The following is a 72,089-nucleotide window of genomic DNA, read 5'->3' on the forward strand; positions in this document are numbered from 1 at the left end:
AATCGACCTGTTTCTATACAGAAAACACACTTGTGGGGATTCAACCGAATTCGATAATGCCTACACCTCATAAAGATTGCTCGTAAGTGGACAAGGTGATCAGCTCGATGTAAAGAATGAGCAGGCAAATCATCGAGATACGGTTGCACAATGTGCTTGATGTCATGAAATGCGTAAGACATCGCCCGTTGAAAAGTGGCCCCGGCATTCTTAAGCCCAAAAGGTAATTTGCAATAAGCAAATGTCCCCCATGGACAAATGAATGCCGTTTTTGGTTGGTCGGCAGGTAGAATATTGATTTGATTATAGCCCGAAAAACCATCCATAAAGGAAAACATTTCACTTCCGGCACAATCATCAATAATTTGATCGATATAAGGCGTAGGATAGTTGTCTTTTGGACAAGCTCGATTTATATCCCTATAGTCGATACAGATTCTTATTGTTCCTTGTTTCTTGTTGACCGGAACAATATTCGATACCCAATCCGTTAACGGGATCGGATAAATGAAACCTGCTTTCAACAGCTTTTCGACTTCTGCTTTAATCGCAGCCGCTTTTCGAGGGTGAATCTGACGCAACCATTGCCGGACGGGTTTAGCATCCGGGTAGGTTTTTATTTCATGAACAACAATGGCAGGATCGATTCCCGACATTTCCTCGTAAGACCAGGCAAACACATCGCGGAATTCTTGGAATAGGGCCTTGTAAGTTTGGATTTCATTTTCTGTACATGAGGCACCTATATGAATGTTCTCCTCAATTCCGGGCTTCACTGAAATATCAATGGGAATAGTACGAGAAATATTCCCCAAATTCAACTCTGAATCAGGATGTTTCATTGGATCCTGAGCTTCTTTGACATATTCAGCGGTAAAAATAGATGAAAAATCATTTTCAAATGCATCATCCTTAGGTAAAAACGAAGATCTGTGATGGAGATCTTCCCATGGTAGATCGTCTACACTTAGGATTTCGCGAAGTTGTTCGTCAGATGACACGACTTCGGGAAACGCTATCCGTTCTAAGGTTGAGGTGAAAAGTGATTCTTCACTGACCACATTCATTTGGTCGATCTCGGTTGAACGCGAGTCGGTAAAAGACATGACAGCTTCATAAGCAATTTCATATGGACTCAAAGGCATAGCATCACCGAATGAGTCTATCTCAGATTCAGATGGGACGATCCAAGGATCATCATAAATAATGTTGTCTGATGTAATCATATGAATTGATGCAAATGAAGGGTCTGCATTGATTGGAGGGAAAGGAAACCAGAATCTTTAACTAAACCGACGCCAACGTCCCTATAAGGGATTGTCGTCTTACCGACATGCTGGATACTCTCTGAAGAGGCTGGGTCGGATGAAAAGTATGTCAGCTGATCAATAGTCACGATCTTACCGTTATGTGGAAACTTAATTACTCTGAAGACCGATGAAACGACCGCTGTCATAGCATATGACCAACTTCGACCCAAAAGAAGGTTGTAGTCTAGAGGGGCATCAACCACTTCCACATCCAGACTAACGGTTTTACCTTCTACCCCTATAGGTAATTCCTGTAGAATACCAAACGGACGGAACCCACGGCCATCAAAGGCCTTAAGGATGGTCGGGGATTGGTTCAGCGAAGGAGAACCAAGCGATCTCCAACATTGAATCGACATAATACACGTAGAAGCTCCCTCATCAATCACAGTCCGATGAATAGGCCTGTTTTTGACTATCACTGGAATTTGGAAAGCCATTTGATGGGGTAGACGCGGTGTACTATTTTCTAGATCGAAGATTATCAGATTCGGGTCTTGAACATCAACAGCTCCGATAGCCGACAAAAGTAATTTTCGTTGTGCTGGGCATGATTGCAGCACTTCTAAAGCCGACATTGCTGAGGGTGAAACAGCTAAGTCCTCAACAATGTTGTAATTCTGGGCTGCTCTCGCATGTGGATTGAAAGCAGACCTTCGAAGTACACCCTTGGCGGGCGGTTTAATTACTAAGTCCGGGTTAGGTTTTTCGATCTGTAGTGGATCGGAACCAGGAGCTGAGGTTGATGGATTAGAATGAGAAGATTCTGCTTCCTTACCATCAACAGGATTCTTACTACCATAATCTTGCGACCGAGTCGCAATCCTCACATGAGACATCATCAAAATGGGTTCTTCACTGGCAGTCGAGGAAGAACCTATCATCTTACTCTCCTGCTTTGGAAATGGATCTTTCAACACAGCAGGAGTGGGAGAACCTTTGACTATTTTCACAACCTCGGCCCGATGAGGGCAATCTCTTGTAAAATGATCCTCTTCACAAATAAGACAAGGATATCGAGGTTTGCGTTTTTCGTCATTGGTTTCTGACTTTTCTGTTTTCCCCTTCGGAGCCTTGTCTGCTTTAGCCTTCTTCTTTCCTTTCTTCTTTCCACCGTTTTTTGATTTGGCCGTAGATGACTCTACAGCGTGAATATCGGCGGAAAGTTCAGGAGAAGACTCTCCTGTCGGGGAATCAGGCAAGGTGATTATAGGAGTAGTAGAACTCTTGGAAGACTTCTTCTTGCTCTTTGTGTTCACCGTACCAATCATACCATCAGCGGCATGAGATCCCGAAGGAGCAGCAGCGATTTGATTCGATTTTGGAAGATCTGGAATCTTCTCGTGTAACGTACCCGACTGAGTATAAACTAAGTCAAGGTACTGCGCCTGAGCAATGACTTGCTCCTCAGTAACTACTCCGGCCTTAGCTACATCTTCAGTAATCTTCGGTAACAATGATTTAACAAACCATTCAGCTAAGATTTGGTCCGGAATAAAAACTTTCACCAACCTTCTTCGACGTCTCCACTCATGAATGTGATCGGAAATATACGTGGACGTCGATTGTTTTAGTGAAGTTAATAACTCCGTGCCGTTATCGTATCTGACCGGCAACTGAAAGTGAGTTAAGAACGAGGTAGCTAACTGGCTAAAATTGTAAAAAGAGGCCCGTGGTAACTCAATGTACCACTTGGCCGCGAGACCAATGAGTGTACGCTGAAAAAGACGTAAGCGGATCGAATCATCCGAGATAGAATTTGAAGCACACCAGAGGTGGTAAGTCATCACATGATTGGACGGATCCTCTCCAGACTTACCTTCGAACTTGGGTATATCACTGGGCAACTTATTTGGCATTGGCGGCCAGAACTGAAGATATTGAATTGGATCATTCGTTAGGCGCGTCAAATCTGGTAAATCCAAAGTTGCGATAAACGGTAATTGCCGATTAGGATCTCTAAAACTCTGAGTCATGACACCAGCCCCAGGAGGAGGATATCCAGGATAACTAGGAACAGGAATCGCATTAGGGATATTATATCCTCCTGGAAAACCAGGATTAACCGGACCGTACTGGGGTTGTTGAGGTTGTTGATAAGTGTACCCAGGATACGGTTGATACTGGTAAACTGGCTGCTGGACAGCTTGCCTTTGTTGGTACTGTCCCTGGTACGGTTGTTGAACAAATTGAGGTTGAGAAGTGACAACCGTACTTATACCAGGCTGACCCATAGGCATCTGGACCGTGGTTTGAATCGTAGGTCCAGACAACGGTAAAGATGCCTGAGGAGTGGTTGCAGAGACAGTAGAAACCGGAGCTGTCGATACTCCAGAAGTAAGTGCGGTAGATGCGGCGGTAGTTGCAACAGCCATTTGAGATGGAGTACTAGGTGCAATTGGTGGCTGAGTAACTACCAAAGTTACAGAAGTTTGAACATTTGACTGGGCAGGTTGCGGTTGCTGGGGTGAACCAGAAACTACGGGTTGTCCAGCTTGAGGTACCAACTGTATACTTGGCTGCAACACTTGTTGACCCTGTGATGGATCCCACACTAACATTCCAGGGTATTGACCCGTAACAGGTTGAGAATACTGAGGTCCATAACCGGATTGAGGATAGGATTGATAATTGAAAGGTGCAGTTCCCATACCTTGACCATATGACTGACCTTGAGGTGGTTGATAACCTTGACTCGAGTATTGACCTTGAGGTTGATAACCTTGGGGTAAATACTGATACTGGGGTTGACCTTGACCTTGAGGTTGATACGCTTGAGGTTGGTACCCTTGGGGTTGATACCCTTGGGGTTGCCATCCTTGAGGTTGCCATCCTTGAGGTTGATATTGATACTGAGGTTGACCTTGGGGTACATATTGAGGCTGGGGTTGACCTTGAGGCATGTATTGTACCATAGGTGCATACTGACCTTGAGGTTGCCCCCCAGACACGATTTGTGTACCTTGAGGTTTCCCCCCAGGCGGTAATTGGCCACCTTGAGGTTGCCCCCCAGGCGGTAATTAGCCACCTTGAGGTTGGGAAACGGGAACTGAACTTGACATCATGTAAATGTCTCCTACACCTAATGGTATATTACCATTGTTTCCAGCTAATAACCCATGATCAACGGGTTGAGGAGATGCCCCCGCAAAGGTACCAGAAAGCGATTGATACCCAGTGGGAACAGAAGGACCGCCGTGTAAGAAAGATTCAGGAGCTTGAGTAAACACGGACGACTGACCAGACATATTTACAGGAGTATGAATACCTCCAGGTGGAAAAGGAGTACGAGGTGGAGAAAAACCTATCCCTGAGTTGTCTAAATAATTAGTTAACAAAAGGTACCAAGTAGTACTTCTAGGAGGACTGTAAAAGATAGATTCACGCTCCCTGAGCTCAATAGTAAGTTGATCTTCAAGGTTAGAGACGCCTATTTCTTCCTCTGGAGCAAGTTCTTCAATAGCAATCAAACCAGTAGGAAGATTTTCGGTGATAACTCGTTCTATCCTTGGTGAATCTGGAACACTAGAAGTCGGAGTAACAGGTTCGGATATTTCAGGTTCTTCGCCTATATCACTAGTAGACGAAAAACTACCAGCAAGCTCAGAAACTGTAACAGCTTCAGGATTATAACCTGTCTCTAGACTTTGGTAATCTGGATGGACTACCAAGGAAGATTCTCCTTCTTCAGGTGAACCTACTTTACTGCCACTAGGAGGAGTTACAAGGACCTTCAACCCTTCGTACTGACCCGGGACGTCTTCAGGAGATCCACCCCGTGATCTACGGAGTTTCCTCAACAAATCAGTTCCGGTAACAATCTCAGGTGACTTGCCCCGAAGTCTACGGGACTGTCTCGGTAATTCCGCCACAGCTAAAAACTTTTAACTACTACACACGAAAACAAAATAAAATTTCAAATCAAACCACCTAAAGTCTCTAAAGAACCAAACAAATTTGAATCACACGCCTAAAGAATCTAGGGCGTCAAACCAAGCACAAACAGTAGCCTTCCAGACTGAAAGCGCTAGTTGGTGATGAAGCCCAACATCGCTGGATTCAGTACAGAAGTGGCGGGTGGAACAGTTACCCCGGCAACCTGCTTAATGAATAGACTGGACCAAGTTCCTCCACTTTAACCGTCTCGAGTGAAGTGAACCCCCCAGAAAATCCAAGTGAGTCTAGCCGACGTCTGCTCCAGGTACAGTGGGATCTTCCCTCCACCGTCACCTCGGTAGAATCCTAAAGATAATGGTCACTAAGGTTACCAACCGCAACAAATGCACCTGGGGGAACAGTCTAAACTCCGACAGCACGCAAGGGCAGAGTATCAAGCTCAATCCCCTTGCCGGCTCCTTGACAATAATCCAAGGTTTACCGACAAGTGACCCCTGGCTCCTCGACAATGGTTAATCTGAGGTTTACCGTTTGTAATACGTGCGTGTCTGGCGTCGTTCCCAACGAGGGGGGATTGATCCCCTCACTGGTTCGGACACGAGCTCGTGCTTCTCCTTTAAGAGGAGCTTTCCCAGAGTACAAATGAGACAATTGGATTTATTCTATCACAAGATAAGCTACTTGTTTGGTTTTGTTGTCTTGGAGAGTTAATTACTCACCTACTCCAAGACACTAGCCTGATCTAAATTGGTGTTTCAGAGCCCTAATAAATAAAAGTTACTACGTCGATTTTACTTTAAGCGTTAATTTTATGGTTTTTCTTAAAGACAAAAGGTAGCGGAAGTGAAACCAATGGTGTGTAGACTCAACTCAAACCACTACAAAGATGCACCTAAGATGATTTACGCTACTTTCCTCTTTCAATGAAATTCCTAACTAAGAGAGTTGAGAGATGCAAATTTTATAGAAAACAACTTTCTTAGTAAAGACAATCAAAGAAACAATTCTCTTTATCTTTTCAAGCATACAAACATGACCACTCCTTATGTGCACGAAAAAACTCTTTTTCTTTCAAAACTTTTCAAAGCTACTTGAAACAAAACTTTTCAAAGGAGATGTTTTTTTTTTGTATTTTCTCTTTTTAATAAAGCATATAAATCTATCTTAACGAAAATCAATCTCAAAAGTTATAAAATCTATGAAAACTTGACTCACAAGCAAATCAAAAAGGGAAATTACTCTAAGCAAAGCTAACAAGGCAAAAGCTCACAAAGATGATTCTAGGTTGTTTTACTTGACCAAAATCAAATCAAGAACCAGCTAATGCAGAATCAAAAGACTAGTCAAAACAAAACTCAAATCTTTTTGTTCTTTTTGTAAAATGGAATTCAAGACTCAATCAACAAGCACTTCGAAATTTACCCAAAGAGACAACTCAATGGTAAGTTGCTCTCACAGGTAGACTTTATGACAGGCGGAGTCGCCAATTTGTCAGGCGGAAAGAGTCGATTGTGCGGACACAACCAACCTCCCTAGGAGCCTAAGACTCTCTAGTGACAAACAAGACAAACAAGAGCAATCCTTCTCTAAGCATGCATTTACTATATGGGAAATCAAGTGTTTAGATCCTACCTGTAGTCCAACGCTGTTGTAGCAGTCCAGCTCCGCTGATCCGGATGAGCTCCTCCTTCACTTTGAAACCTGCATACACTAACAATCAAACGATTAAATAGCACTTGATAATCTCATAGAATAAAACATATTTAACACATAGACCAAGGAGTACATGAAACAACTCATAAATAACAAGTTATTGAGAAGAATGGACTCATTTGCATTAATAGGTAACAAAAGGAACAAATACAACCTGAGCCTTGGTGTTGTGCAAGTCCCTCCCAGGGTCCATCAAGAGTTCTCCTTTACTTTGACAAAGCTCACCCACTTCCAAAAAGAACAAGCAAAGATGGCAATCTCTCCTCACAAGCTTCTAAATGGGAGTCCTAATTCCTGCAGCATTTACCCTTAGAAATGTATAGCTTCCAACCTCTCCTCCTTCTGGCCCAATGCCTGTATTTATAGTGCTCAAGAGGAGGTTAATCAGGTCCACCATCAATGGGATAATCCCCTCTTTGGATGGGATAGCTCCCTTATTGATGGGATAAGTTCCTCTTTGGTAGGAGTGCATGAACCATCTGGAGGCACTCAATACACGTCGAACAACCTTCTAGAATGCTCTAAAAATGACCACAAGTAACTTTTTAAAGATGAAACTTGCACATTTTAACCTTTACAGGGGGACGCACCTGCCCCTTTACATACAGCGCGTCCAAAGATGCAACTTTTGTGAACATTGGGTGCTTCCCCGTAGGTAAGGTTGAGAGAACCTGCGTACCCAGAGATAAATACATTTATAAAGACTTTCTCTCTTTTTTGGAGTTTGACATGGAGAGCAGAGGTATAAGACTTGCCTAAGAGGATAGCATGACTGTTGATAGAGCCATACTAACTGTAAATAGTCATGGTGACATTTTTTAGTGTAACATCTGCAATATGATATCTTCTAAAAAGATCTCAGAAAACGATATCGACATGGATCATGCAATGGTTTTGCCCCCAAGCCCAACGGAAATATTGTAGCAATCAATGTTCCTAGCCTGGATGGCAAACCCAGATCAACGCTCATCAAGTTTTTGGATAGACAGGTCTAAAGAATATGGTACCCCTTTAGATCCTTGGTCGCGAGTGCATGTCACCGACGAAGGAATTGTCCAATCAATGGTAATTGAAGGAGCACCATGGAATGAATCCCACCATCGTTCCCTTCTTCGGGATTGTGGAGAAGATACTTCTGATGACCTTTATCATCCTTCAGTTCTTGATTTTCTATAAAATACTGTAAACACGGTGGATTCAGAGTGAAACTTGTCCAACATTGAAGAGACTATCGCCATAAATATCTCGACCGAAACAGATGTTGTAGAGAATATTTATGTTGGCAAATGTTGTTCTCCTTCAGAACTGGAAATATATAGCGCTCTTTTTCGCGAATTCAGAGATGTCTTTGCTTGGTCATATAGTGAAATGCCAGGCATTGACTCGAGTATCGTTGAACACGAAATTAAGATGTATCCAGATGTCAAACCAGTAAGACAATGGCTATGGCAGGTGCACCCCAAGAAAGCCACTGCCATTAAGGCATAAGTTGAAAAACTTCTCCATGCTGGTTTCATTTACCCGGTTCCTCTAACCGATTGGGTATCGAATATTGTCCTTGTTATGAAAAAACAAGGAACAATTAGAGTGTGCGTCGATTATAGGGATGTAAATCAAGCTTGTCCAAAAGACAACTACCCTACACCCTTCATCAACCAGATAATTGATGAATGCGCCGGATGCGAAATCTTTTCATTCATGGATGGATTCTCCGGGTATAATCAAATAAATATCCGCCCACATGACCAGTCAAAGACTGCATTTATTTGTCTGTGGGGCACATTCGCATATCGAAAATTACCCTTTGGTTTAAAGAACACAGGGGCGACGTTTCAGAGGGCAGTGAATTATGCCTTCCATGACATCAAAAAAATCGTTCAACCATACCTCGACGACCTTCCGGCTCATTCGTGAAAGCGGACTGAACACCCGCAGCATTTAAGAGCGATATTTCTACGTTGCCGACACTACAAGATACGACTCAATCCACACAAATGTGTATTTTGCGTCAGTTCTGGTCGTTTGCTTGGCTTTGTAGTCTCAAAGGATGGGATTCGTCTCGACCCATGTAAGGTCCAGGCAATCATAAATTTGCCTCCACCTTCAAATTTGCTTCAGATTCAGAAACTCCAAGGGAAAGCGAACTTTCTGAGGAGGTTCATTCCAAATTATGCCGAACTTGCTAAAGGTTATACACGTCTTTTGAAAAAGGAAGTACCCTTTGTCTGGGATCAAGTTGCGCAAGCTTCCTTTGATGCTTTAAAAGAATCCCTAATGAAAGCATCATTAATGTACGCTCCTGATTATCGAAAAGATTTTAACCTGTATCTGGCTGCAGCGGATATGACCATCGCAATGGTTTTAGTTCAAGAAGTCGATGGAATTGAACATCCTATATATTATTTAAGTAAAAACTTAAATGATACAGAAAGCAAATATTCTTACGTTGAAAAGCTAGCACTCGTAGCTGTTCAAGCGATACAGAGATTTCAACACTATGTCCTCTTTCGAAAAACTACCATTCTGTCAGATTGCAACCCCATGACTTATATATTGTTGCGACAGTTGCTGGGGGGCAAATATTCAAAATGGATAGCAATCCTACAAGAGTTTGATCTGGAATTTGTAAAATCCAAGTCAAAGAAAGCTCTAGTTTTCGCAGAATTATTGTGCGATCTCCCATCGTCGTCCAACAATGAAACATTTGAAGAAACAATCGTGGACGAAAGTTTGTTTCTGATATCTTCAAGCAATGAATGGTATGGGGATATAATCATTTATCTCCAAACCCAAAAATACAGGAAAAACACCTCCCGCTCTGAACAAAAACGTATTCGATACCAAGTAAAAGACTACATGATCGTCGGTGATACACTTTACCGTCGTGGTATCGATAAAGTTCTGAGAAGGTGCCTCACCCATGAGGAGGCCGAAAAAGTCCTGAATGATTGTCATTCAGGAGCGTGTGGGGGGAATCAATCCGGATATGCTACAGCACAAAAAATCTTACGAGCAGGATACTTCTGGCCAACAATATTCAAAGATTGCATAACCGTAGTCAGAAGTTGCCATGCTTGTCAAATTTTCGATAGCAAAACTAGAAGACCAACCGCACCTCTGCAGCCAATAGTTGCTGTTGGGCCATTCGCTAAATGGGGCATCGATTTCATGACATGTAACCCCACCTCGACTGGGGGGCATGGGTATATCATAGTCGCAGTTGACTATTTTACCAAATGGGCCGAGGCGATGCCTACATTAGATAATACTGGTGAAACAACTGCCCTCTTCTTTTTCAATCATGTAGTCGCCAGATTCGGCGTACCACAGGCTATAGTCACAGATCATGGATCCCATTTTTGCAATCACATGATGGTCGAATTAGCTACCAAACTAGGGTTGTCTCACGATAGCTCTACTCCATATTATCCGCAAGCCAACGGACAAGTTGAAGCAATCAACAAGGTCCTGAAACGCATGCTGCAAAGGATGATTGGAGTTCACAAGAGAAGATGGCACCTAATCCTGTACTTAGCTTTGTGGGCTTATCGAACATCGGTAAGGAATGCAACCAGGTTTACACCTTTCCAACTGGTATATGGCCTGGAAGCAGTCTTACCAATCTAGTGCGAAATCTCGTCTCTCAAACTCGCAATTGATCTCCTCCCTGGAACTTCAAAAGAAGAAGCTCGTTTCTTGGAATTAATCCAATTGATGAAACCCGTCGTGATGCCGCTTTGGCTAACGAAGCCCATAAGAAACGAGTCAAGGCGCAGTTCGACAAAAATGTCAAACCCCATGTCTTCTCAGAAGGTGACTTGGTCTTGCTTTACGACCAAGAATCCGATAAATTGGGAGCAGGTAAATTTAAGTCTTTATGGATGGGCCCCTATATTGTTAAACAGGTGTTGGCAAAAGGAGCCTGTGAGTTAATGGATTATGACGGAATTCCACTGGTGCAACCTCATAACGGGTTGTACCTCAAGCATTACTATGCGTAATGGTAACCTGTATGCTTTTGTTATGTTTTTGTTTTCGCTAAAGTGTTTATTTTGGTCAAGTAATCCACGTTTTACATTTGTTGTAGATGTCAAACCTATTGGAGTCATGTGTTGGATATGCCGACGGAGCGAGTTGTAGTTCGTGGAACCTATCTTCCGCAGCCTGGGCCATTTTTGATCCAAGCGGCGAGTTAGTAAGTTTCAGAGGGGTATGTATTGGTCGATCAACAAATAACATCGTTGAATATAGCGCGTTGATAGAACTTCTCTCTGATGCCATCACACATGGTATACGCCGACTAATTGTCAGGCTAGACTCACAACTCGTAATACTACAACTGACTGGTATCTATTCCGTCCAACCCAGCTATTTATCGCATGTTCCTAAGGGTTAAGATTTTGGAAAGAAAATTTGATTTTATTCAATATCAACACATTTCCAGAAACTTAAACACATTAACTGACTCATTAGCAAATTATGTGTTAGATAGACATTTGCAACATTTATAGAAAGAAACATACCATCAATGTTTGCATTTGGATCATGTAACTTAACCAAAATAAAACTCCGAAAATCAAAAATATATATAACTGTTTATGGTTTACACATAATGTTCTGTAACCAAGACAAAATCGGTCAAGTGACCAAAAACTCAAAATGCTAGGGGGCACCCTAGTCTAATGATGCTTGTGATAGCAAGTCATAGCCTGTGCGATCATGCGTAAGAGACGAGTCCATCGTCTTGGCACACCAGTAGTATGCCGCTGTAATCTCAAAGGTAGCTCATCAGTCCTCACATATGGAATACGAAGAGTGAGGCCCTCAACCTGCTCCTGTAATGCTATGAGAGTCTCGGCCACATCGAGGTCACGAAGGATAGCCCTTCCGATAGCCTCTCCTGCTGGGGCGGCAGCTGGTACTCTCAGGCGAGCTACTGGACGAACAGGACCAACATCTGCATGTACACATGAGTTTGATTAAAGTCTTGATAGAATAAAGCACAAGGACATTATAAATGAAAAATGATAAACATGAATATGGTCAAAGATTTTACCAATGGCGCCCCACTGTTCGCCATCCGGCAGTAATAGATTTGGATCACCCCGGAAGTCCATGCCAGCATATGGATACTTGGAATAAACCATCTCCTGATGATCAAACCACCTAAAGAAGGTATCAGAAAATGAAATCTGAGACTGACCAGCATGCCTAGACATATGGTCAACCCATCTCTGCATACGTGGTTCAATAGGTGAAGGTAAATCGAGTGCAATATACTACGGCTGCATCAGTGGTATCTTCTCCAAGGCAAAGTCAGTCAAAATAGAACCATACCCAAAGTTCTTCAACCTCCCACTCTTTATCTTGGTCAACTGTTCTTTCATCACAAGAAGTACTGCGTCGCACCAGTTGAACACATTCGGTTGGAGGCATTCCAAGGCATACTGCATATAAGATCGGTTGGCTACATGAAGAGCTGCACCACTGACTATCCTACCAAAAGTAAACAGAATAGTCCTGAGGGACCTGTCAGTGACATCACGGATGATGATCTTGCCGTCTTTACTCGGCTGAGATCCTTCTCTGCAGTACCGGCGAACATAATCTCTCACAGAGTCGCCTCCTCAGGCCGAACCTGATAAAGAGATGGGGGCACCCCGCCTCGAAAAGCCAGTCAAGAAATAGATGTCTACTACAGTCAAGGGGACAGATTTGCCCCTGATCTGGAAAACCTGGTTGGTAGGATCCCAAGCATCGAGCAAATACTACAGTAAGTTGATCTGTTGTCTCATGCTAGAAATGTGGAAAAACTTCAGCAAGCCACAGTTCCGCAGTGCGTTTATTATAACCGGATCATGTAGGGCAAGCATGTCCTCTTCTTCATGCTCATGTTCTCGCCATGTAATGGTCATCTTACTCAAAAGATATCTGAAAAACAAACAAGAGAAGAGTTAGATCCTGATTTTGGTAAGAAACAGGCAAAATTTCCATCAAAAATTGTGCACAGAATTCCTTCTCTGCGCCCATTGCACCTACAGTAGTGCTCTGGGTGCGTTGCATGTCAGATGCCCTTTAGACAGGCCAACATTCAATGCACCTTTCGATACACAGAGGGTGCGCTGAAGGCAGAACGAGTTTTTCAAACCCTAGAGGCTCAGAAAAACTAGGAATCAAGCTTAGAATGTAAAATGGAAACCATGAAATGAAAGAGCTCAGGTTTAGCTCCTACCTGGTCCAGACGGCGCCGAGAATCGTCCACAGAATCTCCCGAAATCAGCTGATGAAAATCAAAGGGAGAAAGCACCTCCAAAGCTCCAACAAACCAAAGTTCAAATGAAATGGTAAAATGAGAGGTAAAAACACTTTTTCATTACTTTTTACGTAGTTCAAAGTAAAATATTAGTGTTCTAACTCGTTTTCAAACATATATTGTTCATTTCTGACTAGTTTGATGAAGCATTTGAAAATACAGTACAATCTTTGAAAGAACAAAGCTATTTATGGTAAAATCAAAAAGGGACCATTCAATCGAGCAGTTTTAGCACATAGTTCAAGCTTGTTAAAAAATAAACATAAGCCATGAGCAAATGTTTCCCCCTGCGTTTAAGCTCGTTAAAAAATGAACTATTCCCTGGTAAATAACCATCGTGAATGTAGTACTTCAGCCATTAAAGCCTTGGTCGTGTTTGCACCGTCACCTCCACTTTTTCATTGGCCGATCATTCACCCCCATTTGATTGTTTACCCATTTTGAGGAACAACTGTGAAGAGTGATCTCACTAACCATCCTTGTGACACTGCCGTGATTGGAAAATTCCAAACCTTACCTGGAATCAACTGCTACCCATTTTATCACTCCTTCCTCAAAAGACAAGTCTCCTTTAAGCTCTTTTCAACTGACTCGTAAAATATGAAAAGAATGCCGAGCCATTGGCCTCTCCAGCTCGTTAAAGGGACCGGAAGTGCTATCTCTCCTCTAAATTTTAATCTTTTTGGACCTGAGAGATTATTACACAAAAAGATCGAGCGCTTGTTTTGTTCGGCTCGTTAAAAGTATCGAAAATTCATCCCTTCTGTATTGTTTTATACTTTTTCGGACTTAAGGGATTAGATGACGAAAAAGGAATTTTGGAGTTACCTTTACGTTCCTTTTCAGACTCTCTAAAAATGAAAAGGACTGAGTTATCTTTGTCGTTAAACTCGTTAAAAGTGTAATAGCGACAAACTTGTCTATAGACGAGAACGAGTTTCACTATCGCTAGGCTCGTTAAAACATAGCGATGGGTTTGCCCGAAGGGCAAATTATAGAACAAGCATATGTTATCCTCCTCAAGCTTGACAAAAATAAAGAGGTACTGGTCAGCAATGACTGGGGAAAATTGGGAAGAAAACTTGAAGAAACTTTGTTGGTAGCAAGTCGCTCTTGAACATGACACTTCCACTCCGTGTCCGAGTCGGGTTGGGTTGTTTCATTCACCGGTAACATCACCATGGTCCCATCATACCATCCACATTTGGGGTTAATGCTACCAATCCATCACAACAGTGTCGCCGATATGTTCAAGAGAAGTCATTCAGAGAATTCACCTGTGTCTCACCCACTACCATACATTATACTCCATTCTTTCATGACTGCCACCCTGAACCTTATATCACCAGATCATTTTCACCTCCATTAAAATCATTTGCTCCGTTCCGTGTCATTGATGTGGGATTCATTAAGGCCCTCCTGTGATGGATCACTTCTTGTCGACATCAACTCATTATCCAAGAAGTTGATCTAGGAACACCCCATTTAGTACTTTGAAGCTTGCATGCCTCAATGGCAAGTTTCTCACTTCCGGCGACAGGTTTACATCAATGGCCTTCGACTGAAAGATTTTGCGTGGTGTTCGACGCCAAGTCCTTTATTCGCACCACGTAAATTGTACTGCAGTACCTTGAGGGTCATTATCATTATCGGTGATTCCTCTCGCGCTTTTTAACAGTTTACATCATTGACTGGTAATCAAGCGATGTCTTTCCATGTTCGACTTCAGAACATTTCTCACATGGATCGACTTGTACTCCGAGTGAAGATCGAACGAGATTGAAGACCCCGGATCTAGTTTCATCCATTCGGGCTGCGATATATATTCAGGGAAAATAAAGACATCAAATGTACATCATTGCTGCACAGATAATCATCCAATCAAAAGGATGATGGCTCTATCAGAATCATCAGTCTACACTCAGATGATTGTCTGTCCTATGTACATGAAAATGAATTTATAAAGCTGAGCATGGGAATGCCCGCCTCAGCTAGATCATGAAAATATCATGAAGATAATGTATTGTATTGTATCTTATTACAGGTCTCCTCCCAGCATTGAAAGAACTTCGGATCCTCATAATAAAGCATTTCACCCGACATCAAAAGATTAACGACCTCATACTTTAGGGGGCAACTGTTATAGACATTTTTGGGCCCTACAACCCCAAGCATGAAATGTCCATAAACCAAGGGCTCCTAAGTCCGTAAAAGTGTTGTTATAACCCCTAAAGGAACAAGGTTAACAGATTACAGCTTCTCCCAGAAGTTCTCCATGAAAAACTTCTCAGAATTGGTCAAAACAGGATCATTTCAGCTTCTCCACTAGCTAAGTGCGTTGCATCTCACCTAAATAAACTGTGTGGGTGTGTTGCATTTCAAAAATCCCTTCTGTGGGGTGCGATGGGTGAGAAATGACAAATGGCAGTGTCATTCCGCGAGGTGGAGAGGCAATGGAAGCTTCCAGAATCTTCTCCTGTGACACTTGCCTCACTGAATTCGACCAAGGATGAGTAAGAGACCATCAATCTCCAAGTGGAAGCAAGAACTATCAGAGGGAAGACACTAATCAAATCTTGAGCTGACTCATCTCGATTACAAACATCTATATATGGATCCCTCATCCCAGAGATCCAGAGGCTGGAATTTTGCATATTGTAAGGAATTGCTGTTGGTTTCTTGAGACAAACATTAGATTGTTGGGTGATCTAAGCTTTCTTTGAGGTGAAGAGGGGATTCTTTGCTGGGAGGTTGATGCTGGGTCAGAACAACTGGTTGTAACTCCTCTTGGCTCTTTTCTTGTTTATCAATAAAAGCTATTCAAGTTTTCCTCCATGCTTTTGTGTCATTGATGCTTGCTACATTTGTATGGTCAATTTACATATGATCCTAGATTGTTTATGATTATAGATCCATGTCTTTGTATAGTGCTATGCTTCTGTGATCTTACAGGTACTTTGTGAAGTTGGGCGTGCAAGGGAGTAGGTAGTTGAAGACTATCAAAGAAGAGAGGGATCAAATCAGGAGATTAGCGCAAGATGGAGGTTGGTATTTTTGTTCCTCTCTATCTATAATTCATAAAGGAAAAACAAAAGTAGCTTTTCTCTGTTTGTTTCTAAGGTAGCTGTCACACCTTAGTGGGATAGAGTAGTTCTATATAGACACTTTTCCCTGTAACACTCTCCTCATCATCATGCTTGGATGGGGTTCCATCATTGGTTCTTTGCCGTATCTCTTCTTGCACCAAGTTGGACCACAAATGCTCGCATGCTAGTAGCCTTTACCTCCAAATTGCCGAATCCTGGAAGCTATGCCAACTCTTGGGAAGGCCTAGAAATGTTAGGCTGACTAGATCATCTTCAACAAGTTTAATACCAACATTCCCAAGCTCATGATGGTAATGGGTGAACTTTCTCAAGTACTGTGGTATTATGTCGTTCTTCTCCATCTTGATTTTCTGAAGCTTGTCCTTCACTCTCAGCTTCCTATGGTCACTACTATTATGAAACAGGTCTATAAAGGAATTCCACATTTCATATGGAGTCTCCTTCCTATGGAGGTTCGAGACAATATGATCTCGAACTCCTTCTAGTATGATCCTTCTCTCCTTTGTAACACATTTTCTCCATTCTTCCAAATTTTGAGCTTCAGTTGCTGGGGGCTTAGGAATATCCTTGTCTATGAATTCCTTAAAACTATTTTTTTCCAAAACTTGCTTGATCCTTTCCTTCCAAGAAATATAGTTTGAACTACTCTCAAGGGAATATTCGAGTCACAATCCGTAGAACAACATCCCACTGGCTTTGAAGAATGATATTGCAAATTCGATTTCACCTGAAAAAGACAAAATCATATTCTCCTCTTCTAGAGTGATTTATGCATTGATACCATGTAGAAATTCCTTGTAGATTCAAACTTCTAATTGTAATTTACTAAAACAATAGACTTGAATATACTCTACTCATCGGTGGAAATAATTAAATGATCATGAAATCATGAAGCATACAAGAGAGAGAATTCAATCAACTAATTACACAATGATTTCCTTGGGAAAGCCACAACTAAAAACCCTTGATATCTATATATTACATTAGTCATAAAATATGAGAAGTTTACAATGCTTTTCTCAAGGCCAAGCAACCTCTGCATTATCTATATATGTCTCACTGCTTCCTAGACAAGCCTATGCCAATACTTAACCAAATTTTGTCTTGCCCAAGTCCCTATTTATTTTTGTTGTTTCCTTGAGAATTATCCCCCTATTAATTAAGTAAATTCCTCAATATGAATTGCGCAATCTTGAGTCATATGCCTTCCTCTGAATGCATGCACCACTTGTACAATTCAGATGATTATACAATTGATAGTACATTGTCCCTTAACTCTAATCTCAACTGGGTAACTATCAAATCTGACATGCATGAGTTATTTATGAGTGAATCATTAGTTAACCAATTGAACACATGAAGCAACACCTCGTTGTCTAACCTCCTACTAGTTCGTCCATCAGTTGGAACTAGTTTAACTGACTATAAATTAGTTAAACTAAATTATTTAATTACAACTCAAAATAAACTCAATCAGAGCTCCTATAATGTAGGAGACACTCTAAATGACTCAAGTTAGACCCTCAACACGAATTAACTGACCTAACTAAGTCAAATTAACTTAGTTAACTTTTACAACTTGTCTTGTGATGTGGAATTACAATTTTATTCCTAATTTAATTCAAGGACAAAACTAAATTAGGATTTTCTTGTTTCATTTTCAACAAAGTAAAGCAACCCAAAATTCAAGGTTTTAGAATGCAATTTGAGTCTTTGAAGCTGCATGATGATGAAGATATTTCTAAATAATTTATAAGAGTTGATGAGGTTGAAATACTATAAGAGGACTTGATGAAAAAATAGAAGAGCATGTAGTAGTTCAAAAGGTGTTGAGATCTCTCCCATAGAGATTTAATACCAAGGTCTCGGCCATTGAGGAGATGATAGAACTAAAGACTCTCACTTTGGACGAACTACTAGGCACTCTTAATGGTTATGAGATGAAAATTTCTAATGGAAAGCCTACACCAAAGGAGTCATCCTTCAAAGCAGATAGGTAACCCAAGGAAGAACATGATGACTCATGTTGTGAATCAAGTGAAGGGGAAGCTAATTTTGTGAGGGATATTAAGAGAGGCTAAAGAAAGTTCAAAGGTAAGCTACCCTTTAAGTGATTTAACTATGGTAAAGTTGGTCACTGTTCTTCCAAGTTTCCTAAAAGGAAGAAGAAAAAATATGATCCTAGAGAGAAGTTCAGGTAAGTGAAAAATGATAGAAAGAAGGCTAAGAATAAGAGCTTTTGCACCCAAGATGATAGCTCCTTTGAAAGTGATGAAAGTTAAGCATTAGATGAGAACATATTCTATGACAATGTAAAGGAATTTATTCTTATGGCCATAGATAATACAGAAGTAGAAGTTGTTTATTTTGATGGAGAAGAGGTTGAATTTGACTTAGAATTAGAGTTCGTTAGTGCTCTTAAAGAGATTCAGAGGTCGAGGAAGAAAAATAAAACTCAAAAGGAATTGATGATTAAGGACAAAGTTGAATCCATCGAACGTTTGCTCCTGTAAATTGAAGAAGGTAAGAAAATTATAGAAACATTAAATAAACAACTTAGTGAGAAAAATCAATCATGTGAAAGCCTTGAAGGAGAAATCGTTTCTTTGAGAAAAAATCTTGAGAAAGTTAAAAATCAGTCGAGCTTCAACGAGAAATTTGCAAAAGGAACTGAAAGTTTAAATGAGCTCCTTGATTCAGAATGGGTCTCAAATAACAAAGTAGGTCTTGGATTTGAAGTCGGGTCAAGCTCAACAGCTGATTTGAAGGAAAATAAAGAAATTACTTTTGTGTATGCAGCTAAAATTGGAGACAATGTTGCAACAAAAGGAGATCCATTACAACAACTAAGAGGAAAAGGGGCCACATAGTCTAATATATAGCCAAAGGAAAATCAACTCTTGCAAAACAATAGGAGGAATTTGATTAAGAAAAAACCAAACATTGCAGCTCAACAAATCTATAGAAATTGATTTTCTCTCATGTATAAAGGAATATTTCTAGGATATTGTTTTACATGCACAAATTATGGAAAAAGGCAACAAATTGCAAGGTGAATTTTTCATCTAGAAAACTCAAGGCACAAAGGATAAATTATCAATCAAATAATCAAGCTATCAGGAAAAGGATGAGAAAACCCAGGTACAACAATCTATTCACTCCTTTGAATAATTTTGTTCAATGTTATAACTATTAAAATTTTGGTCGTAGAGTAGCTGATTACAGACTTAAAAATAAAAAACATTGATCCAACTATCAAGCAAACAAGATAGGAACCCAAAGTCTAGAAGGAAAAGGAGAATATCGAGAATTGTAATATTGTCCTATATGCTCAGAATGAAGGAAGTCATTGGTATGTAGAAAATGGATCCTCTAGACACATGTTAATAGAGAAAAAAAAAATTTGTCACAGAAACCAATTGAGAAAGGAAATGTGACTTTTGGAAATAATGAACCTAGTAAGATTGTTGGTAAAGGAGTTGTTAGTCTATATAATGGTAGAGGTAAAGCCAATAATGTGTTACTATTTGATGGCCCAAAGCATAATTTTCTCAATGTGTCTTAGATGTGTGATCAAGGTTCTGATGTGATTTTCAATGTTAAAAATTGTCAAATCAAGTCTACAAGCACTGGTGAAATGCTAGCTAAAGATGTAGGAAGAGAAAATAATTTATATATCCTAATAGAGAAGATAAAGATATGTTGTTTGTTAAATATTGATGAGAGTTGGTTATGGAATAGAAGACTTAGACATTTGAATTTTGATCAAATTGTTAAGATAATTCTATTAGATATATTACAAATCTTTCAAAGCCTAAGAATACTATTTGGAACTCTTCTCACTTGGGTAAGAAAGTTTGAGTACCAGTAATGTTGGGTCCCTATAATACTAGTGATTACCCCATTACTATTGTAGTTCTACCCCTTATTAATATTGTTGTGCCCCTATTATCCCCATATTGTTATTACTGTGCCCCATAGAATCCCTCTATTGTTATTTTTGTGGCTTTATATTATTATTGTTAGGTCGGCTGGGTTATATTGTGACTCCTTACACTCCTATATATAGAAAGGCGGTTTTGTCATTTGAATCATCCAAGAATTGTTCATTTATGTAATGTAAAGGAGGTTTCCCCCTCGAAGAGGCTGAATTCTAAGGCATTGATCTATCTTTTCTATCTTTTTCTTGAGTTGGTTTCATAACATTTGGTATCAGAGCTTTGGATTCTAGGCTTTTGCTGCTCCAAATAAGTCATCGTGGAATTTTCGCTATAACTTTTTTCTGCGACGTTTTAGAAGTTGCAAAAAAAACCCATTTGAGAAGAAATCGAACTGAACCTTGGGTCCGAATTTCAGAGCTTTTCGCACTATATTTGCGGAGATATGATCTGAGGAAGTTGGTCTTTTTGTAGACTCCTGAATTACATTCCAAACAGGTGACCTAGGGAAAAGCGTCATAACTTTCTCTCTGGGGATCAGATTGAAATTTCATAAGAAGGTACAAAAAGAGGATGAACTGTAGTTTCTTGTATGCATTTTCAGATCCAAAGGTCGAAACAATGACTCGTGGCACGTCGTACAAGTTCGCTCTACTGAACTAGTCTATAATCAAGTCACTGTGGGAGATTTCTCATAACTCTTCCTTGGAGAATCCAACTTGGGTCAGACTTGTGGCATTAGAAAGAGGACATAGAGGGCTACTGCAGGTCACAAATTCAGATCTAGATGATTGGAAAGTACAAAGATACATCAGAGGCAATATTGAGCTCCTACAAAGTGAAAAAAGGTGTATAGATTTTCTTAAAATTTTGCTTAAGCTTGGTTTGCAAATTTATTTTGAAGGAATTCAAAGGGAATAGTAGAGCATTATTATCGGTAACTGATGCCCCGAGGAAAGAAAATGCAAACACCTAGTAAGGAACTTGAAGGCTCTAGCATGACTCATGAAGAAGAGGAAGAAATGCAACATGATATATCAAAATTACAAGACCAAGTGCAACAACTGTCCCTTGCACAAAAAGGAACAAAATCTAAGATGGATTGTTTAAAGAAAGGCGTAGAAGCTAAGATGGATTATTTAAAGAAAGGTGTAGAAGCTAAGATGAATGACATGGAGGCTAAGATGGATGATTTGAAGATAGATTTGAAGACAGACATGGAAGAATTGAAGATAAATATGAATAAGTTGCTACAAGAAAGGGTCACTAATGGTGAAAGGGTAGTAAAGGAAACTCATGGTGAGAAAAAAAGAAATGTTAATCATGATTCCATAGACTCTAATGTTTGATCAAAGACCCACCATATTCCAAAAATCAATATGAGGAAGTTTAATGGCAAGGATCCCGCAACATGGATATTACAGATGGAGCAATTTTTCGATCTCAATAATGTGCAAAACACACAAAAGGTACGCATTGCAACTTTATATTTGGAACCAAATCAGTTTGTATGGTATCAATGGCTTTGCTCTCATAAACAATTTATCACTTGGGCAATTTTTATGGAAGAATTGATAGCACATTATGAGGATACAAAAAGCAACACTTTTTTAGCCAATTGATAAGTCTCAAACAAAAGGGTTCAATAATGGAGCACATTGAGGAGTTCCAAAAATTGAACATAAGGGTAAAAGATATTCCAGAGGAGCATAGGATTGATGTGTTCATAGGGTCTTTAAAGGATAATATCCAACATGATGTTTGCCTTTGGGAACCTGATTCATTAGAGAAGGCATTCAGGTTAGCAAGAAAAATGGAAAGCAAAATTATGGCAACCAGGAAGCATACCATTCACAACTATAAAGACGGAAGTGTTGTTGCCGCTAGTCTTCCACAACCTATAAGGTTGACAACACAACAATTGGAAGAAAAAAGAGCAAAAGGGCTTTGTTACAATTGTGATAGCAAATACACTAAAGGTCATAAGTGTGCTGAGAAGAAATTATTCTACATAGATTGTGAAGAGGAAGAAGAAAAGGAGCAAGAAAGGTCAAAAGAAGAGGATATACTCCAGGAAAAAAGCCTAGATAAAGAAGAAATGAATCCGAACATATCTTGTAATGCATTGGTGAGAATTACCACTCCTCAAACCATCAAGATAGAAGGACAAATCAAGAAGAAAAAGGTAATAGTGTTGATTGATTCAGGAAGTACCCACAATTTTATTCATTGTAAGGTAGCAAAAGAATTGAATTGCTTCTTATATCCAGCACCAGAGTGTCAAGTGATGGTTGCAAATGGAGGAACAATAAATTTCTCGGGAAAGTGCCATAATATCAAGCTATCCATGGGAGAATATGTATTGACTAGCCCAATTCTTTCCATTCCAATGGGAGGTGCTGATGTTGTACTAGGAGTCCAATGGCTACAATCCTTGGGTACAATAGCTTTTAATTTTCAAGAACTTTTCATGAAATTTTCTGTGGAAGGAAAGGAAGTTGAATTAAGGGGTATTGCAGGGAAACCAGGAAAGATAATCAGCTCTAACGGTATGACAAAGCTTCTAAAAAAGGAACAAAGAGGTGTAATTTCACAATTATGTTCATTAGATGTGTCCACAGTGGAATCATCTATTTCTCCAGATCTCTGAAAAGTCTTGGACAATCATTCCAAGGTATTTGAGACTCCCAAAGGTCTCCCACCTATTCGTGATCATGATCATGCTATTCATCTGATTCCAGGAAGTGTTCCTCCAAACATCAGGCCGTACAGATATCCCTATGCCCAAAAGAGTGAAATTGAACGTATGGTTGCAGAAATGCTAGAGGATGGTATAATTCAACCAAGTCAAAGTTCTTTCTCTGCTCGAGTCATATTGGTGCACAAGAAGGATGAATCATGGCGCATGTGTCTGGATTATAGGGAGCTCAACAAGCTCACTATTAAAGATAAGTTTCCCATTCCTGTCATTAATGAATTACTGGATGAGTTGCATGGATCAATTTACTTCACCAAGTTGGATCTTCGTTCAAGATATCATCAAATCAGAATGAAGATTGAAGACATTCTGAAAACAACATTTAGAACTCATGAGGGTCATTATGAATTTTTGGTCATGCCTTTTGGCCTTACCAATGCACCTTCAACCTTTCAAGGTTTGATGAATTCAATTTCAAACCATTCCTTAGAAAATTTGTGTTAGTATTTTTTGATGATATACTAATCTACAGCAAGTCTTGGAAGGATCATGTTGAACATGTTTGTTATAGACATTTTTGGGCGCTACAACCCCAAGCATAAATGTCCATAAACCAAGGGCTCCTAAGTCCCTAAAGGTGTTGTTCCAACCCCTAAAAGAACAAGGTCAACTGATTACAGCTTCTCCTAGAAGTTCTCCATGAAAAACTACTCAGAACTGGTCAAAACTGGATCATTTCACTTGCTCCATGGCCAGGGTGCGATGCATCTCACCTTGTACACATGGGAAGTGCGTTGCATTTCAAAAAGCCCTTCTATGGGGTGCGATGGATGAGAAAAGACAAGTGGCGGAGACAGTTTGCGAGGTGGATGATCATGGAATCTTCCAGAAACTACTTCTGTGAGACTTGCCTCTCAGAATCGCCCAAGGATGAGTAAGAGATCAATGAGATCTCCAATTGGAACCAAGAACTATCAGAGAGAAGACACTAATCAAAAACCCAGAGCTGACTCACACCTCTGCAAATATCTATATATAGATCTCTCATCCCAGAGATCAGGAGGGAAGAGGCTGGAATTTTGCATATTGTAAGGAATTGCTGTCGGTTTCTTGAGACAACATCAGATTGTTGGGTGATCTAAGCTTTGTATGAGGTGAAGAGGGGCTTCCTTGCTGAGATGATGATGCTGGGTCAAAAAAACTGGTTGTAACTCCCCTTGGCTCTTTCTTGTTTATCAATAAAAGCTATTCAAGTTTTCCTCCATACTCTTGTGTCATACATGTTTGCTGCATTTGTATGGTCAATTTACATCTGATCCTAGATTTTTTATGATTATAGATCCATGTTCTTGTATAGTGCTATGCTACTGTGATCTTACAGGTACTTGGTGAAGCTGGGCGTGCAAGGGAACAAGTAGCGAAAGACTATCAAGAGAGAGAGGAATCGAACTAGGAGATTAGCACAAGACAGAGGTTGGTTTTCTTTGTTCTTCTCTCATCTATACTTCATAAAGGAAAATAGAAAGTAGCTTTACTTTGTTTGTTTCTAAGGTAGCTATCACACCTTAGTGGGATAAGTAGTTCTGTGTAGACACTTTTCCCTATAACAAAATGGCGACTCCGCTGGGGATGAATTAGTTTGTTTGTTTATCTTCCTTGTTGTCTATTTTATAAAATTATAGACGGAGCCTGAAGTCGAGCCAGGTAGCTTTCGAACTGCATTTGCTATGCAAATGCAAAGTAGATAAATGCCGCTTCAGTCAATCTCCGAGATTTGTTTATAAATTAAACAACTGATTTACAAACTCTCTGATTGCCCTTTGTGATAGCTCTTATATCCTCCTTAGATCTACCCCTGATTGTTGCATTACTAATTACCATTTGCTCGGCCAAAACCCATGAACTGAACTGCAAACTATGACCCGGAACCCAAGCAATGTCTCGTCTCTGGCCCAGCGCAGGTACTGTTCTGTGAATCTGAAATTCAACACACTTCCCGAGTGTAGTAGGTGCACTGCATTTCAAATTCCCTGTGTTACAGGTGCGCTGATCAGACTAGGAATTGTTTAGTTTTGGTTTCTGAAGTTCATTATTTCCAGTTCTATTCATGAATTTTGCTGCCTGTGATCAGTATATCTCTGTCTGAGACCCCTTTTCTTTTCTCTTATTCCGCCTCCTTTGTACAAAAGAACTGTAAATGTTTTTGTGTGTTTGTTGGGTCATTTTCAGTTCTCCTTTGAAAAAGTAACGTAATCATACTGTCGTCCTTTGATTTGAAAGCGTCACAAGTGTCTTTTTTAGGCATAGGAAAGAGTTTGATTACTGTAGATAGTCGATTATCCTGTTACTATTGTATTTGGTCTGAATTTGTAATTTTTCTAGTGTCGAAAACAAGTATTCATTTCCAAACGTAAGGTGTTGTGATTGCCTCCATTTTTGATTTCGAAAAGAAACTTGTTGATAACTGTCGCTTGAAAAGTAATTCAGATTTGCGCATCAACTTTCTTTTTACCATTTACATACTAAGAAAGTCGAAAACAAATACATGCATGTGCATTTGCATTTAGACTGTTTGATTGGTTTGATTTAGGACAGTGCATTTAGTGTGTGCTCTTTGCTCTTTGTGAAAGAATATTGTCTCTCTTTCCTTAGTAGCTAGGATTTTCATTGCACAAAGAAGATAAAAGACTGTTTATCATCTTAGATTGCATTTTAGGAATTGTACATCTACATCTCGCGGTGAACATGAAAGGAAAATTTCTTAAGCAAGATCAACTATAAAATAAATTTAATGAATCTAACAACGCTTTGGAACCTAGCACACAACATTTAGAAGTCTAGGCTAGAGATGTATTCCGGCGTCGTAAAGCTTGGTAATTGTTGTTCTCACTGATGGTTGGGTGATTCCTCCACTTTGAGACGATAAGTGCCAGTAAGGACTTGTACTCCCACGTACCGTCGAGTATATTTTGGGAGACTACAATAGGCTTGATCCTTTATCCATAGGAAGCCATGTCTACCGCCCTATCGATCGCAATGCACTGAACAGAGCATTCGGGAAGATTGATTGCCGTACCGTAAAAAGTATTCTGCAATTTTGCGATTGGTTTGGTAATCCCTCTGCCTAGATTTCCAGAGCAGTCCCTTTCGTTCCTTTTCAGACTCCTTAACGGAAAAGGTCCATCTGAGCACTTGTCACTTCAGGCTCATTAAAAATCGAAAGCGACTAGAGTCATCTTTTGTTTTTTCTCGACTCTTTAAAATTGAAAAAACAAGTTGTGTCAAAGCGTCTAAAATTTATTTTAATCAGAATAACATCACTGTTCCCTCATTGGTCTTAGAAGTTAGTTTCCCTCAATTGCAAGTTCTTGTAGTATCGCTAGGAAAATCTTTGGATAGACTAGATATGTCTGAACAACCGTCGACATCCATGACTGTGTCATCTGACGCAGCAGCAGCAGAACCTCCTACTGCTATTCCAACAATGTTCGCTGGTGTACCATCTGTCCCAGCAAGTTATCAACAACAAGCCGGAGTCTAATCAGGGACTATTTCAACGACATGGTCAGTTCCTATGTCTTCATCCAGATTATCATCTGGTATTTCTTACGTTGAAACTCAACAAATTGATCCAATGTGTCTTCAAAGGCCAATCTACCCTTTAAGTACTGGATTGCCACCATATGGAGGGCAGTATGCCTTTTCATTGTTCCCTCCCGGAGAACAACCATATGGGAGTTTACAACAAAGTTCAGGTCAAACTGGAATTACATCCAGCGGTTGGGTACCAATACTGCCTCAACAACCAAGGGTTGTATATTCAATGCAACTAGTCCACCCTGTGTCGAATATTCCCACTATACCTGCTATGGTGACTGCATCGCAAGTACAAATGCTACCTGTTGTATGTCAACCCCAAGTTTCTCAAGTTTCAATACAACAGCCTCTTGTCTCAACGACTCAATCACAACCTCAGGTTAGTGCCTCCTTATCTGGAGCGACTCAGGCTCAAACAAGTACTATGACTCCTCATCTTGGTCAATCATCTAGTATTGGGCAACAGCAAATGGTCCAACAACCATGGCTGGTTCAATCTCAACAACCGCCATTCCAGCAATCATATCAAGGACCTGAGCAACAAGTCTTTATAAGTAATGGGCAACCGCATTTCCAAAGCGGTTATCAACAACCATATTATAATGGTTATGCCCATCAACCTTGTCAAAGTTACTAGCATCAAATACATTATGCTGGTATGCAAAGACCCACTGCTCAGGCGATTCTATCTTATCCTGGGTATGCTTCACCTAACCTGAATCAACAGTTGCCCTTTGTAGCAACTCTAGAATTACTAGATCTAAACCGGCTGTCGAATGATCCAATTGCTTATGCCCCTTGGTGGCCGGCGATTCCGCATAAACTTCCATAAGATATTCCTAAATTTAATGGAAATCCAGGTGAAGATTTGTCGAATCATGTGATGACATTTCATCTATGGTGTTCATCAAACACCCTAAACGATGATTCGATTAGGCTTCGCCTTTTCCAGAGGATGTTAACTGGTCCGGCAGCAAAATGGTATATCGAGTTACCCAGAGCTTCATTTGACAACTTCAGTACCCTAGCCACAACCTTTTTAACCCATTTTCAGTTACTGATAAGGTAAAAAACGGTAACAGAACTTCTTACCAACTTCAAGCAAACGACGGCCACTCACATATCCGATCATATTCATGAGTGGCGATGTCGTCGTAGAATGGTAAAAACGTATGTTCCTGATCAGCTGCTAGCTGAATGGTTTATCAAGTCATTATTACCTTCTATCACAGAAGATGTGGCAAAGGGAGGAGTCATCACTGAAGAGCAAGTTATTGCTCGTGCACAATATCTAGACTTGATCTATACTCAGTCTGGCACGCTCTACGATAAAATAGTTGATGCTCCTAGACCGGAATTTTCCGTCCCTCCCCCTCCTAAATCAAACAATGACTCTCATGTCGGCGATGGTGTGATTGGCGCAACAGACACGAGATCGACAAAGGCTACATCTAAAAAGGCCCGTAAGATTTCTAGTCAAAATGCAAATGAGGAACTTCTTGCCTCAGAAGTAAATGCCGTGTCCATCGACAAGGGCAAACAACTGAAGCAACCAGGGGGCAAGAAGAAAAAGAAAGGGAGAAAAAAGAAGCAGGATGAGTCATCTCCTAAAAAACCTTCTGCAAACCCTTCTGGGCAAAGGAAACCCCCTGCATGGTGTCACATATGCGATGAGGATCATCGGACGAAGGATTGTCCACATAAATCTGAAGTTAAGAAACTCTTTAAGAGTTCAAAAACCTCAGTAGTATTGACTGATCCGTTTCCAAACCCGGGAACCAAACTGGTTGCTAATCAAAATGATTCCCGATCCCAAGTGCTTATGTTGTCTATCTCGAAGCAGCAAAATGATGCTTTGACAAGGAATAAAGATTACGGGAATCCACAGCTATCGAATAACAAGGCTAATGAACAACCTAGTAGTTCGACAACAACTTTGACCGAAGTTGTGCCACCCATCATCCCTGAACCAATGATAAAGCTGCCAAAGGGAGTAGTACACAAATCGACATTTAATCATCGTGCCAAAGTAGCACAAAATTATAAAATAGAGGACCTGGCCCAATCGCCGTCTGCTATGTCGACACTTGAGGAACCACAAAATTGCCCCTCCCAAAAGCAGGATCTATTATCAGTAATAGGTGGGATTGACCCAACGGATTCCAATCTTGTATCCTTTAATCACAAAGGATATGACCCTCAGTTACCAGCTCAACTAGCTTTCCTTATTCAAGTGAAAGCCCTCAACAAAACTGTTCATCGAACAATTATTTATGAGGGGGCATCCACATGTATTATGTCGATGAGTTGCTGGAAAAATTTAGGCTCACCACCCTTGTCGCGATCGTCAACAATGTTAAAAGCATTTGATGGATGATCATACACTCCATACGGGATTTTAAGTAAGTTGCAAGTTGAACTAGGGGGCAAAACAGTACAAATTGATGTTGAAGTAATTGACAGAAACCTCGATTACAACATCCTACTGGGAAGGCCCTGGATATATGCCATGGCTGCAATTGTGTTGAGCTACTTCAGGAAGATTGCATTTCCCTTCCAAGGAGGAATTACAATCGTCGACCAACAAACATTTCTCCCCAACAATTCACAAGTCACGGGAAGCATTCCAATGATCCATGGAAGCAATCATTCGCTTCAAAATATTGGAGTAGGCCTCCTAAAAGACCCTGCCTTAAAGGGTACTTTTGCCCTACCGCGTCCGAGTAATCTGGCGGAAGTGGCCACAGTGGAAACCTGCAATATGAAATCTTCTATATCTAATGGATTCGGAAGATTCCTGAACATTTTGTCAGCATGGATCATTGCCCTAATAGAAATATTGTAGGAATCAATTTTCTTGGCCTAGGGGGCAAACCTAAATCAATGTTCATCGAGTGTTTGGATAGATGGGTCTAAGGAATATGGCAACTCTTCAGATCCTTTGTCACATGTACATTCTACAGACAAAGGAATCATTCAATCAATGATGATAGGAGAAGCACCATGGGAAGATTACCACCATCGCTCCCATCTTCCGGATTACCACGAAGATTATTCCAGCAACCTTAATCATCCTTCAGTTTTTTATTTTCTATCAAATACTGTAAATATGGCAGATTTCGAGGATGGTTCTTATCTCGTGTCGACCTCGTTAAAAAATGAAACAAGGAGTCATGATGATAGTTCTTTTACTGTGTCAACCTCATTAAAAAATGAAACAAATCCCCTTTCCAAATCTCAAAGGTAAACTTTCATTCCAACCACCGAGTTGAATGCAATGAAGCTTGGGGGGCATGCACCTTGATTTGTGTTATTATGCTGGGGGCATGCAAACTTATCACGAGTAGTGTTACTGCAGGGTTCAAGCTCGTTAAAAAATAAACCCGCCACGAGCAGTGTTACTGTAGGGTTCAAGCTCGTTAAAAAATAAACCTGCATCGAGCAGTTTTAGCGCGGACTTCATGCTCGTTAAAAAATAAACATAAGCAATGAGCAAATGTTTCCCCCAGCGTTTAAGCTCAATAAAAAATGAACCAATTCCCAGTAAATAACCACCGTGAATGTAGTACTTCAGCCTTTAAAGCCTTGGTCGTGTTCCCATCATCACCTCCACTCTATATTGGCCGATCATTCACCTCCATTTGATTGTTTACCCCTTTTGAGGAACAACTGTGAAGAGTGATCCTGCTAGCCATCCTTGTAACACTGCCATGATTGGAAAATTCCAAACCTTACCTGGAATCAGCTGCTACCCAATTTTATAAATTGTTCCTCAAAGACGAGTCTCCTTTAAGCTCTTTTCAGCTAACTCGTAAAATATGAAAAGATTTCCAAGCCATTGGCCTCTCCAGCTCGTTAAAGGGACCGGAAGTGTTATCCCTCCTTTAGATTTTAATCTTTTTGGACCTGAGGGATTATTACACAAAACGATCGAGTGCTTGTTTTGTTCGGCTCGTTAAAAGTATAAAAAATTCATCCCTTCTGTATTGTTTTATACTTTTTTGGACTTAAGGGATTAGGTGACGAAAAAGGATTTTGGAGTTTCCTTTACGTCCCTTTTCAGACTCTCTAAAATTGAAAAGGACCGAGTTATCTTTGTCGTTAAACTCGTTAAAACCTAATAGCGACAAACTTGTCCATAGCAGACAAGAATGAGTTTCACTATCGCTAGGCTCGTTAAAACATAGCGATGGGTTTGCCCGAAGGGAAAATTATAGAAAAAGCATATGTTATCCTCCTCAAGCTTGACAAAAATAAAGAGGTACTGGTCAGCAATGACTAGGGAAAAATTGGGAAGAAAACTTGAAGAAACTTTGTTGGTAGCAAGTCGCTCTTGAACATGACACTTTCACTCCGCATCCAAGTCGGGTTGGGTTGTTTCATTCACCGGTCACATCACCATGGTCCCATCACACCATCCACATTTGGGGTTAATGCTACCAATCCTTCACGTCAGTGTCGCCGATATGTTCAAGAGAAGTCACTGAGAGAATTCACCTGTGTCTCACCCGCTGCAATACACTTATGCTCCATTCTTTCATGACTGCCACCCTGAACCTTATATCACCAGATCGTTTTCACCTCCATTAAAATCATTTGCTCCGTTCCGTGTCATTGATGTGGGATTCATTAAGGCCCTCCTATGACGGATCACTTCTTGTCGACATCAGCTCATTATCCAAGAAGTCGATCCAGGGACACCCCTTTCAGTACTTTTAAGCTTGCATGCCTCAATGGCAAGTTTCTCACTTCAGGCGACAGCTTTACATCAATGGCCTTCGACCGAAAGATTTTTCGTGGTATTCGACGCCAAGTCCTTTATTCACACCACGTGAATTGTACTGTAGTACCTTGAGGGTCATTATCATTATCGGTGATTCCTCTCGCGCCTGTTAACAGCTTACATCATTGGCTGGTAATCAGGCGATGTCTTTCCATGTTCGACTCCAGAACATCTCTCACATGGATCGACTTGTACTTTGAGTGAAGATCGAACGAGATTGAAGACCCCGGATCTAGTTTCATCCATCTGGGCTGCGATATATATTCAGGGAAATAAAGACATCAAATGTACATCATTGCTGCACAGATAGTCATCCAATCAAAGGGATGATGGCTCTACCAGAATCATCAGTCTACACTCAGACGATTGTCTGTCCTATGTACATGAAAATGAATTTATAAAGCTGAGCATGGGAATGCCCGCCTCAGCTAGATCATGAAAATATCATGAAGATAATGTATTGTATTGTATCTTATTACAGGTCTCCTCCCAACTTGAAAGAACTTCGGACCCTCATGATAAAGCATTTCACCCGACATCAAAAAAGATTAACGACCTCATGCTTTAGGGGGCAACTGTTATAGACATTTTTGGGCACTACAACTCCAAGCATAAATGTCCATAAACCAAGGGCTCCTAAGTCCCTAAAGGTGTTGTTCCAACCCCTAAAAGAACAAGGTCAACTGATTACAGCTTCTCCTAGAAGTTCTCCATGAAAAACTACTCAGAACTGGTCAAAACTGGATCATTTCACTTGCTCCATGGCCAGGGTGTGATGCATCTCACCTTGTACACATGGGAAGTGCATTGCATTTCAAAAAGCCCTTCTATGGGGTGCGATGGACGAGAAAAGACAAGTGGTGGAGACAGTTTGCGAGGTGGATGATCATGGAATCTTCCAGAAACTTCTTCTGTGACACTTGCCTCTCAGAATCACCCAAGGATGAGTAAGAGATCAATGAGATCTCCAAGTGGAACCAAGAACTATCAGAGAGAAGACACTAATCAAAAACCCATAGCTGACTCACACCTCTACAAATATCTATATATAGATCTCTCATCCCAGAGATCAGGAGGGAAGAGGCTGGAATTTTGCATATTGTAAGGAATTGTTGTTGGTTTCTTGAGACAACATCAGATTGTTGGGTGATCTAAGCTTTGTATGAGGTGAAGAGGGGCTTCCTTGCTGAGAGGATGATGCTGGGTCAGAACAACTGGTTGTAACTCCCCTTGGCTCTTTCTTGTTTATCAATAAAAGCTATTCAAGTTTTCCTCCATACTCTTGTGTCATACATGTTTGCTGCATTTGTATGGTCAATTTACATCTGATCCTAGATTGTTTATGATTATAGATCCATGTTCTTGTATAGTGCTATGCTACTGTGATCTTACAGGTACTTGGTGAAGCTGGGCGTGCAAGGGGACAAGTAGCGAAAGACTATCAAGAGAGAGAGGAATCGAACTAGGAGATTAGCACAAGACAGAGGTTGGTTTTCTTTGTTCTTCTCTCATCTATACTTCATAAAGGAAAATCGAAAGTAGCTTTACTTTGTTTGTTTCTAAGGCAGCTATCACACCTTAGTGGGATAAGCAGTTATGTGTAGACACTTTTCCCTGTAACAATGTTGACAAGGTGCTACAACTATTGGAGGAGAAACAATTATATGCAATGAGATCCAAATGTTTCTTTGGAGTACAAGAGGTGGAATATCTGGGTCATATTGTATCTCATGAAGGAGTTAAGGTAGGCCCTAGCAAAATTAAAGGCATTAAGGAATGGAAAATTCCCACATCCATAAAGCATCTGCGAGGATTTCTCGGGTTGACAGGGTATTATCGCAAGTTTGTTAAGAATTATGGGAGAATAGCAGCACCTCTAACAACATTATTGAAGAAAGATGCATTTTCATGGACTCGAGAAGCAACAAAGGCATTCAAACATCTTAAAGAGGCAATATGCCAAGCATCGGTCTTAGCTACACCGGACTTCACAAAAACATTTATTGTGGAATGTGATGCTTCGGGAAATGGAATTGGTGCTGTTTTAATGCAAGATGAAAGAACCATTGCTTTTGAAAGTCGTCCAATCAAGGGAAAGTTTTTACACAAAGCTATTTATGAGAAGTAAATGTTGGCAATACTCCATGCACTTAAGAAATGGCGACCCGACCTAATGGGAAGACACTTCAAGGTAAAAACGGATCATGATAGCCTTAAATACTTTTTAGAACAAAGATTATCCTCTGAAGAGCAACAAAAGTGGGTCACAAAGATGTTGGGTTATGACTTTGAAATCATCTACAAAAAAGGGAAGCAAAATGTGGTGGAAAATGCACTCTCAAGAAAGGATGAGGATGTGGAAGCATTGTTGTGCGCCATTTCTATTATCCAACCAGATTGGATAAATGAAGCAAGGGAGGAATGGAAGAATGACGAAGAAGTGTGGGCACTTATTCGAAAGTTACAACAATATTCCGGTATGTCTGATCCATTTAGCTGGCAAAATGATTCGTTATGGTATAGATCACTTATACCTCTGTAAGAATTCCCAGCTAAAACAAAAGATTCTTATGGAATTGCACACTTCTCCCTTAGGAGGGCACTCAGGATTTTTAAAAACTTACCACAGGGTTAAGAAGGAATTCTTTTGGGATGGCCTTAAATCAGATATTCAAAAGTTTGTGGCGGAATGTTTGGTTTGCCAACAAAATAAAGTTGAAACAATTAAGACACCGGGTCTATTACAACCTTTATCCATTACAAGCCAACGTTGGGAGGAGGTTTCAATGGATTTTATCACAAGTTTACCCAAGTCTGAGGGAAAGAGTGTCATCATGGTGGTAGTTGACAGACTTACCAAGTATGCACACTTTTGTGCATTATCACATCCATTTAAAGCCAGTACAGTTTCTACTGCATTTATGGAAACAATTCAAAAGCTACATGGAAACCCAAAGATTATTGTAAGTGATAGAGATCTCATTTTCACTGGGAATTTTTGGACAGAATTATTTTCTTGTCTTGGTACTCAGTTAGCTCATAGCTCATTTTATCATCCTCAATCTGATGGGCAAATTGAGATAGTAAACAAATGTTTGGAAGGATGTCTTCGTTGCTTTGTATCTGATAAACAGACATAATGGGTCAAATGGTTGCCTCTGGCTGAATGGTGGTATAACACTTCCTTCCATACAGCAACAAAAATGACCCCATTTATGGCACTTTATGGGTATCAGTCACCATCCATCACATCATATTTAAGAGAAAATTCTAAGGTTCAAGAAGTGGAACATCACATTGAACATCGACAACAAGTCCTCCAACTCTTAAAGGATAACCTCGTGTTGGCACAGAATAGAATGAAACAACAGGCAGATCAACATCGTAGCGAAAGTAGTATTGATGTAGGTGATTGGGTATTCCTACGGCTACAACCATATAAGCAATGTCCCTCAAGCAAGCTAAGAATGATAATAAATTATCACCAAAGTATTATGGTCCATACAAGGTGTTGCAAAAGATTGGTACTATGGCATACAAATTGGAGCTTCTTGCAGCTTGTCGATTGCACCCAGTTTTCCATGTTTCATGTTTAAAGAAGGTTATAGGCGACAAGCTCCCAGTTCAAACAATATTGCTAGAACTTGATGAGGAAGGAAAAATTATATTGGAACCAGAAGCAGTCATAGAAACAAGAACTCGACAGCTATGAAATCAATCAATTTCGGAGTATCTTATCAAGTGGAAGAACTTATCTGCTGAAGATTCCACATGGGAGGATGAGAATTTTATACAGAAGCATCCAAAACTTCTCAAGCGTTGAGGACAACACTTTTTTGAAGGAGAGGGGCATGTTGGGTCCCTATAATACTAGTGATTACCCCATTACTATTGTAGTTCTACCCCTTATTAATATTGTTGTGCCCCTATTATCCCCATATTGTTATTACTGTGCCCCATAGAATCCCTCTATTGTTATTTTTGTGGCTTTATATTATTATTGTTAGGTCGGCTGGGTTATATTGTGACTCCTTACACTCCTATATATAGAAAGGAGGTTTTGTCATTTGAATCATCCAAGAATTGTTCATTTATGTAATGTAAAGGAGGTTGCCCCCTCGAAGAGGCTGAATTCTAAGGTGTTGATCTATCTTTTCTATCTTTTTCTTGAGCTGGTCTCATAACAATTAATGTCCAAGGTGAACTCGTTAACTAGGCCATTGCAATTAGTACATATGGATTTATGTGATCCTTCAAGAATTCAAAAACCTTTAGGTAAATATATTTCATGCTTATCGTTGATGATTTTAGCATAATGATATGGGTTTCATTTTTAAGAGAAAAATCAAAAGCCTTTGAGAAGTTTAAAGATTTTAAGGCCATGGTTGAAAATGAGACAGACTATAAAATCAAGTGCATAAGGCTTGATAATGGAGGTGAGTTTACTTCAAATAATTTGATGATTTTTGCAAGCAATATGGTATCAAAACGTGCTATACCCTAGCAAAGACTCCATACTAGGATGGTGTAACAGAGAGAGCCAATAGACTAGTTCAATGATTAAGTAGTGCCATGATGGGTGAAATAAATATTCAGCAAATATTTTGGGTTGAAGACATTCACACAACGATGGTGATTCTCAGAAAAGCTCCTTTTAGACCAAACAATGACGAAACTCTATATGAGCTTTGGCATGGTAGACCTTTTACAGTTAAGCATTTCAAAGTGTTTGGAAGCACATGATATATCAAAAGGAGCGATGAAAAGATTGGTAAGTTTGATGCAAGAGATGTTGAAGGTATTTAATTAGGTATTCTCAAAATAACGAGGGGTAAATATGCTACAACAAGAATAAAAGGAGGATAGTTGATTGCATTGATGCTAAAGTTGATGAGAATCTTGATTTTGAAGACAATTATCCAGTAAATACAAACTCCAATGATCTAGTCAACAATAATGAGAAGGTTGATGAACAATTTTTAGATGAAGATAATAAAGAATCCCTCAGTCCTGAAACCAAGGATCTTGTAAGATATGTACAAAAACACAACCCATTTGACCAAATTGTTGGTCACTTGAACACAGGTGTACAAACAAGAAGAATATTGTTAAATCCATCTACAGAAGTTCATGTAGCCTTGTTAATGATGATGGAACTAAAGGATTTTGCGTAGGCCAACCAAAATGATAATTGGTTAAAATATATGCATCAAGAACCTATCCAGATTAAGAAAAAGAAGACTTGGGAACTTGTTCTATGGCTAGAAAATAAGAATGTGATTTGGATGAAATGGATTTACAAGAAAAAATTGAATGAACACAATGAAGTGGTAAGAAACAAAGCAAGGTTAGTTTAGAAAGGATATGCATAAATTTAATGTTTATAATATGATGAAACCTTCTCTCCTGTTACTCGATTAGAGGTTGTCTGAATGTTTTTAGACTTTGCTAGTTTTAATAAATTTAAGATATATCATATGGATGTCAAATATTCTTTCTTGAATGGATAATTACAAGAGGACTTCTACAATGAGTAGTCTCACGGTAGTTGTTCAACAAGCTTGATTATGTTTTCAAGATGAAAAAGGACTTATACAGTCTCGAGCAAGCCCCAAAGGCTTGGTATTTGAAGTTTGATAGTTATTTTCTCAAGTGTGGTTTTAATAGAGAAACAATTGATAGTAATTTATATGTGAGATTTACTCATGAAAAATTTCTAGTGGTGGTTGTCTATGTTGATGATATTGTTTTCACTAGTGATTCAGGTCAACTAACTTGTCAATTTTCAACTGATATGAAGGCTCAATTTGAGATGTTTGTGCTTGGATAATTTTCTTGTTTCCTTGGTTTATAGATTGCACAGTCTTCCAAGGGAATATTTATCTCACAAAGCAAGTATCTCAAGGAAGTTTTGAATTTTTTTGGCATGGAGGAATGTTCTTTGGTAAGCACTCAAATGGTTACAAGTTGCAAGATCAACAAGACTAATGAATCATCAAAGGTGGATCAGACTTTATAAAAATATATTATTTGAAGCCTTCTATATTTGACAACCTCAATAATAGACATCATGCAAGACGTTGGTATCGTTGGAAGATTTCAAGCAGCCCTAGATAGAGATGTCTTCTAGCAGCCAAGAGGATTCTTAGATATGTTAGAGCCATAATGGAATATGGACTTTCGTAACCTAGAGTTGAAGATTTTTCACTTTAGTACCTTAGAGTTGAAGATTTTTCACTAACTATTTTTAATGATGTTGATTGGGTAGGTGATGTAGATGATCAAAATAGAACTAGTGGTGGTGCTTTCTTTCTTGGTGAATGCATTTTTGCATGGTTGAGCAAGAAGCAAGCTTCAATTTCTCTCTATACTGCTGAAGTAATATACATAGAAACAACTTCTTATTGCACTCAAATCTTATGGATGAAACAAAATTTACAGGATGTACAAATATTATATGATCAACCTATTCCTATCATCTATGATAATACAAGTTCCATCAAAATTTCCAAGAACCCTATTTTTCAATCAAAGAAAAAGTATATTCCAATCAAGTATCATTTCTTAAGAGAGAAAGTTGCAAATCAAATTTCCAATTTGGAATATGTACCTACAAAAGAGAAGGTAGCTGATATATTCACCAAATATCTTCCAAGAGATGAGTTTGAGTATTTAAGGAAAATATTGGGAGTATTTCCTCTTGACTCCCTCCACTAGATCTACCTCAAGATGAGGAAAGGCAGCAAACAAGAACTTAGCATATCAAAAGCAAGTTTTCAAGTCCACAGGATCAACAAGACATGGGAAGCTCAATTGCAAGGGAGCATGTTAATTTATTTTCCATTGATGTCAAAGGGGGAGAATTACCTCAAAAAAACAAAATGGAAGAGAATAAGTACACAAAAGGATAAGTGAATCATAAAGGGGGAAACATCTATAAGGGGAGAAGAAAGAGAAGAAAGAAGAAAGAAGATTAAGAAGTACACTTTCCTTTCTCTTTCATGCTCATCTTTTGTGGTGAAGTACCTAAAAAAACAAAAGGGAAGAGAATAAGTACACCAAAGGAGAAATGCATCATAGGGGGAGCATCATCCAAATGGGGAGAAGAAAGATAAGTAAGAATAAAGAATAATAAAGAAGAATAAGAAGTGTGCTTTCCTTTTGCTTTCATGCTCATGTTTCTGGTTCTTTTTTGTTTCTTTTTATGGTGTTTCCATCAATGCCAAAGGGGGAAAATGTTAGAAATATGTTTCCATTGATGGAAAAGGTAGAGATGGTTGCAAGAAGAATGATCAAAGAACAAGATAAACTCAAGTTTGTAAAAGGAAAAGGTGGACAAGGTGCAGATCCTTTGTAGCCATTTTCAATTTAGTAGATAAGCTCAAGTATATTTGGGACCCACTTACATGGATATAGATGTAAAAGAGCTTTCCAATGGTATATAGAAACTTTAAAATGGACCCTAGTATCAAAAGTTATTATAGAACAAAGATCAAGGCTTAAAGAGGTTAAAAGAGTCAAATAGGTCAAGGTTCCAATTTGGCAAGGTTCTCAGTCAAGCCGGGATACACTCCGACCTATTACCTTATATCAAATCAAGTATATTTGGGACCCACTTACATGGATAGAGATCTGAAAGATATTTCCAATGGTATGTAGAAGTTTTAAAATGGCCCCCTATCTCAAAAATTATTGTAGGACAAATATTAAGACTTAAAGAGGTGAAAAGAGTCAAATAGGTCAAGGTTCCAAATCGGCAAGATTCTATGTCAAGCCTGGATATTCCCCGACCTCCGACCTAGTCCGACCTTCAACCTAGTTGAAGGTTAGGCCTTCGAGAGCTAGTGCATGTATGGAACATGGAAATTTCTCCAACCCACGACCTTATGGGACCCAGTCGGGCTTCCAAGCGTCTCGGGAGTTGGGAGAGAAGCAAGTGTGCAAAATTTAAATTCCATGCAATTCTAACAACATGTAACATGCTACATGTCTATATTGACCCATCAATGAATATTAAAGGGCTCATCCCTGTAGGTGGTATAATTGCAGGGGGGTCCTCACATTGGGAAGTATTAGCCAACCATCCAATCGAATATTGATGACCTAGATTAAAGTGGGACCCCCTTCCTGTTTACCACCAAACCAAACTAGGGGTGTCACATTAAAACCATGGCGATTAAAACATTTTACATCAAAGTGGTGTAGAAACCCTTAGTTGACAGGAGATGGAGTTCTGTCAATGTTTCTATCCTAAGATAGAAATCTTAGAAGAAATGCCTCATATATTTCTTCGTGAGACACCTTGGATTATTGTCGATAATTGCAAAGGTGAGTAATAGAAATAAGGGCATTAGGCTTATGTAGAACCAGATAGGTGGTAAGATGACATGACACCATTACATGTTTTTATTGGCTGATATTAGTGATGTGGAGACACAAGTGGATGATGATGTCAACAATGACATGGGCCAATCAAAGCATGACACATGGCATGCATATTTAGTATTTTGAGTTAGCAAAATTTAGAAGAAACACTGCTTAAACATGCAAGATTCCATAATGGACAAAAACAACAGGCGGACTTATATTTTCTCACAGAGACAACAATCAGATATTGAAGACTTATCATGCACATCAAGATGACATTCCAGAAATAGAAAATCAATAAGTTAATGAGATCAAGACCTCTGATAAGTGGAAATTAGGTGCAAGTTTGAGAATTAAAAATATCAATCCTAATTTCTATATAAGCATAATAAATTTGCAAGAGTTGGTTGAGTTGGTGTGTTGGTTGTGATTATTGGGACGTGAATAATGGTAGATTAATCAATGATTAGAGATTGCTGAAGGTGAATTTATGGTGTTTTTAGTGAGTGTTTGGGTAATTGAGAAATTTATTTAATTGAGTAAGGAAGTGACCTTCATGGATCGAATTTGAAAATGGAATGAAAGATGAATTATTGAGGTCAAGCAAGTGGTGACTTCTAGATCAGGGGTTGTAGCTCCTTTTGGTAACGATTGGTAAATAGATATGGGTTGGAGCTCCTTTCAGTGGTAGTTGATAAACTAGGGGTTGTAGCTCTTTTCAGTTGTAGCTGATAAATTAGGGAGTAGTAGCTTCCTTTTGGTTGTATCCAGAGAACTTTGTAACAACAAGTAGAAGCTTTCCTTTGTGAAGTAAATTGAAGAAATAATTTGAAGAATCTATGTGTGATAATTGTGCCTGTGATGATTGATTCTTGTGATGCTGATATGAAACGTTGTTATAGTATTTATAAGTGTCCTAGTAATCGTCATCAATGAAAGATTTTTTTTTTTAATTCCTACAATATTGATTCACCCCTTTCTATATTATCCTAGTTTCTAACACATGACCACTCCAGAGTGATTGCTATATTTTTTGTACTTTGAAGAAATTATAATGCATAGACCTTACCTTCTAGTTATTTTTTTTATTAAATTTCATTGAAATTCATTTTATATTCATTAGGTAGATAATGTGTTATTTACTTCTCTCTTTTATTTCAACTACCACTTCTTTGATATTTCATATGTTAAATTAGTAATATAGAATATTAAATATAAATAAAACACAATAAAAACACAAATTTTAAAATATTATAAAATTTGTGATAATGAAATATGAGAACAAATTACTAATAAATTACTTTCATTTCATAATAAATTGTAAACTAATAAAGTATTAGAACAAATTACAAATATACACACAAACCTATAAACATTTAATATGATGAAATGTGAGATTGCATGGTCTTCTAGGTTGGAATTGACTTGACTACAGTGGTTCTAGTAGGAACTATTAACATCGGACAGGCCGTCTAGCATTTGTAGGATATCAATGCAACTCATGGTGCTAAGTAAAGAACCTTTGGCTATTTGTAGGATATCAATGCAACTATGAAGAGTAATTAATTTGTCTTTTATTGAAGAGTGTAATAAGTCAATGTTGAAAAAGATGAGTTTTGTCCTTTTCAGCCATTTTTACATTTAAGTCAATAAGTGTTTTTAAGATTTTTTTATTTGCTCCAGACATCGAGGAGGGCACTTCTAACTCCTATATGCAATTTTTTTGTTATTACATATATTAACTAATGATGCAGATATGTAATTTTTTTCTGTTATTACATATATTAACTAAGGTAACTTGGTTGGACATGGCTCATGTGATAAGTAGGGGTTGATCATAAATGTTGGTAGAAAAATGTTGAGAAGTTGAATAAGTTATTGTTGTTGTTGTTGTTGTTGTTATTATTATTATTATTATTATTTGCTTGATATATAAATAATTAAAGTTAAATATTTGTTGAAAATGTTTAATAATTGTACAAATTATTATTTTTAATTTAGGTTGGTAAATTAATTATATAATATTTTATATTGATTTTTAAAATTATTATGTATTGTTTTAATTAATTCGAAAGAGTCATCGTTTATTAATAATTTTATTATTTTTATTGTTTAGATAGATTTTTGGAGTCGAATAGGCTGAAATTTTTGATGTTTTTCTTGAACATTTTGCTCAAAAAAATATATAAATTATTAAAAATATTATTATTGGTCAAAACTAGCTATTATATTATTATTATTAAGTAGGAGTTAGTTTTAATATTGGATAGAAAAATAATTTATGAACAACCAGAAATGTTGTTCTTAAGATTGTGTGAGACTTAGTGGATCTTAGACACCTTTTAGGATAGTCTAACTCTCAAAATTGACTCCAACTTTTTTCTCCCATAAATTTTGATTTAAATTTAAAAAATTGCATAGAAACCACTTAATTTATATTACAGTAGTCTTTAAGTGAGGCTTTTTGGAAAGTTTTATGCTTTAGTTTTTTATTTATTTTGTTTAGAATCAAGCAAGTATTCATTGAAATCACAAGTTTGAGAGGTGAACTCTTCACAATCTAAGTGCCACAGGGGTTTTTGAGGGTGTTCAATCCATATATGCAGTGAAAAAAAACCAGTTTAAACAACACAAATCAAGATTTGACCACAATCTTTTTCACTGGATTCCCACCAAAAACTTCAAAAAATCATAGTTGAAAACTACTCCGTTTATATTTAGTATATTTAACAATATTAGTTGTAGCCTAACTCTTCCATGTTTTAACTTTTTTTCAACATAATTTTTATTTAATTTTACATTTTTCATTTAATTTGTTGATAATATGTTTGATTATATATCTATATCTATATCTCTCTCTATATATAAAACTAACCTTATTAAAAAAAAATCCTATGAAAAATAAACAAGAAAAAAAAATACTTGAAATGATGCCATTTTCCATTTGTCATAAATTAAAAGCTGAAAGATAAAAATAACCTACTCGCATAGCAGGGAAATTATTATTTAATTATGATAAATCAATTTTTAATTTGCTCAAGAAATTATTATTTAATTATGATAAATCAATTTTTAATTTGCTCAAGAGGTGGTGTTGTATTGTTATGCAGTACAAGCTTCCTTGACCTTTTCTTTTTTAACATTTAATTAAAACACTTTCTGAAAAAGACTTTACAGTTTTTGTGATTTTTTTGTTACTAGGTATTCAATTTTGCTTTGATTTGCTTATTAGTTGGTTTTTACCAAATTTTTTTTGCCATTTATCTAGTTTAACTTTAGGAATTTAATCTTTATTATTTATTATTTTAACTAATTTATTTATAAGGTGATTGGTTGAAATCTTATTATCAGCTCTTTAGTAACTTCCATTTATGTTAGTTACTAATTTTTTGTTTTTAGATTTATTTCTTTTTTATTAATTTTTTTTCATTTTTCTATTACTTCCATTTTCATCCATTTTAATTTTTTCTCTATCTTTTCAATTTAAGATAACTTATTATTATATTAAAAATAAATTTTAGTAAATTTGATATATGTGTGTGTTAATATAAACAATATTAGTTAATTATATTTCTTATTTTTTAGTGATTTAACCAAATAAAGTTTTATTAGTTGTTTATTTTTGTAATGAATTTTTTGTTTTTATTATTTTTTAGATTAATTAAATTATATTAAAATTAAGTGGCAAATACCAGTTATTGAGTAACCCTTGTTTTAAACCTTATTGATTTAAATATTATTTATTATTTTATTAATAATTTTGATAAAAAATTATTGAATAATTTTAATGTATGCATCAGAACAAACAACTTTCCATGTAAATGTCCTCCAAAGAGTTAACATGCTGAGGTGTCAAAAAGATGATGGACATGTGCTTCCACACTAAGCAAAGAAATAGACGTGACACCACTACCGTGGAGCGTTAAGATGTGAAATGCCTAATTATCATGCCATATGTTTTAACTTTTAGTTGCGGGATTTTTCTGTAAAGAGATTCCATAGCGACATGAACACGAGGCTATAAAGGGTTTGCAAACTACGAGGATTGCATTTGACATAAATCAATTTACTATATTATGTACTTAAAGACAGTGATCACATTTTTTAATATGGATTTTAAAAGAATATTGAAAAATTTTAAATTATTAGGGAGTTTGATGTCATTGAATGTTACATATCTAAATTAGTTTCCCTGTGGAAAAAGAATTATTTTGTTGGTTCTCTACTATTCTTTATATGTTCAAGGTGTTAACTCAAATATTATCGTTCTTGTGGTTCAAACTTTTACCTTGTTATAAGATAGATTCTAAATGGACTTTTGGAACTTTCTCATATTTTATCTATTTGTAATCTTTAAATGAAGTGATAAAACATTTATATGGAAACAAGGATATATTAGGAAATACTTAATAGTACTGCATGATTTCACCAGGGAACAATACTATACCACGTGCATTTATATTGGGGATACATATTGAAGAAAAAATGACATAATATATTGAACATATAACAGGGGGTAAAGGGTTTTATGTTGGCAGGTATACAAAATGGAGCTCAAAGTTTATGAGAAAATATAAAGGGGTATAAAAAATGTTAATGAAAAAATGGATACTTACAATATCTAATGAAAGTAGGGGTTTTTTAAATTGAGAATGTGTATTGGGTTTGTATTTGTAGAAGTTTAAATAATGTGTTTTTTAGAGTTATTTTTCAATATGTAGTCAAATTAAAGGTATTGTTTAGTATGTCATGAACACACATGGTATGTCAAAGGTTCATTGAGTGAAGTCCTTGTGAATAGTACATATAATTCTTCATGTTCCTTCATAATTGTTAGAGAAAAACCCATGTTTTGTCCTTCCCATTGGTGTGGGTATATTCTTTGTTGTTCTATACATTAGTAAAGGCTTTTGCAAGTTTGGCAATGAGAAAACTAGTACTTGACCAATCTTTCATTTCATCGTGTCGAAATCCTTTGTTGATTCTTCCCCATTTAAATCTCTTACCACTTCTTGTTATAATAAGGAATGATGTAGATATTGTGAAAATGGATAATATGAACTTCCATAGGTAATGTGCTATCCCAACAAAGATCTTAACTTTAGTGACATTTCTAAGAACTGGCCATTTTATGATGGCTTCCATATTTGTGTGATTTATCTTGAGTTCTCCTCCATCAAAAACATACCCAATATACACTAATGAATTCTAAGAAAACTCATATTTCTTTAGATTACCCAACAAGTGGTGCTTCTTTAGAGTCTTTATCCCCTTCTTAAGATGTGAGAAATAGTCCTCCCAAGTAGAGTTGTAATCCAACATGTCATACAAATATACTATAACAAATGAATCTAAATACGGTGTAATACATCCTTCATCATTCTCATAAATGAAATTGGTGTGTTGCGTAAACCAAATGGCATGACCAACTTTTGATACAAACCTTGTCTTGTCTTTAAGGCTATCTTCCAAGTGCTTTATAGTTTGAAACATACCCAGTGATATCCTAATTTTAGATCCATCTTAGTGAAGTACCTGGCATGTTGCAACTAGTCCAATAAACCATTGATATTAGGCATAGGGTACCAATTATTGAATGTAATATTGAAATCTCTATAGTCCATAAAAAACCTCCAAGATCCATCCTTCTTGGGCATGATGATGATAGGTGACACACAAGGTAAAGTTCTCGATGGAATCACTCCTTACTTCAATTGCTATTTCATTTTCTTCTAGAATAGATTGTCTTACATCCAAATATTCAATAATTGGGAGTTAGGAATTAATTTTATCTCACACTCCACCTCAATCTTTGGTGGTAGCCCCTTAGGCTCCTAGAACACAACTATTTTCCTATAGCAACTCCAAATTTTTCTTTTCCTTTTTAGTATATCTTGTTGGCATTGATGTCAAAAATTGGGTTAGTTGGGTGTCGACACTGATGTCAATAGTTGTAGTTGTTCATGTATGGCCTTGATGGATGTTTGATACGTTGATGGCTCTAAAGATGGTTGGCATGATGTCTACAGGTGTTATGATGTAAGTGTTGCTGGTTTGAGCATAGCTAAGTGGAACATATTATAAAAGTCTTTGTAAGCCAAAATACACATGAATCTTGTGTGAAAAAAACGTGTACACACAAAGATGACCTTAAGGAAAGTCACATACATGATCTTGTCCGTGCAAAAGAAAGCCCATGGTTTTTCCCATGGAAAGTGCCCATGGTATTTGCAATGTGTTGACTTGATCCAATCCGTGTTGATCTGGTCTAAAATTCTGAAGCATAATTGAATGTAATGAACGAATAATTGATATGGTCAATTGGGGTTTTGATCATTCTTTTGTAGTGTGGATCAAAGTGCTATGCACTAGATATGGTTAGAGACTTATGTGTGTGTGGATGTGGCATATTTCTAGATCGTGGGAATGTGCAGAGGGATCAAAGATCATATTTGAAGTAGCGTGTTTCACTTTAGGAACATAGTATGTTTAGCCTTGTGGTTATGTGTTGTAGTGAACAAAATTGTATATTGTTGTAGGATGATTGCAAAGAGTTTGTATTACTTTTGCGTGAGTATATAATGGTTTGTATTGCTACTGAGTGTGTATGGATGAGTGTAGACAACATGAGTGCAATACTTTTGATTAGATTATATTGTTGTAGGTATATTGAGAAAATTTACTTGATGAGTTAGGGTTTGACAATGAATGTATTGTTGAGCAGGGAGAGTGAGTTAATGTGTTGTTGAGTGTGTTGAGTCAAAAGAGACATTTGTGTATTCAGTTTGAGTATAGATAATTAGTGGATCCAATGTGAAAATGAATGAAAGGGAGGTCCATGGTGATTTGAAGGTCTATGCCTTCAAGGAAAGTGGTGGCTTGTTGGTCAGGGGTGGCAGCATGGTGTTGGCATTAATGCCAATAGTTGGGTTAGTTGGGTGTCGACATTGATGTAAATAGTTGTAGGTGTTCATGTATGGCCTTGATGGATGTTTGATGCATTGATTGTTCTAAAGATGGTTGGCATGATGTCTACAGTTGTTCAGATGTAAGTGTTGCTAGTTTGAGCAGATCTAAGTGGAACATATTATAAAAGTATGTGTAAACCAAAATACACATGACTCTTGTGTGAGAAAAATGTGTACACACAAACATGACCTTAAGGAAAGTCACATACATGATCCTGTGTGTGCAAAATAAAGTCCATGGTTTTTCCCATGGAAAGTGTCCATGGTATTTGCAATGTTTTGACTTGATCCAATCCATGTTGATCTAGTCTAAAATTATGAAGCATAATGGAATGTAATGAATGAATAATTGATATGGTCAATTGGGGTTTCAATCATTCTTGTGTAGTGTGGATCAAAGTGCTATGCACTAGGTATGGTTAGAGAGTTATGTGTGCGTGGATGTGGCATATTTCAAGATCATGGGAATGTGTAGAGGGATCAAAGATCATATTTGAAGTAGTGTGTTTTGCTTGAGAAACAGAGTATGTTCAACCTTGTGGTTATATGTTGCAGTGGACAAAATTGTGTATTGTTGTAGGATGATTGCAAAGAGTTTGTATTGTTGTTGTGTGAGTATAGAATGGTTTGTATTTCTACTGAGTGTGTACGGATGGTTGTAGACAACACGAGTGCAATTCTTTTGATTATATTATACTGTGTTAGGTATATTGAGCAAATCTACTTGATGAGTTACGATTTGAAAATGAATGTATTGTTGAGTGTGTTGAGTTAAAAGAGACATTTTTCTTTTTAGTTTGAGTAGAGAGAATTAGTGGATCCAATGTGAAAATGAATGAAAGGGAGATCCATTGTGATTTGAAGGTCTATGCCTTCAAGGAAAGTGGTGGCTTCCTTCAAGTGGGTTCCTAAGAAATTATTTGGGGGTTGGTGCCTCCAGTAGATTAGTCTCTATAAAGCTAGTTGGGAGTGGGTGATTCCAAACAGGTGGGTTCATGCAGCTTATTAGGGGCCAATGCCTCTAGAAAATGGGTTTCTACATATAGTTGTGGAAGTGGGTTCTTCCATCAGGTTGTAGCCTGGAGCAAGTGTGTTCTTTCATTTCTCGCAAGTTGGTGCTTGCACACTAGTGGGTTCGAGTGACTGATGTAAAAGAAGATTATATCAAAGAAAAAGAAGAAAATAATTCAACGCTTTTTCTCCTAAAAGTTTTTCCACCTAATATCTGGTGTCCACATGCTTGATGATGTTTTATGTGTTTCTCTCATGGTTCACTTGTACATGTGTTATTTGTTTCTCATATGTCTAAACCTATGGTTATATATTGTGCTGGTAATTATCGAATGACAAAATAATGTAAGAAAGCTAAAAAGTTGAAATAGAAGATCCATATGGTACATTATTGATTCACCACACAAACCACCCCCCCCCCTCTTAGTATTGTTAAGCTCACAACAAATGGTATTCGAGTAGGTACCTTCGATTGCAACTTTAATGATGGAAGGAATATCTAGTAAATTTTTTCTTCATGGATCGTCAAAGTGTGTCATTACTTAATGTTGCAAGTTATCTAGTATGTATAGAAAAAGTGTAGCGTAAATTGTTAGCTTGCAGAACTAATGTTTCGAGTGTAGTTTCTGAAGGTTATGGTAAAAATCCCCCTTCAAAAAAAGTGTAGCATTAGAATGCTCAAGAAAAATGTGTGATTTTCATCAATTTCAACACTTTGGATCTTGAGGAGGTGATGCATTATAAATATGCAAAGGATATATGGGACAAATTGCAAGTCCTATGTGAAGGAAACATCACTAGTAGAAATGGAGAGAAGGATAAGAGGGAAAAGAAGAAGATGAAGAAGGGATCACAAAATAAATACTCTAAGTCCTATGAGATCTACCTCCTAGTGAAAATACGACAGATCATCATGAAAATAAATTAGAAAATGAAGGCATAGGAGAACCATATGTGATGCAACAAAGTAGATCTAAAGGTAAGTGACCCATTTTCCGAGATAATAATGAAATATTACATTAGATGGTTTTTATGGTAGCCATTTAGAGTCATATACTCAAAGATGATAATGAATGTGATAAAATGGTGGTCCTTGAAGTTGAGCTTAACTCATCCTTGGTAGTCATAGAAAATTTAACTATTGAAATTGAAAGACTTAAAAATAAGAATAGAGATCATAAGAGACTATTGCAAATATTTGATGAGAAAGAGAGTGAGATCAAAGAAGAAATCATCAACTTTAAGACCCAGTTAGAAGAGGAAAAAATAATTGAAGATGTGATTGGAAGCCAGCTAAAAGAAAGAGAGGGTCGATGTGAAAAAATAGAGGTTGAAGTTACCTCAATGAGGAACGAGATAGAAAACAAAGACAATCAGCTAAAGTTGGAGAAAAGTACCAACCTCGTGAAAAACATGTTTAGTATCCGAATATCTCCCTCGGACAAATCGAGTGTTGAATGTCATAAGGGATAATTTAGTTCACAGGTAGGCATAAAAATTAATGCATTACCTAAAAAACATGTAGCACAAAATGGTAACAACACGAGAAACAAGAGAGGAAACAGGAAACATAACCAACATCAAGAAGAGGACATATGTCAAGAACATCATTTTCTCTAAGAGAATAACATGGTAGATTTCAAAGAATGAGTAATGTTGAGCCTCAAAATTACTCTTTCCCTAGCAACTCTTCTCATTCCTTTTCTTTGTTTTTCCATAAGAAAGATGCATTCTCATCACTATTAACTGGTATATACTGTCTTGAGGAGGAAATTTAGTGATTTACATGTTATGCTTTTTATGTTTTGCTATTTGAATAAATTTTTGTATATTAGCTACAGAATGCAGCCTATTCTGCAGCTAACCGGCTATTCCACAACTACCTTCATGCTCTAATAGGATCCAAGTGTCAGAAAGAGAAACTAGCCACATGGGTAGCTTTGAAATCATCATGACATGGACCCTATTCTATTCATTCAGCCCAAGTCGACAAAGAAGATGGCATAAGACTACGGTCAATGGATAATTCAAACACAAAGAGACTGAGGGTAACAGGACTCTGTTTCATGGTTAATTAATGTGTTTCACGGTGATGGGATGTGTTATCCAGAGCAACTACCTATACCTACGGACTCCAATAGCCACCTGTACAAACGAATCCAACAACCACCATGTCTTGGATTTATTTCTCTAGCAGCCGAGGAAGAAATTTCGTATATATGTATTCTACGTGTTTGGATGTAGAATGTTTTTCTCCACAAATAGTTATATGATTTTTCTTATAAATACCTGTGTAAGGGACCAAAGAAGTTAGTAATAGTTTTAATATGAAATCAAAGTTCTAGACTTTGTAATTTTTGGGCGTTTTGTGTCCCTATTTTAATATGAGAAGCTCGCATGTTTTTATGAACATCTGAAGGAGTTTTCTTGGAGTTGATTGAGCAAGCGTAGCCTAATCAGTTGCAGAGGGCCCCTGCACTGAAGAAGGTTTCATTTTATTTATTTTCCTTCTTCTTGTTAATTGTAAATTCATAATTTTCTTTCTAAAACAATGTTTATAATCATTTTCATACTAAAAGTGTTTATAATGAAATTTCTATTATTTTCGTACTAACAATGTTTATAATTTAGAGCCGTTTCCATTAGCTCGATTTCCTTTTAGTTCTTATCAGTGGTTTAGAAGATAGAACTCAATAGTGTAATCTTGTTTCTTCAATTAAAAACTAACCTTGTTTCAGGATGAGAGTAGGATTGAAGAATGATAAGGATACATTGTTGGATAGTTTACTTCATTCACTGTTTTGCTAGTTTAAATTCTCAATTAAACTGATCAGTGTCATTTACTGTCTTTGCCATTTCATTTTTAGTTTAAAATACTAACTCATGGTGTTAATGAATGTTTATGGAAAACCCTTCAAGTTGATAATTCATCCTTAACTAAGTGGTTGAACATTTCATCTATGCAATGAGTTATTTCTGCATCTTTGTATTTGCTTTCTCTTAGATTAATGAAGTACAAAATTACTTAAATGTCATCCCAAGGAGACTTTCTCCCAAAATTGAGAGGTAGAGTAACCAAGTATTTCATTTAGTTTTATTTCTGTAATTAGTTAGACATCAATTGCAAATTTCACTTTCAATTTTAATTCATGATTTGGAAATAATGGTAAAATAAGAATAGAAACTTTGTTTTCATTTCTTTCTTAGCTCTGTTTTCATTTTTAGATTTTGAGCAGTCTTTAAGAAAGTTAGATTTAGTTTTGATAATTTACATTGTAAATCATTAGGAATTAAAAGACCAAATAACCCCCAAAACAACATAAAACATAAAAAACAATGAAGTAAGAAGGGTTAGCTAGCACAAACAGTGCACTACACTTCATCACTTTACGATACCTAGATTGATAATTTATGTAGAGCAATTTAGGACACTAAATTGACTAAACATTTTGGCGCCATTGCCGGGGAAGTGTAACTAGGTAACTTTATCTCTTACATTCAAAAATAAATAAATGATATGCATAGAGAAAGAGACTCTAGGGGTAGATTTATAGCTAGAGGTAGAAGTTTAATTCCTACAAAACCACCTACTCCACCAAGAATAAGAAAAGATACACCTCCATCCCAAACTCATATTCCCAGTAATAGAACTCTTGAAATTCCAGGGGCAGAAATCCAATCAAAAGAATCTCCTACTTCATCTACCAAGTCAGTCCTAGAGGACAAAAATTTTGAATCTCCAATAGCAAGAATAACCCTTTTCACCTCCACAGGAGAGCACATTTTAGCTGAAGAATTAGGAATACCTGGTGAGGAAGAAGAAGTAGAACCTCTCTCCCATATCCCACTAATAGAAGAACCAGAGGAGGAGAAAGTAACCTTGCAGGTTGAACCCTATACTGACCCTGAAGAAACTATAATGGCAGAAGAAGGAGAAGATGGAGAATTCACACTCTTTGGAGCAGGGGGTAGAGGAAGAGATAGAGGAAATAATGGAAGAGGTAGAGGAAATAATGGAGGAGGCAGAAAAAAGAGGGAAATAGATAATTCTTTTAGATTCCCTATAGTGGATGAGGAAACAAATGCCACAATGAAAAATATCTCACCTTCTGCCCTCCCAAACTTCCATGGGTTAAAAAGTGATGATCCTAAAACATTCTTATTTGAGTTTGAAGTCTTGTGCAAAACCTATGACTATCTAGAAGACTCTCAAAAACTTAAGTTGTTCCCTTCAACACTGAAAGGAGCTGCTTTGAAGTGGTTCATGGGGTTAGTCACTCAGTCCATTATAACATGGAATGACATGAAAAAAACGTTTTTGGATAGGTATTTGGATTATTGCATGCCTACCAATCACAAAGATGAAGTGTTCAAAATGATGCAAAGAGAGGATGAAAATTTAGAGGATTTGATTGAGAGATTCAACTATAATTTGAAAAGTGCAAAGATGGACAATTTAGATGAAGATATCTTGAAAGCTCTTTTATTAAAAGCCATTAGAGATGAGCGGATAGATATCCTTAACATGATGGGGAAGGGAGATATCTCTCAACTCCCATTAAATAATATAGGAGAATTATGTGTTCATCTCTCAAGAGGGAAACCCAAAATAGGGAAAGGTCAAAGAGATCCTTCTCTTGTTAGAGTAAATAAGTCTGCAACTAGATCAATGAGTAGGGAAGAAATTGGTAATATGCTTGATGAATTCAAAACATATATCCTAGGGAGTCTTAGTGAGAAAATAGACACCCTTAAGTTGCAAAACAAGCAGAAAACCGAGGCTGATGCTTTAGCTATTTTCTATCCAAAATGCAGAAAAACATGCTCTAAAAGAATGCCCTTTAGATGCAAAAATTACAGAGACCTGTATGATTTGCTCAGAGAATCATGAAACCAAGGGTTGTCCTTCGCTTCTAGGTCTTAAGATTTTTTTTCAAGAAGAAATAGTTCCAAATTCAATAGAGCCTCTTTACTTTGTCTCTAGAAAACCTTGGCAGGGGCCACAAAATCAGGGATTTAACAATCAAATGTATCTTCAGCCCCCACCAAATTGGAATTCTTGGCAGAAACCTTGGCCTCAACCTCAATCTCAATCTCAAACTTGGCCTTAACCTGAATCTCAATCTCAACCGTGGGCACAAGGAGTACAAACTCCTTATGGGAGATTTTCTCAATATTGTCAATATCCTCCATCATATCATAATTATCCTCCCCCACACATTTCACAACAAAATCAGTAGCCACAACTTCAGAATCAGAACCCTCAAATTTCATTACCATTTCCACAACAAATTCCACAACAAAATCCACAACAAAACCAAAGTCCTCAACTCTTACTACCATTTTAGCAGAAACTAAATTAGCTACCTGCCCAACCATTACCAAAACCCAACAATAAAAATCCTCAAAATTCTTACATGGTAGAAGGACAAAAATTTCCAACTTATATGAATATTCCTCTAGATCTTAATGATGTTCAACTTAGATCTGGTAGGATATTAGAAAAGGAAAGAACTTTTGTAGTTATTCAAGAACAAGACAGTTCTGAGGAAGATTCTCCAAAGGTCAATAAATTTTTTTAGGGAACATCTCTCCAAAACAAAAATATTGAAAAAGAAAAACAAAAAGAATCAGTGAAACCAACTCCTATCATTGAGCAACCAACATCTACTTCTACACCTCCTTTTCCTGAAAGATTACAAATTGATAGAGGAGTAGAAAAGCAGATTATGTTGCCCAATTATGATTTTCTAGATGAATTGAAGAATGTCTATATCAAAATCCCTTTGCTATACATTAAAGAAATTCCAATTCTAGCCAAAACAATAAAGGAGTTGAGCATAAAGAAAACAGGAAGAAAAACAAAGGAAACAAAAAGAATTCACTTGGTAGGAAAAATAGAAGAAATAATGATGGGAAAAATTGCCATACAAAAATATGTAGATCCAGGAAGTCCAATTGTGAAAGCACATATCAATGGAGTTGAAATTCCAAATACATTGATTGATTTAGGGGCAAAAATAAACATCATGAGAAAACAAACCATGGAACAACTCAAGCTTCCTAATCTTATTTACACGCCTACATTACTGCAATTAGCGGATAGATCTGTAATCAAACCAGATGGAGTATTAGAAGATATTTTAGTATCCTTAGAATCTTGGGAATATCCTGTTGATTTTATGATCTTGACACCCAAGAACAATCTAGGAGGACATCCACTCATATTAGGAAGACCTTGGCTAGCCACAACTGATGCTTTCATTAGCTGTAGATCTGGTGATATGTATATTTCTAATGCGAATTCAACAAAAAAATTTACTCTATATCCTCCAGCAAAAGAAATCATAGAAATAGATGACAAAGAATGGATTGATGATGAAGATGATATTCAGCCTCTCTTTACTATTTCAGATATTAGTGAAGATAGTCAAATTTTAAATACATTGGAAAATTTTGAATCATCTTCAGAATATGACCATGGGCAATTTCAATAAAAATCTAATGTTGAATATTTTTCATCTAGGCAGATGTCTCTCTATTCTATGGAAGAATTTGGTAGCTCTACAATTGAAATTTTTCCAGGTAGGACATTGAACATAAACAAAAACTTGGAGAAACTACAACCAAAAGAGCTAATCAAAACATTACAAAAACATTTTGCTGCATTTGCATGGGATACACTGACATGAAAGGCATTAATCCTAAGACTTGTATCCATCACATCTACATTGAGGAAAAATTTAGACCTATCAGACAACTTCAGAAAAGGATGAATCCAAATCTTAGATAGATTGTGAAAGAAGAGCTCCAAAAGTTACTGAATGTAAACTTCATTTACCCAATTTCAGATAGCCAATGGGTTTCTCCTTTGGTAATTGTGCCTAAAAAGAATGGTAAATGGAGGGTGTGCATTGATTATTGAGAACTAAATAAAGCAACCCTTAAAGATGATATTCCTTTTCCTTTTATAGATCAAGTGTTAGATACATTAACAGGTAAGAAGTATTTCTCATTCTTGGATGGTTTTAATGGTTATAATCAAATTCAAGTAGCACTTGAAGATCAGGATAAAGCCACATTTACTTGTCCATGGGGAATATATGCCTACCAAGTACTTCCTTTTGGGTTATGTAATGCACCTACAACATTCCAAAGAGCAGTACTCGGGATTTTTTCAGATCTAATACATGATTGTGTAGAGGTATATATGGATGACTTTACAGTCTATGGCAATACATTTGATGAAGCTTTGGGGAATTTGGAAAAAGTTCTTAAAAGATGTAAAGAAGCAAACCTTTCACTAAACCATGAAAAATGTTTTATGATGTTTACAGAAGGTATTGTTTTAGGACATCACATTTCAGGAGATGGGATTAAAGTTGACAAATCTAAAGTTGAATTCATCTCTAAATTATCAATTCCAAATTACCAAAAGGATGTTAGAAGTTTTCTAGGATTTACAGGATACTATAGAAGGTTTATAGAAAATTTCACTAAAATAGCATCGCCACTTTTCAAATTGCTCACCAAAGATTGTGAATTCAATTGGAATTCTGATTGCCAGTTGGCATTTGAAACCTTAAAAACAAGAAATTATGAAGTACCCATTTTAAGAGGTCCAAATTAGAAACTCCCTTTCCATATTTGAATAGATGCTTCAGATACAGCTTTGGGAGCTGTATTGGGACAAAAAGATTTGATTCCTTATGCCATTTACACTACAAGTAAGAATTTGACTCCCACTGAGTTAAATTATACTGTGACTGAAATGGAATTTTTAGCTGTTGTTCATGCAATTAACAAGTTTAGACACTATATAACAGGCTATGAAACCTTTGTTCATACAGATCACTTTGCAATTAGATATTTAATGAATAAAACTATTACTAATGGCAAAGTTACAAGATGGCTTTTACTTTTGCAAGAATTCAACATTACTGTGCTAGATAAACTTGGAAAACAAAACACAGTTGCTGATTTATTGTCCAGGATTTAGAATATCAAAGAAGACTCTACGGTTGAGGATAAGTTTCCTAATGAATATCTTTTTGCAGTAACTACTCAAACTCCTTGGTTTGTGGATATTGCTAACTATTTAGTTAGAGGAAAGTTACCTTCACATTTGTTTCCTAGAGAGAAAAGAAAAATTATTCAGGTAAGTGCAAGATATTCATGGATCACTAACGAATTGTATAAAACAAGCCCAGATCTTATGATCAGAAGGTGTGTTAGGGAAGATGAAATGCCCGAGATTCTTCACGCATGTCATGATGAGCCATGTGGTGGATACATTGCTGATAAGAGGATAGCCTATACAATCCTTTCTTTAAGATATTATTGGCCATCCATCTTCAAAGATGCTAAAGAATATGTCAGGAGACGTGACAGCTACCAAAGGGTAGGGAAACCTGCTCCCTCAAATGAAATGCCATTACAAATTCAGGTACTCATCGAACCTTTTGAAAAGTGGGACTTAGATTCTGTTGGGCCAATTAATCCTCCATCTAAGAAAAATAAGTATATATTGGTATGCACTGATTATGTCACTAAATGGATAGAAGCTAAAGCATTACCTTTTGCTAATAAAAAATCTGTAGTGAATTTTCTTTTTGAGGACATCTTTACTCATTTTGGTGTTCCAAGAGAAATTGTGACAGATCAGGGATCTCAATTTACATCTAACATGGTGGAATGGTTTGTGGAAGAATACAAGATCAAACATAGGAAATCTACTTCTTATCATCCTCAAGCAAATGGTCAAGTGGAATCTACAACTAAGGTGATTGAAGGAATCCTCACCAAGACTGTGCATCTACATAGAAGAGATTGGGCGGAAAGGCTTCCTGAAGCATTATGGGCCTATAAAACTACATGGAGTAACACAAAGGGACATACACCCTATGAACTTGTTTATGGGAAACAAGTCCTGTTCCCTATAGAGTTCTAAATTAGAACTTTCAGGATGGCAGTCCAACTAGGAATAGATTTATCAGAGGCACAAAAGCATAGGCTGGAGTAATTAAATGAACTTGATGAAATCAGGCAAGAGGCAGTTCAAAGGACTAGTATAGTCAAACAACATGGGGATAAATGGCATGACAAATATATCAAGGACAAGAGCTTTCAAGTGCGAGATTGGGCGCTATTGTTTGATTCAAAGTTTAAAGATTTTCAAGGGAAGTTTCAAAATCATTGGCTTGGGCCATATGAGGTTGAAAAAGTCTTTAGTAATGGAGCAGTGAGGATTAGAACAATAGATGAAATTAAAACTCCTCTTCTTGTGAATGGTCATAGATTAAAGATATATCAGAAACCAATTTCAAAAGAGGAGTTCATTAAGATTTTCCAAGACAATTCTGAAATGAAGCTAGTGAAGAAGAATTCTTCTTCTCCACTAACTTAGTCTTTATTTTTCCAAAAAAAAAAAGAAAAAAAAAAGAATTGTATAAGGTTGAAAACCAATCATTGATTGGCATACTTATACAGAAAATACAAGGTGAAAATCAGAGGTTTCTAACACCCTATATTTTCCATTTTATTTCTGTAATAAGTAGTGACAAAAAGCTATAGTCACTCTGCAGTTTAGATTCTACAAATTCATCATCTCATCTCACCTCACTCCGTTTTATTTTTGCAGTTTCACTTCATCTCATTGTCATATTTCATCAATAAATTTTTCAATTTTTCCTTTTACAACTTTCATTCCATTTTCATTTCATTTATCATCTTGTCTTACATCTCATTTCATTTCACTTACATAGCCACTTCCATTTCATTCATGATCCATAAGCCATATTTCACTTTCCTTTTCACGTTCTGCAGCTGATTCTGTTCTGTAGCTAATCTTATTCTGCAGCTACAATTTGTTTATCAGTTTAGGCACAAGTGTATAGCTCATAATAAAATCATGTATGCAGGGAATTGAAAAAAAAAATCAATTTTTGAAGACCAACCATGCTCAAGGTACCTGTGGATCAACATCAAAAAAATTAGCAAGCGAAAGGTAAAGGTTCCAAAGGTAAATGCAAAGATTTATTTCAAAAGCAATTTGAAAACATAAGCTTGTATAGTATTTATAATCACATGTCTCCTTAATCGACCATCATTTGATTTGGTCGCAACTATATCTCTGCCATATCTTCCATCTTTAATGACAAACAGTCTCAATGATTCTTTCATAAAAAATCTCCGCTTCAAACTCCATAACCTGTACTCAAACGGTCCTCCACAACTCCACCTGTTAATGGTCAAGATGACAATGTGACCTACCTATCTATGACTCTCTAAACCCTTACTGCCTATTTATTACACGCAAACCTTAAGTTTATCTCTCCTATAACACGCAGTCATTTCGTATACATAGTGTTTCGATTTTCTATATACACAGTCATTCCATTTTTCATATACACACAGTCTTTCCATTTTCATATATACATAGTCATTCCATTTCCATACACACAGTCATTCCATTTCTTAAATAGCACTCATTTTATAGACAGTAAGAGTAATTTTGAAGGTTAACTGAAAACAGGGGATATGGGGCTTATTGTCAAGACAGAGCCTGTAGGGGTAAAGTATATGGAGGGGTATCCACAGCTTAAAGGGATGCTACAGAAGGCCAGATGGTTAAATTTTATTGAGAAATTTGATAGCTACCACAAGGAAATTACCAAGTCTTTTGCAAGGTCATTTGATGGCACAGAAGTGGAGATAAGAGATATTAAAATTGCAGTCACAGAATCCTTCATAGCAGAAACAACAAAGTTGCCGAGACAAGGAGAAAGATGGTTTTAAAACAAGGAATTTCATGGTGAATATTGGAAAGTGATCCTTAGAAACCCAGGTCTGGATGTTACAGTATTTATGAGGGGAATTCCTATTTCAGCACTCAAGAAAAAATGGGGTAATATGCTGTTGATATTGCAAAAATTCATTACATTTGAAGGAAGATTTGGGTTTATGTATGTTTACCATATACACTTATTAATGAATTTATTAGAAAATGGAACCATCAACCTTCCCTTATTCCTTCTAAACAGTCTAAGAAGGATGGCTACAAATGTCCAGAAGAAAATTGAATCCATAGAAACAACTATGTATCATCATGGATTAGTGAAAATACTAGTTGAATTCCATTTGAAAAGTATATGGGATACCTAGGAAGATTTCTTGGTAAGAATTGTTTTCCAAGATGCTCCAGAGTCACCTGAGGAGAGTCATGTTAAGAAAAGTAGGAGGTGAAATATCAACATTAACATTCAAAACAAATATGGAACCTCCTCACAAAAGAATGATGCAGAGACAACTTCTAAACTAGAGGTTAGAAAGTAGACTAAACAGAAAGGAAAAATGAAAGAAAGAGCTGAAGAAATCAATGAAGACATTCCTGAACCTTCATCACCATAAGAATATGAACAGTTACTCTCTGAAAGACTGACCAAGATTAGGGAGAAAATCAAGAAAAAGAAGGAGATAAGGAAGAGGAAGAAGGACACAAGAGAAGAAACCATAAGCTTCCAAAACCTGAGAAGGAGCTCTAGACTTTGAGGTAAGGTAAGGAAGGTAACATCAAAAGGAGCCCAGTTCATAAACATAGAAGAAGAAACCCCAGTTCAATCTCCTGACAGTATTCCACCTGAACACAATCCACAAAACTCTCCTCCACAAAATTTTGAAGGTAGCCCAAGCAGAGCTTCTCCTAGCATATATCCAGTACAACAATAAGTCTATGACTACATAGAGTCATTAGAGAGGAAGGATACGTCAATGGATCCAGGATCCTCAACAAATGTAGAGCAACCTGTCAATCCAAAATAACCTCTAACTAGCTCTCTCAAACAAGAAATCTTTGAGTTAGAGATTTTGAACAGGCATATTCAAAAAGAAAACTAGACCTTGAGGGAACAAAACAATCTGGATAAAGCCATTCATGACAACACAATGCTGCACCTAGGATTATGGTACAAGAAAAATAGGAAGCTGAAGAGGAAAAATAGGAATTTGAGCAGAACACTTATTAACCTCAAATACAGACTTCTTATGAAGAAACCTAGGATGGCAGTCAGTGCAAGGTGAAGTAAGAAAAGGAAGTTGGATGTGTTGGCAGAAGTGTCAGAATAGATGCAATAGGAGAAAGAAGTTAACGTTTTTGAAAATTGCATGGGGACATGCAATGATTTTGTAGTGGGGGTATGTTGAGCCTCAAAATTACTCTTCCCCTAGCAACTCTTCTCATTCCTTTTCTTTGTTTTTCCATAAGAAAGATGCATTCTCATCACTAATAATTGGTATATACTGTCTTGAGGAGGACATTTAGTGATTTACATGTTATTATTTGTATGTTTTTCTATTTGAATAAATTTTTGTATATTAGCTATAGAACACAGCCTATTCTGTAACTAACCGGTTGTTCCGCAACTACCTCCATGCTCTAACAGGTTCCAGGTGTCAAAAGGAGAAACTAGCCGCATGGGCAGCTTTGAAATCATCATGACATGTACCCTGTCCTATTCATTTAGCCCAGATCGACAAAGAAGATGGCATAATACTATGGTCAATGGATAAGTCAAACACAAAGAGACCGAGGGTAACAAGATTCTGTTTTGTGGTTAATTAATGCATTTCACAGTAATGGGAAGCATTATCTAGAGCAACTACTTGTACCTACAGACTCCAACAACCACCTGTACAAAGGAATCCAACAGCCACCATGTCTTGGATTTATTTCTCCAGGAGCCGAGGAAGAAATTTCGCATATCTTACTTCTATGTGTTTGGCTGTAGCATGCTTTTCTCCAAAAGCAGTTATATGATTTTTCTTATAAATACCTATGTAAGAGATCGAAGAAGCTGGTAATAGTTTTAATGTGAAATTGAAGTTCTAGACTCTGTAATTTTTGGGCATTTTGTGTCCCTGTTTTAATATGAGAATACCACATGTTTTTATGAACATCTGAAGGATTTTTCTTGGAGTTGATTGAGCAAGCGTAGCATAATCAGTTGCAGAGGGCCCCTGCACTGAAGAAGGTTTCATTTTATTTATTTTTATTCTTCTTGTTAACTGTAAATTCATCATTTTCTTTCTAAAACGGTGTTTATAATCATTTTCTTACTAACAGTTTTTATAATGCAATTTCTATCATTTTCTTACGAACAGTGTTTATAATGCAATTTCTATCATTTTCTTACGAACAGTGTTTATAATGCAATTTCTATCATTTTCTTACGAACAGTGTTTATAATTTAGAGCAGTTTCCATTAGCTTGATTTCTTTTTAGTTCTTATCAGTAGTTTAGAAGATAGAACTCAATAGTGTAATCTTGTTTCTTCAATTAAAAACTAACCTTCTTTCAGGATGAGAGTAGGATTGAAGAATGATAAGGATACATTGTTGGTTAGTTTACTTCATTCACTGTTTTTCTAGTTTAAATTCTCAATTAAATTGATTAGTGTCATTTACTGCCTTTGCCATTTCATTTTTAGTTTAAAGTACTAACTCATGGTGTTAATGAATGTTTATGGAAAACCCTTCAAGTTGATAATTCATCCTTAACTAAGTGGTTGAACATTTCATCTATGCAATGAGTTATTTTTGCGTCTTTGTATTTGCTTTCTCTTAGATTGATGAAGTACAAAATTACTTAAATGTCATCCCAAGGAGACTTTCTCCCAAAATTGAGAGGCAGAGTAACCAAGTATTTCATTTAGTTTTATTTCTATAATTAGTGAGACATCAACTGCAATTTTCACTTTCAGTTTTAATTCATGATTTGGAAATAATGGTAAAATAAGAATAAAAACTTTGTTTTCTTTTCTTTCTTAGCTTTGTTTCCATATCTTTCTTATCTTTGTTTTCATTTCTTTCTTAGCTTTGTTTCCATTTTTAGATTTTGAGCAATATTTAAGAACGTTAGATTTAGTTGTGATAATTTACATTGTAAATCATTAGGAATTAAAAGACCAAAAACCCCCAAAACAACATAAAACATAAAAACAACGAAGTAAGATGGGTTAGCTAGCACAAACAATGCACTACACTTCATCAATTTACGATACCCGGATTGATAATTTATCTAGAGCAATTTAGGACACTAAATTGACCAAACAAGTAATAAACCCTTTTCTCCTTTGATGGATGACGTTAAATGTTACATTTTCCATAACTATGGACATGTTGCAAACAACTATAGAAGAAAATTGTTTAAACCTTATTAGAAAACTATGCAATTGTTTGGGCAGCAAAAGAGAAAGAATCCTCAAGAAAGTAGTCAATTAAGGGAAGACACTCCCCTCAATAAGATCACCAACCTTCAGGCATATAATTGTATTTCATGGTTATTCTTTCTCATGTAACATCTTTGGCCATAAGGAAGTTGATTGCAAACCTCATCCATGGAGTATAAGTATGATAATTTTAAAGCAGAGATCTAATGTGAACAATAGAGGGTATGATCCTCGTGCCTCATATCTTGATCTTGTAAGATGCTATACATGTAACAATATTGTTCACATGCCTAGAAACTATAAACTATCCAATTTATCAAGGAAAATAAACCAGAAGGAAGTGCTTATCCAGAGTAGCCTAGCAGGAAGCCGGAAGAGAATGTGCACACCAAAAAGTAGCCTACTAAAGTGCGGAAGAAGAAGGAGTAGTATCAAGTGAAATGTGGTCTTGTTCTATTCACAAATGAATGTTACGGGAATAAATACCCTAGGGCTTTGGGTTGAAAGCCCAACAAAGCAAGAGAAAACTATAGTAAGAAACACTCATACAACTCAGGCAACATTCTTATATAAACAAACTATGCGATCACGATCATACCCGGATGTCCTCCGTTTGGGTAGTTCCAGCAGGGTTCAGACCCTCTACAACTCCTAATGATCTTCGAATCTACAAATCAACCAATCTGAACATACATAGCAGCATATAGGTAAAGAATCTTAATGAAATCAACTTTATACCATATAAACAAGATGATTATTTATATATCAAAATAACATTCATACATGAATTACAGTAGTATTTGATGCATAAACAAAGTTAATCCCAGGAACAAGACAATGTTTCTTTTTATTGTAGAAAGCTATAACCAACACAGAGAGAATTCACCTGAGTCTTCTTCTTTCGGCTCCAAGTGGAACCATCCTCCAAATCCATCCAGTCCCAATCTTCAATAGCCTCCTTCCATATCCAATACCATGATATCTCAAGCAAGTGGGAGAATATCAACACTCAAGGAAACAAGGGTTTCCTGAAACTTGGGGAAGTGCTTGAAGCACAAGGATACTTCAGACTCAGTCAGGGATAATCTCAGTATAGTAATTCTATCTCTTCTCCCCCTTAAGGGCTTCCCATAGAAGTCTATTTATACTTCTCCAAGTTAGTTTTTTAGCTGGGAAATAGTTGGGAAACAGTTGGGCCACAGGCAGTAGGAGGTAATCAACAGGTAAAACCCGTGAACTCTGCCCATAGTTAATGAAATTTATTTTTTTTAAGTGTTTTAACACATATACGTGGGTTGGGTATTGACTAACTCACGTGTACATGCTTTTATCACAGGGAAAAGTAGTGTATAGGGAATAAAACACTGTTTTTAAATATTTGGACCAAGTTTGGAAGGAGGGGTTGCCCTAGGCCATAAGCCAAGCATCACAAGTACCAAGGGTGGTACTTGGAACTATAATAGATGCCTCCTAATACATGAGGTCAGAAGGGGTACATGATGGCCGAAATGTATTAAGTATATGGAAAGGAAACCTATCGAGACTGAGAAGGAATTCACCAGAATTCAGCCTGCCAAGCCATCAAAAAGAGACAAGAAAGAAACAGCTATCTAAGGCGGGCATACCCATGCTCAGAGAAAGTAAAGCATGTCCACATATCAAGTACAAGCGGATCCACTATGTATACAAGTATAAAGGACTGAAAGTACATATTGGATCATCTAATCATAATCGAAAAAGTACATATCTAAATATCACATATAAGAAGATGAACAATGAAGCTAAAAGAAGAAGTTGATCAATGATGTCAAAAACTGATCTCAATAGTACCAAATGAACATGATGGAATAAGATGATACTACATCGCAACTCGGATGTGAGAATATAAGATGTCGCTATGAAGGAATGCAACATATAAGGTGGATGGTGTTGACTAGTAGTAACAGGAGCAACTAACAAGTGAACCAAGACATGCTGATGCAACCCGAAGTCTTCATCGATTATCATGGTACATTTCTACACAATGGGAATAAATGATATGAGGTCAACCACATGAGAAATTGTTTGATTACTGGTCATTGATGTATACCATTAACAAATGCAAGACTACTTACCGATAATGATAATGAGAGTCAAGGTACCCAGTACAATCTAACAAGTGTGAATTAATGAGCTGAAGTCGAACACCTGGAAGAATCTATCAATCAGGGGACAATGATGGTTGCCCACTATCGATAGCGAAGGAATCTACCACTGATGACTACAAACCCCAAGGTACTGCCAAATGGACTCTAGATCTTTGTCCCAGAGCAATGAGTCATAGTCGATAGGAAAAGATCCACTAGAAGGAAGGTATTAAGGCATCCTTCATCAATCTAGAGGGAGTGTAATCTGTAGGCCAATTATGTGGAAGGAATCAGACAAAAAAAGATGTAGTAACCCAATAGAAGCATGTTTCTGGCATACACATAATGTAGCTAGTGCACGATAGAAACCCTCTGAACCAACCAATAATGAAAGCTAACATGGAGGCGAAGAATCGACCAATAGGGTCAAATGGAAACCAAGGCATTGCACGAATCCCAATGTGTGATAATGAAAACTGATGTCGAACACAAGGGAAGCCACTCAGTCAAAGACGCATGATACTGATCAATGCTGAGCACAAGGTGACCTATCAATAATGAAAATAGGGCCAGGGTGTAGCTCTAGGCCTGCCCTTAGAGCAATATGTCATCATCGATAAGGACAAGACCCGCCAGCAAGAAGTCAGTGGAGACCTTCTCAAATTGGCATGAGCAAAGGACCAATATAACTGATGTGATGACAAACATGACACTGACAACCAAGGATGGCCTACTAAAAAATAGATCAAGAGACACCGCAGAGAGGCTGACTCAGGCTTACTTCCCTTGAGCAAAAGCATGACTCAATGATGACTATATGGTAGCATATGATAACTCTATATAAGTTCATCATGCAAGAGGCACAAGTGAATTCTCCATATGATTGGAAGAGGTAACCAATCGAAGGAGAAATAACTCAATAACAAGGTTAAGCTGTACCTAAGTCAAACTAAATCCCACCCAAAATGGAGGAGAGACTCTCTTTCGAGTGCTTTGTTCAAGGGAAACATGACTGACTCTAGCTAACAACAATATATGGAAATGTTGTCACGTTCCTGCTCTTTTTGGAATATATAATTCTTTTTGTCTTTTTCTTTAAGCTGGAAAAAGAATAAAAGAATGTTATAGTATAGTGGAAAGAACGAGTGTCAGAGAAGTAGATGATCTAGTTCCTAGGATGGGAACAATCCTATGCTCAATGCACGGAGGTGAAATTGGTCAAGGACACTCAAAGGGATGTTCCTTACACGGGTCAAAGCGTGTGTCAAGTTACAAAAGCTAAGTGATTGCATGGTTGATTTTGTAGAAGACATGGTCAAATAAGTGGCTTAAATACGAGTCCAAGTGAAGCCGGCTCAAGGCCAAAAGGTGCAAATAGTCAAAATGCAATGCAATAGTACAACTTAACACAAAGGATCCTCTAGGGTATAAGGCCAGAAATAAGTGTAAAATAAAAGAGAATGTGTCTTCAATGCACAAGTCATGGTGGGACTAAAGAGGACTCACGGTCCTACTCAATATAACAACATGGGAAACCAATGTCAGTGAGGTTCTAATTATGATGCCCATGTAAAGGATGGCTCTACCATCGCATCATGATTTAAAAAATCGGCGAGTGAACATGGTTTGCTAACCAAGACACGATGGGGTTGATGCTATGGCTAATGTATCACTGAACAAAGGCTAGTATGAAAAATGCAATGGAAAAAATGGTTTCCCTAACCTATATTCCAGTAAGTGAATGATACCTACCATGACGGGTCAGCGATTATGGGACCGAAATAGGATCTTGAAGAAGTGTCCAAAATATCCTAAGGCAATAACCCATTCTCAACAATCCAAGCCCACAAGTCAAAAAATTCATGAGACGAAAAATCAAGTTTTGAGAAAAAAAAATTAAATTTCAAAGCTATATATTGACTTTTAGACTCACAAATTTTTCATTTGCATTTGGAAAAAAGCTGTGGATAAAAAAGGAGCAAACTTTCCTCTGAAGAATTCAACCATTCAAATCACGCCAAAGTTACCAGGTAACCCTCAAACCATACTTGCAATGTTTTGTGATACTTTTTAGAAGTTTTAATTAAGATTTGACCGTGGGAATTCATGTCAAAAAATCCAACTCTGTGTACACGTGGGTTGGCTGTGACCAACCCACATATACGATGGCCCTACACACAACTGTGTGTAAAGGGAACCTGTGTGTATGTGATTTGAAATTCAAACTCAAATTCTAACGGTTGAAACTCATTTCTTTTCAGGATGACCATCACATGGAGAGAGAGAGAGCATACCACAATTGACAATGAGGTAATGAATGACCAAACTACACTAGATGCATTGAGACGGTGCGGCTAGTTGAAATTTTTCAAAATACCGAACATGAAAGTGAACACAAGCCTGCTCGAATTACTGATCCACTACTGGAGTTTGTAGGATGATGCCTTCATGATAGATCATATGCCTGTCAAGATTGAGGTGGAAGACATCTACTTTATCACAGGTCTCTCCCAAAGAGGGGAGGTTGTGCATTCGATCGGCAGGACATAGAGTAGTCTTTCGGTAGAAGACTATGTACACATATACTGTCCTGCGCATTCGGAAAAGATTGGAAGTCAGATTCCAATCAAACACGTGGATAGTTTATCTCTGAGGATTCTACTATTTACCATTGCCAGGTGTCGAGCGATAAAAATGTGTCTTTTTAACTCCTAATTACCTTCACATTAATTGTCAACCCAGGGACGACTTTTTATTTCAAGAGTGTACTCAGTCTGAGGCAGCCATTTATTCAAGAGTAATGTTTTGTAGTATAGTGCTTAAAATTCAAAAGTAAATGAATGCTTGAAAAAAGAAATCAACATAAACTCAAATGCTCTGAAATCCAACTATTCACTCAGCAAACATCAATCGAGGATACAGTAGCAATAACTCATTCCTCTAGAGATTGATACAATTGAGATCAAACTAGAACAAGACAATCAATCTGAGAACAAGGAAGCAGTAACCAATGTTCTCTACAGTTGACAACCCTGCTGCACACCAAAGCAATCAATAACGCAAATAACAGGAAATGGAACAGCAGCTAGGAAATGTAACAGCAACTGAGTTTAATAAGCAACCACACCTTAGTCTACAAGAATAAATGCAACAATCGTGTTCTACGGAAATCAGATAGCAATCTTTACTCTAAGAATAAATTGGACAGCACACAAAAATAGAATGGCAACTAATTAATGATAGAATATGGAACAACGCTTGAAAGCCAAATACAAATGCACAATAACTTAACACACAGCACACCTTAATAGTAATATGATCTTGGTAATCCAATTATCAGTCTTAGTTATAAAGAATATGACTGTATTTTGTAATGGAACAACAACGTTAATAGATTCAACAATCACAAGGAAATAGAATCTCTAAGATGAATTCATTAATACCAATTAATAAGTGTTACAACACGGATAAGCTGTAATTGAACAACATTACATTCTGTAAGGATCAACAACATTATATCAATGTGTTGAAGCCCCAAAAATCGGGTCGACAACAAGGGGGATACCCACCCGGTCCGGACCTTGGTTGGCAGCTCCTTATCCGTTTGGTATAGCGGGTCCGACTGGGGATAATGGGACCAGTTTCCCAATTTAAGGGTGTGTGTGTGTGCAGAGTTGGATGATGCTGATCTAAGAGTACTTAAAGCTAATTTAATTCAAACTTTTAAACTAACTCTATGCTATTGTAATCTAATGAGAAACAACACATCTAATCTATGCTAACCCGGGGTGTATTTCTTCTATTATGCGATCTAAAGAGATTTCAAACAATAACTGGTAATAAAGATCATTCAGCTATCATAAGAATAGAAATCAATTAAGATAAACCACTTTGCATAAAAAGTTAGGCAAAACAGTTGTGAACAGCATATCGCATAATAAGTTATTCATATATCAAACATAAATAAATGACTCCACCGTACAAAAGTGCCAAATGGTAACTCACACATTCATGCAGTAACATATAAACAACTAAAAACTGTATATCACTTTAAGAATATAAACAGAAACGGTCAAGAGATAAAAGTACCATTTATGACTGGTTCCACTCATAAGCTTCAAGCAACAATGATTTATCTCTCCTTGCTCTAACATCTACTAAGAGTACAGAAGTGCAACATCAGTAGCAGATATCAAATACAAACATTAATAAACCTTGATCCATCCATTCATCAAAACCCCCTCCGAGGGTGCAAAAGTGCATGTTCTGAGGACAAGTTTTTTGACAAATTTCTGGACCCTTCTCCAAATGCCTGAGAAGGGTTTAAATACTGTTAACTAATTAACTTAATTACATAAATTTAGGATACGGTTTTAAATGACCGCCCTTCTGCTAAAGCAAAACTATTTCTAAAAATTGAATCTAATTCCTAACCATTTCTGTATTTGCTCCTCAGTGCTGCAAGCATGCAACATTCGCCTAGGAAGAGTCAGCTAGTCACCTTCTGCTTTCGTTTGAGCTACGAAAATAGAAATAATATTCTTCGTAAACTAGAAGATATTTTCGAGAATCTTCCTCTGGCTGGATGTATTCACTGCGTGTATACTTGGTAATAACCCAAATTTCTCTCAAACTGATTCTGCTTTTGCTATTTCGGTTCCGGCCTTGTGAATGACTGAACAAGTTAGGGACTTTGCTCTCTGAACAATTTTCTTAGCGATGGCCTCCGTTCTTTGTTTCGGGCTTTTCTGGTGCGTTTTCCTTCTTTAGCGCCTTTTTTACCTTTACTGGGCATAAGCTTCAGGATCTTTTGTAAACATGCTGCTTTTGTGCGCTTTTGAATTTGAGCGTTGGATGGCCTATTGACATCAGCATCTGTTGAGTGATACACTGGAATCTGTGGTCCTATTGCATGCGGCATCCGTTTATGAAGGCATCTTTTCTCTGTTCTTCGAGCATTGACGCTTTCCCCTTTTCCTTAGATGTTTCCTGCACATTGCTTCATGTTATTTCCTGTCTTACAGTTTATGCAAAGGAAAAGAGTAATGATAATAAAGATTGATATGAAAGCTTTAAGCTCTTATGAATGTATAAAATCATGACACCCATAGCGAACTGACTCTTCGAAAAACACAAAACTGTCCTTCTTGAATACTTTGGCGTACATTCATTAATTTCTTTTAAGGCGCGCACCCAATTTTGGTTTACGGACAGCTTTCCTTGAATACTGCGCTGAGGAAAATTTGCGATGGGTTATTTCTGCGACTCGCATCGCAGCATCGCGGATCGCGTCGTCAAGATGTGTCATCGTAGAAATTCATGATCGCATTTATCGCAAATCTCATTCATTGCAGATCGCAACATCGCGCTTAGTCATTCAATCATTGTGTGCTGCTTATGCATGTTGCGATATGCGACGTCGCATATCGGCCGCCGGAGATTTCTTAAGATTTTCCATTTAAGAGCGCTTCATAATGTATGCGATGCGATGAATTTCGCGTCGCTTCTTCGCAGTTTATTATGCTCATAAGAAAATGTTTTATTCTCTTCTCGTGATGCGATACAGTTTTAAGGAGTTGAATACAAAAAATTTTCATAAAATGTTTTTTTTTGGATTTTTTATTAAGGGTCCCCATTTGCTTGGTGTTATTTCTAATACCAAACAAAGAGGGGGGTTGTTGGTGGCCACAACAATGGCGATTCACTGGGAAGAACTAGTTATCTCTGCTTTTCTATTGAATTTTAACTTCCAAAGCAGAAAATTTTTCATAAGTCTAAATTTTGTTATGGATAGATAGAGTACATTATGCCTTATCCTATCAATGATATTTTGTTTCAACCTTTTTCTATTCCAATTGTTTGCTTCCTCAGGCTTTGTCCTTGTATTTACATCAGCCATTACTTGGTCTTTTAAAGATAAAATAAGGTCTTCTCTATGTGCTGGCTTTTAAAATATGCTCATTTGTCGTAGGTAGAGTCTCTGCTGCCAGCAGGCGTCCATAGCCTCGACAGGGTTACCTGTTACCCAGCAATGATCCTTTATCCTGCTTAAGGCTATTTACAACTTTTCAGAGAAAAACCCATTTTGACACTTTTTTTCCTTTTTTATTCTCTAAAGAACAATGTCTTGGTTTGGTGGCCAAATTATGACACAGTCATTCACTTGATTTACACTTTTGCTGAACAAGCTGGCTCGTGACGAGACCCCTTGTCTTTTGATTGCAACAATCTTGAGTCGTTGCCCTGTTTTGGTGGATAGTATTGGCAAAGTCAGCAAGTTATAATATCTGTGATCATGATAAGCCGGCTCGTGATGAGACCTCTTATTCTTTGAGATATAGTGTTTTCTCGGATTGTTCCTTTGAATGCTGCGATTTTCTTTAGTAGGGAGGAAATCATTGTTTTTCCTTAAGAAAGCTCTGGACGACAATAATAGAGTTTGAAAACAACAGTTTTACAGAGAATCTTTATTTTATTATTGATACCTTTCATTGTGCTGATATAAAACAATATATATATTTTTTTTTTGGCCAAAGGTTGCTTTCATCAAATTTTTTGAAGTTGAAACTAGTATCATATCTAGGCCAAAGTTTCTTTTTAACTCTATTTGGCAATAATAAAGATCAGATTTTCCGAAATTTTTTTACTATTTGTACAAGCGAAAAAATAAAAATCTGTTAGAGAATTGGTGTCCTTTTCGTGAACCCCTGTAGTAACCATCTACAACTGGTTTTATTTATAAGAAAGAAAAGAAAAAACTAAAACTATCCTACAAAATAGAAGAATAATCTTCTATGGAAAATATATTTTAAGGATCTTTCCATTAACAGGCAAGGAATCCCTTCTACCTGCTAAATCCTGCAACACAAATGTTGATGGGCCTATGACTTCTACAATCTGAAAAGGACCAAGCCACATCTTCTGAAAATTTGTATGTTTGCCCTTTTCTTCATGAGCCTTATCCCATTTCAAAACTAGATCTCCCATCTGAAAAAATTTTCTGGTCGTTATGCTTGAATCAACAGAGGATTTTATTAGCGCTTGGTGATGAGCATGGGTTTTCTTAGCTTGTTCTCGTCGTTCTTCTAATTTAATTATTTCCATTTGTCTTAATTGTAAGGAGGAAGTAGATACTTCATCGATGTATTGTACTAAAGACAAGGAGGGGATCACTAAGTGAGTTGGGAGAACCACTTCCTTCCCATAAACTAAATTAAAGGGAGAAGTGCCGATTGAAGCTTTCTTCATTATTCTATCTACCCATAAAGCATTTACCAAAGTTTTGTGCCAATTCTTCTGGTTCTGGTTAATTGTTCTTTTAATAATCCTGATTAGGATTTTATTTGTTGACTCAGCCAATCCATTACCTTGCGGATAGTAGTTGGCCGAATATTTCAGTTTGAATCCTCTTTTAAGTGCAAACTCAGTCATTGCATTCCCAGAAAAGTATGAGGCATTATCAAACATTAAAGCCGTTTGCAATCCAAACCTAGTGATTATAAATTGATCTATGAATTCAATGATGTTTTCAGAATTAGCTGTCTTGAGAGGAACTGCTTCTACCCATTTAGTAAAATAATCTGTTGCCGTGAGGATGTATCTATGCTGCTTAGAGGAGTGAGGAACGATCTCACCTATTATTTCCAAGCCCCACTGACTGAATGGTTGCTCGATGTTTACCGGCTGTAGTGGCATGGACGGTTTCTTTTGTCTCCCTGCAGTAGTTTGGCAGACTTGGCATTTCCTCACGTAACTGTGAGTCTTTGAACAGCGTGGGCCAATAATATCCTGCACGTAAGATTTTATGTGCAGTAGCATCTCCAGCATAGTGTCTGCCTGCTGGTCCATCGTGGAGTTCCTGCAAAACCTTTTCGGCTTCAGTTTTCTCAAGACACCTAAGAAGAACAGAATCGTAATTATTTTTAAACAGAACATCATTTATGAGCTGATATTGTTTAGCTTTCAATCTCAGAGCTCTTTTCTTAGTGTGATCCAGGTGTGATGGAGCATACCCATTCTTAAGATAATAAATGGTG

This window comes from Pinus tabuliformis, chromosome 6 (genome assembly GCF_031772625.1).
Source record: "Pinus tabuliformis cultivar Carrire ecotype Pingquan chromosome 6, CPIR1, whole genome shotgun sequence".
Taxonomy (NCBI): domain Eukaryota; kingdom Viridiplantae; phylum Streptophyta; class Pinopsida; order Pinales; family Pinaceae; genus Pinus; species Pinus tabuliformis.